Source organism: Empidonax traillii, unplaced genomic scaffold (genome assembly GCF_003031625.1).
Source record: "Empidonax traillii isolate 1590-97213 ecotype Southwest subspecies unplaced genomic scaffold, ASM303162v1 scaffold750:size552251, whole genome shotgun sequence".
NCBI classification, from domain to species: domain Eukaryota; kingdom Metazoa; phylum Chordata; class Aves; order Passeriformes; family Tyrannidae; genus Empidonax; species Empidonax traillii.
In genome coordinates this window covers 54,789-126,219 of record NW_020955943.1, presented here as the reverse complement: position 1 = coordinate 126,219, position 71,431 = coordinate 54,789, and the positions used below count along the sequence as shown (strand labels likewise).

The following is a 71,431-nucleotide window of genomic DNA, read 5'->3' as shown; positions in this document are numbered from 1 at the left end:
TAAAGAACAAACTGCCCAGCAGCAGTGACAAAAGAAAAAGGTAAGTCAGACTTTGGAGACTACCAGGCCACCAAGTGAAACATTTTACTTCCAATTCTAGCTATACACCCCAAATTTTGCTACAGCAAAGGTTAGTTTTAAAGACTTTGTATGTTTCCTAAGGTAAGAATTCCCCTTTATAATTCTGTTTCTCCAAGAACTTTCACCTACTCATTCTTGGACTGACTTAAAAAAGCTGCAAACTGAAGTGTTTCAGGATCCCGTTCCAAATGATAACTTGTAGTCATTTAGTGTGTCTTCTTCAAACCTCTCATCTGTGTTCATCTTTTCAACTGCTGTTGACAGTCTCTCGAACACTAATAAGGTCTTTCTATGGTTGAGATGGTAGAAACACGCATGGTAGGAGATCTGCATATTCAGTACACATTGAACTCAAAGGATTAAGAGATAGAATTTATATCTATTAAAAAAAAAATTCACATGCAGCTAGGTCATGCTAGTCAACCAGTAGCTAAAATGGTCAATCATGTAATAGAAAAATTCCTCAGAGCCCAAAACCCCTTTACTTGACAGAAGACATCTGCCATTTAATACACTAAAAAGATGCAATTCAAGGCTCACATGCAGATTTTTCAAAATACCAAATACATACTAAGAGTTCAGTGATAATATCAAAAAACAGTTAATCTAGTAAGAAAATTATACCCAGGCAGCCTGGGTAGTCTTCAGATTCCAGAGAAGTGATGTTTGTGTCCAGCAGATGACAAACAATTACTGTTATTTCATTAATCTCATTATTTTGATTACAGCTTGATTAGAAGAAAACAAAGGGAGGACCCTGACAATTAGAGTTCAACTTGTAATTACTCATAAAGAACTCTTATAAGTAAGAGCATTTATTCATAGAACTATGTTACAAATTAAGATTTTTATTATTAAAAGGCATTATTACAATACATTAACTACAGTCTCATTAAAGACAAATATTTTATTGCATTTATACACACAACTGAAAATAACCATTAGAAGTTTGAATGACAACTGAAAAAGTTTACATGACAAAGAGATGTAGAAAAGAGATACTATGAATAAGAGGAAAAATCTGACAAATCACATGAATAGTCACATTTTTCACCCCATATAATACAGAAGAAAAACAGGCAACACATAGTCAGCAACTGTTACAAACAAAGGTTGTCACTTTTTCAGCTAAAATTTTCCTGTTTTCAACAATCATTGAAGGAATATATTTGTAATCTAGAAAAGCTACTCTCTTGGAAACAAAAAGTATTTCCGTATTTCTTAATAACCTTATCTCCAAAACATTTTTCCTGTGTTTATTAACCACATTAGACAAAACACCTGACTTTTGGATCAAAACTTCTACTTTGGTAAGAACAGAAGATGAAAATAGAACTAACCTAGCCAAATCAAGAGCAAGCCCCGTCATTTTATAGCATTTACATACAAGACCTACTAAATAATGTAACCTCTTAGGCTATATCTGTCACTTCTGATTCCAATTTAGCTTGTTTGATGTAAAATACTGGAGAAAGGCTGCTTTCAAATCACAACTGCATGGGGAAAAATCCTTGTCTAACCACATGAACAGCTCAACCATTCAGACTATCAGCACGTATCTGGGATAAAGTCCAGAATTTATCCTGGGATAAAGACAGAATTTTTGAGAAATTTTCAGTAGCATTATTATTAACTGTAACAAAAGAATAACACTGGCTGGCCCATCCCAATTTCAGAGTTATGAGCAGGAACATGCATACTTATTCAGGGTAAGGGATCTATATGCAACACCTGGGGAAAGGAAGATGAGGAGACAAGGACTTCATCTAGTTACTCATTTCATCTAAAACAAATATAACTGGCCCAAACTACTCTATTTCTCTGTATTTTCCACTTGTCAAACCTGAATTGGGAAAACATGATGGTATTCTCCTCCCTTATGCAAGTGGCATGATACAATGAACAGATCATATTCTAAGACAAAAGATAACTTTCACCAAACACTGGCACACTTCAGCAAAGACCACTTCCATTTCAGCCACACATCTCTGACAAAAAATTAACTCCCTTCAAAAAGCAGCAAATTCAAAAGGATGCCTCTACCCATTATATAAACAGAGCTACAGTAAAAGCTAATTTGAATTATTGAAAACGTAAATTAGATTTCCATCGCCTTTCGCTTCAATTCTTCCATGCATTAAACCTACTGGCTCATATGCTGGCAAGACATTTTGCAACAGCCTAAATGAAGAATTTATAGTTCTAGTAGAAATGCCACATACTCAGCTAAGGGCTTTGACACTGTGCAAAGATAACATACACATGCAGCGCAGTTTGTTTCAAAGCAAAGGGACTGAACTGACAATGCAGATCTATTTGCAGCTCAAAATAAGTTAATGTTTCTTCAAAACCAGTTTTAAATCTGCATAATCAGAAAAACCCATACACTATCTCAAGAGCAATGTTGCAGTCTTCTATTCATCAGCTTTTCAGACTAAAAGCATCCTTGATCTGCACCTGAAAGGTCACCACGCAATACAACCATCAAACTCCTTACCTGCAAGTCTGTCTTCAACCATTTGGAGTCAAATCTTGCTTGAGCAGACAGACAAAAAGAATCAGAAGACATGTTTCCCTCTTCAGCCTTCTCTCCAGGCTGGCTGAGCAGCCCAACCTGTCACAGAATGGGGAGGGGGGGAAGGGGGGACCAATCTAGCACATGAAGTAAACCACACAAGGTTATTTTTGTCCAGGCTAGGATGGCTTCCACTTGATCTTTAAAAATGTATCATGAAGAAGGACCTCCCTCGCTTACATCCCCCGAATTTGCACGGGGAGAGGAACACGCATTAAGAACACTATCTGAATCCAGAAAAAAGCCTCTACTTCCCTTCCCTATCGCACCCGTGGGAAGGAAGCCTCCCTTCTGCTGCACTGAGCTACACCAGAGGCCTTAACGCTGCCCCTCAGCCCCGTAAGTGGTGCATGAAATAAATAATTGATCGCAGATTACGCAAGCCGCAGGCCAACATAAAGCGATTATCAGGGTCACCCGCACCCCTTCCTCCCCGCCGGCAGCCCAGGCCCGGGGGCTGCCCCTCTCCCGGGAGCATGCCATCCCATCCCATCCCATCCCACCCCCTGCGCTCACGTCCCACTGTCACCGCCCCTGACGGCGACAGCCGCGGCTTTCACCCACCTCGGCCAGCCCGGGGAGGGGGTGGCGGGGCGGGGGTCGCCGGGACCTCAGGCAGGAGGAGCGGGAAAAGCCCCGCCCGGGCAGGGGTCGCCGCACAGGGCGCGGGGGCCGCTCCTCCCCTTCCCTCCCCTACCGGGATGCGGAGCGGAGGCCGCTCTGCCCGCGCCGCCCGCCCACCACCGCTCCGCGGGGCGGGGGCACCGCCGCCCTCTCCTCCCCGCTCCCCGCCGAGCCCGACCGAGCTGTCGGCGCTGCCACACTCACCGGGCAGCTGCGGCGGCGGCAGCAGCAGCTCCTCGCCTCGCTGCACCGCCGCCCGCTCGGCCCCGGGTAATCCTCGCCCCTCCTTCCCTCGCCCACCCGCCCCCCACCCCTCCGCCGGCGGAGCCGCTCGCCGGTCCCTCCCTCTCTCTCTCCTTCGCTACTGAAGACGGGCTAAGCTCGGCTCCCGGTACGCCCGCGGAGGGCTCTGCCAATCGGGAGAGCGGCGGGAGGCGGGACATCCTGTCCCGCAGCGGGGAGGGGAGCGGAGCGGAGCGGGGAGAGGGCGGGCGGAGCCGGGCTGGTGATAACGGAGATCAAAACCTCCATATAGCTAGGATACTATTAGAGATTAAACAGACAAACAAACAAACAAAAAAAACACACACACAAAAAAGAAAAAAAGAGGTTCTGGGTTGCGTAAGTAATTGAGGGGCCATCTGCAAACTGTACTGTTGACTGTTGATTTCTGAAAGAAAGGAGATTTTAAGTGTTTCAGAGGAGTAAGGTCACTAACAAGGAGTAGCTCGGAGGAAAACAGAATGATAGAACCACAGAATAGGTGAGGTTGGAAGGGACCACAGTGTGGCATCTGGTCCAACCTCCCTGCTCAAGCAGGGTCATCCTAGAGCACGTGACGCAGGATAGTCTCTTTCTCTCTCTGAAGATGTTCAAAACCCACCTTGACGCATTCCTGTGTAACCTCCTCTAGGTGACCCTGCCTTGGCAGGGTGGTTGGACTAGATGATTCTGGGGAATAAAGCAGGAACTTGCTAATAGCAGGCAGTGACTGGAGTTCAGAGGCAAATGCTGACTGATCACCTGAGGGAGAAACTGCTCTGAGGCAAATAATCATCCTTAAGCATAAGTTTGTTGGGGATGTATATCAGTACCTTGAAATTCAAATTAACCATAAGTCAAGTTTCTCACAATACTTAGACTCTTGTTCCCTTGCAGCTAAGGAATTAGGAATGTAGGAGCAAAACTTGGCAGATGGGACCATTATTGGGTTTGGCCGACATGAAGCCACAGACTGAATGTCAGTGAAATGCTAACAGAACCGAGACCATTTGCTGGCATTTAGGCAAAGGTACACAACGTTTAGTTGTTATTATGTAAGAAGCATTGTAATAAAACAGTGGATTTGATTCTCCAGCGTTCATTTTCAAAGTAACAAATGTAACTATGATCTAACTGGTTAGCCTATTAATTACCACAGACCTCTCAGATCAAGATACAGTAGGTATTTGAAGTGAAACACCATAGAAAATTTCTGAAGTGCCTGAAAATTTATATAAAAATATAGAAATACACAATTTGCTCAAATTACTCCTAGAAACTTTAAAATACGAGCCTTCAAAACCAAAAGTAGTTCCCTTTGAAAAATCGTCCCAAATGCCTACATGTTAAAAGCTTTAAGTTGAAGGGACTGGAAGTATTGTCAAGCGAATCACGTTGTGTCTATTCTGACTAGTGCGTGGCTGAGCAAGAACTAGCACACCAGGATGGGAAATATTTTAGTCTTTGCTTACCTGGCAGACTGAAAATACAAGAAAGTAGTCATATTGACATATTCTATACAAGGATGAAGATTGTTTTGACATGTAAGGATTAAGGGACAAACAAATAAAGTGGATGTTGTCATGTGAGTCTACTATAGGCCACCCATCCAGGATGACTACAGAATTGACAAATTATTTTTTAAGGAACTAAGGGACACCTCTAAATCAACCAGCCTTGTCCTTAGGAGGAACTTCAACTTGCCAGATGTTAACTGGACTACCACATAGCTAAAACAAACAGGTCCAAAAAATTCCAAAAGCACTTGGACAATAACTTTTTGTTATAGTACATTTTGTTATCGTACAGGTACTAAGGGAGCTGACTAGGAAAGGTGCTCTCCTTGATTTTTTTGCTTGTTAACTAAGAGAGTATCATGAGTGGAGTTACGAATGGTGGCCATCTTGGCCACGGCAACCTCAAAACAATTGAGTTTAAAACCTCTGTTGACAGGAAGAAGAGTGCCAGAAAAACTTCAACTCTTGATATGAAGAGAGCAGACTTCAGGCTGCTCAGGGAACTAGTTAGCAAGGTCCCCTGGGAAAATGCTTTTGAAGGTGCAGGGGTCCATCAGTGTTTTCCCAATTTTCAAGAAAGGCAAGGGGGATGGCCCTGGTAATTACAGGCCTGTCAGTTTCTGCTGTGCCTGCACATCATTCAGCTGGATAAACACATGCAATGGGTGAGCAACTGGCTCGTGGGTCAGGCACGAAGGGTTATAGTAAATGGGGTTACATCAGGCTGGTGACTGGTTACTAATGGAGTTAGGGATGGCTTCATTTTAGGGCCGGTGCTCTTCCCAATCTTGGAGCTGTTGACTCCCTCAGAGAGGTCACACAGAGAGACCTAGACAAATCAGAGTGCTGGGCTATCACCAACGATATTAATTTTAACAAGGGAAAATGCTGGATTCTGCACCTGGGATGGGGTAGTCCTGGGTGTACAGTGCAAACTGAGGAATGAGACGCTGGACAGCAGCACCACAGAAAGGGACCTGGGGGTTGATGGCAAGTGGAATGAGTCAGCAGTGCCCTGGCAGCCAGGAGGGCCAACCGGGCAAAACACTGCCAGTCAGTCAAGGGAGGTGATTGTCCCACTCTACTCTGCCTCACCTCAAGTCCTGCGTGCAGTTGTGAGATCCTGGATCCAGATCTCACTGCAGTATTGATATGGGTCGGAGCCAACTCACTGTGAGTGTGTGTGTGCATGTGGGGAAGGGCTGGGCCTGGCCCTGCAGGAACGAGGTAAGGCCGGCACGTAAGGCCTGTCCTGAGGGCACAGGGCAGAGCTGAAGGAAAGGCCTGCTGCCCGTGCAGAGCACATGGCCAGGCTGAAGGCCCTGCAGCCGGGCTGTCAGCCAAGGCAGACCTGCCTGGTAGCCCACCCACACCACACCCCTGCAGCCTGTGAGTGACCACAGCTCATGCTGGCCGGGAAGGCCCTGACTGGATATGCTGCCTGGAAGGGAAAAATGAACTCTATAAATACATGAGACTCCACATGGTCTCCTCTCTCTTCTCCCTCTCCAGTCGGCACCATGTGAATTACTGAATCTTGTTGGTAACTATTCTCCTCTCCTTTACTCCTTCTCTCTTTCTTTATTCCTTTTAATCTGTTTTCTTTTACTCTTTTCCTTCTCTTGTGGGTAACAAAACTAATGAACTGCGTTTTACTAAACTGAACTGTGTTTTACTGATATATGGATTGTTTTAGTGGGTGTTTCCTGTGGAATGGGTCTTTGTGCTGAATGTTTTAGTGAAATGCTTTTTGCTTGGTTGTATTTTATTCCTGTGAAAACCTTTTGCCAAAATGTCTTATTTTTTTCACTAAATTAAAAAGAATTCTCTTAGAGAAGAGTGTGTGACTCTTTCTCTGGATGCTAATTAGAGGTTATAACAAACCAAAAGGCTTTTAAAAAGTCTTAAATTAAAATGGAACTGCTCTGGGCAGTTTATAGCTTAACCCGGAGTGCAACAGCAGTCCTATGTGCAGTTTTGGGCACCACCATACAAGATATAAAGCTGTTAGAAAGTGTCCAAAGGAGGGCAACAAAGATGGTGAAGAGCCTTGAGGGGAAGTCGTATGAGGAGCAGCTGAGGTCACTTGGTCTGTTCAGCCTGGAGGAGACTGAGGGGAGACCTCACTGGAGTCTACATCTTCCTCGTGAGTGAAAACAGAGGGGCAGGCACTGATCTCTTTTCTTGCAGACCAGTGACAGGACCCAAGGAAATGGCATGAAGCTGTGCGGGGGAGCTTATGTTGGATATTAGGAAAAGATTCTTCACCCAAAGAATGGTTATATTCCAAGCCTGATAGAGTTCAAGAAGCATTTGAAGGACACATGGGCTGTTCTGTGCAGAGCCAGGGATTGGACTTGATGATGTGGGTCCCTTCCAAGTCAGGATATTTTATGATTCCATATTCTGTGTATGAAGCCCAAACCAGAAGGAATTATGAAAACCTGGTTGAAACCACAGTGCCCACTGGTTGTGCCTACTGCTTGTTTAAATGATTTGCAAGTCATATCTGAGTGAAGTACTTTGCATGTGTAACATTCACCGCCATTTTTGGTTTGGCTCTCCAAGAAGATCATCTTTAGACAGTCTACATTTATGTCCAGAAATTTTTTTAAATTTTATTAAATAGCAAACGGCAATAGCCTTTCCTGGCACTCTTAATGTGAATAATTTGAATTACCTAGCTACCTATTTGTTAGACTTGAATCATTGGTCCAATTAGCAGGTCCACACTCGCTCCAACAATAATCATATTTGGGTGCTGTAACCATGGAAATTCAAAGTTAGAGATACTTGTGAAGAATTTATGGATTATTTTGTATTTCCAGATTTAGATTTCACTTCTGATGAATTTTTTTTTTTCCATTTGCAATGCACTCTAATAGCGTGGTGCAATCTCAAGTGGCATTCTCAATTATAAAAATATGTACCCAGCACATTTTCCAGAGAGAATGAATGTATGTCTGGTCCAACAACATGAATATGTACTTCGATAACATTATTAAAGATAATTTTATTTTTACAAATAATCAGAAAATCTGAAAGCTCAGGGACCTGATGTTTGTCTTTATATACAGCATTTTCAGTATTAAATCCACCAATAACTGTTGTTCTGATGTTATTCAAATAACACTGGCATGTCACTTTAGACTAACCAAGGTAATGAAGGTGAAGCATGGGTCTGACAGACTTCAGAAGGCAAGTTCAAGCCAAACAGTGCCAGCATCCACAACAAAACAGTTGAAGTGTTATCACTCCAAGCCTTATGCTCCACTCATCTGATGCTATTTCCATCTTGAAGCAGCGTTATATCATCCTGTGAATCAGTTCTCCAGCCTTCATCTTTTGTGCCTCAGCTTGCTGAAGTAACCTGCTTTACACCCAAGATAATCATTAAGTGGATCTGATGGATTTTCAAATGCACATCCTAATTAGATATTAGGAAGAAATTCTTTCCTGTGCGGATGGTGAGGCACTGGAACAGGTTGCCCAGAGAAGCTGTGGCTGCCCCATCCCTGGAAGTGGGGTTGGACAGGGCCTGGAGAAACCTGTTCTAGTAGAAGGTGTTCCTGCCCATGGCGGGGGGCTTGGAATAAGATGATCTTTAAGGTCCCTTCCAACCCAAATAATTATATGATGGCCCTGTCTTGGAGATACCAACATCCTCAGGAGCTGCAGGGCAGACTACTAGTGACGTGGAAAGAACTTCAGCTCTCTGCTTTCACTGCAAGTCTGCCAAAATCTGTGCATCTCTTTCTTACTTCCTCCAGAGAAATGGTTAGACATGAAAATTCTAGTTTCTGTGGTCAGACACAGTCATTCATTTACTTGTATACACCTCTAGGTATATTCTAGGTCTATTCACTGTTATAGATTAAATCAAAAAGTAAATACATCAGAATGAAAAGTACACTGAAACTAAGGGGTCACATTTTCGAGTCAACCTCTTAGAACACCTTCAAATAATAGAGAGTACTTTAAAATGCCTGCTTCTGGGCAGGAGACCACTCTTTTTTTGTAAATGTGGCAGAGGAGTCACACTGGCTTCTACAAGAGGCGAGGCACTGTAAAGGTGCAGGATGTAGAGGAAAAGAAGGATGTTGGTGTACATGGGAACTGCGTAAACCACAGAAGGCTGAAGAACATAGGGTTGGTGACGTGAATGGGAGCTCCACCTCCATGCAGTCAGTGCCAGTTTATAGCACTGTCAGGCAGGCCTAAGGAGATGGGGAGGCACAGATACTAATTCAATAAAGTAAATCCATCACAGCAATCTAAAGCAGAACAGGCAGAAGAAAGATAAGTATCTTTGGACAATCTGGGCAGTACCGTATTTCCCTTTATTTCACTTGTGACAATGGGTTCACAAGTATTGCTAAGATCAGTCTCAAAAAATGAGGCAATTGCATTCTCAAGTAACTAAATGCAAAACCTTACAAGCAAATGAACAAACGGTAAGAACAACTTTTTTTTTTCATCAAAAAGGGCCAAAAATAAGCAAGTATATGTTTACATAAAAATAGTATCTAGTCCTACGTAGCAAGTCTTCTCAGTGTCAGCATGAAATCTTTACTATTTAGTAATTATTTTAAATGTGTGAGCTCTAGGGAATCCTTTCTATTTATAACAGCAGCGGAATGTGGGGCACTTTTTTCTCTCATTAGTGAATATCAATAATTGTTATGCATGCAAATGGGAAACAAAACCATCTCTGTAAGAGCAGAGTGTAGCTGTTCCCTGCAAGACAATGCCTGTTTTGTTTCTACTTCTTTTTTCAAGAGCCATTTGTGTTGAGCTGTCCCACTGAGTTTGGAAGACTTTGTGTATTATTATCCACGAAATGCAAAATCCAATCCACTCTGGGCTTAAAACAAGTCTCAGAGAATTTCCTGGCTTAATTCTGAGGGATGAAGGCTTTTCCAATGAAAGTGAGAAATTTCTACAATTAGCCTTTATTATTTTAATACTCTCTGAACTGAACTGTTGGCCAAAATTTCAGTTCTATACAGTTAAAAGCTCATGATAAGGCCCATACTTCTCTATTGTATTATTTGCAAAGAATGCCATCAGTTCAAATTGGTTCAAATAATGGTTTATTATGCCACACCAGTGCTTTCTGCAGGGGAAGAACAGGACAGTAAGGACATGAAAGGATTCTCTTCCTTTACCATATGCACTAGTATTTCTAAAAAGTCACAATAGTACTTTCTACCAGCCATTTTCATTACTGAATAAACATTATTTACATTAGGAGAAGAATAACCAAAACAAAGGAAGCAGTTTCCATGTTGAGAAACCCAAGCCTCTTCCCATCAGTATCCTAACTGTCTGTCCTCACACCTCTTCAGGACAATGAAAGATCTTCTGTCTCTGTGCATGGCTTTCTGCTCCTTTCTCATTTTCAGTGGTAACAACCCTGCTGCTTCTCTTCTATTCTTCTGATAGATCTTCCTTCCAACCTATATCCTTCACATTCATCCACACTTCCAAGGTGATTTCACTCCTACATTTTACCAGATAGTAATGCAAGTTCTAGTGTGGAAACTGTATTGCTCCTCCATTAAACAGAACTAGGTTAACACCTCTCCCTTTTTTTTTTCCTCTGATTTTAAATGACAAATATTGCTTACACCCCAAATTTCAACAAGTTCCTCTCCTGTGACAATTTTTCTTTGCAAAAACAGTCTTGTGTGAATCACAGTACATTGTACAGTTGACACAGCTCAGTTGCAGAGGTGGTGTTGCAAAAGCAATTCAAAGTACAGAGGAGTGAAAAAAAAAAAACCTCATCACAATAAAGCCACAATTTCCACAGGTAGCTAATTGGAATTCATTGTTAATTACATTCTGCATAGTTAATTATTTTTAATGTTACAGTGAATCTTCACCGTCCTTGTTCAAGCAGTAACGTTTTCATCAACTTCATTAAGTTCAGAAATTCAGCCTCATATATCCTTTATTTTACTCACCCAACGCCAACCACGCTAGTTTTTAGTCTTTCAGAAAAACACAAGCATTCCAGGTTATGTCTTTCATTACAGAGAATAAAGGTTATTTTGCTTCCCTTAGGCCAGCCCCAGTGTTTGTATCTAGGGAGTCTCTTGCTTTACAGCCCAAACCAGTCTGATCTGATTTCATCTTACACCTCTGAACTCGGCAACAATAATGAATTTTCTGTGGCTCTTCCTGTTATTTCTTTAAATTATCAATTCAAAATAATCACTTCATAAAACATTCAAGATGCATGTTGTTCTCTGACTGGCAAAGTGGTTTTGGAAATTCCAGCTTGAGTATGCCCACTAGACAGATCTTCACGAGCCTTTGTAAGTAAACAGATGCCCATTACAGACCTCTTGAAATTAAAAGCATTTGGCATCCAGTAGTGGATATGCCAGCAAGTTAGATGGAAAATATATGTATATTTCATATATTTAAAAATAGGAACATCTATATACTAGAAAATAGCAACTTCCATAGGCTCTCTATCATTTTCTAATTGAATATAATTCTTAACTTAAAGCCAAGCAGAAAATACTTGCATTTAAAAGGCCTTTTCAATTACAGGAACATTCTGTATAAGATTAGCTCATAATACCATCTAAAGATATATTACAGTACTAAACTATATTAATAAAACTGTTCACCTACAAATATTGGATTTGCAAAATGATCAAGATGTAATTTAAAAATCCACCCCAACATCAAGGCAATTCTAAGGGTGGTAAAAATCAACATGTATTACACTGAAAATTGAAATATACCATCACTGTTACGCTAACCTATTTATTGGGGACACAGTGATTCTGTATTTTTCTATTACCATGCAAATAGATTATAAATATTTGAATAGCACTATTTAAATTTACAAATTAACTCTTCAATGGACAATGCAACCTGTTTCACAATCACTTAAAATAAGGGGAGCATGTTCAGCAGGCACTTTGAGCAGCAAGAACATTTCAAATGTTGAGTTTAAGGACATAAACAAGAATGTTGCATTTTTTTGATACGTTAGTATGCAAAGCATAGGTCATTGCAGAAGACTTAGAAACAAAATGGAAGTGATTCACCACAATAAGAAAAAGCATTAGATTCATTATATCCCAAAAATAAAAAAGTCTCATGCCCTTTAGTTAGGGTAGGTGGATGCAGTAGGAGGAAACTTTACTAGATGGAGATGAGAACAGTATCCTTTAGCCAAGAATCAGAGCATAAGAAAAATCTTGTAATATATAAGAAGGAAACATGATGCTATTTTTAATTCTTTCCATTTAAAACCTACCGAGTATTGAGTTTCTCCTAAAGCCTGAAAGGTGGCCAAAACCACTTTGGCTTTTATACATTGCTTAATATATAGGGAACCCTTTATATTGGTAGGAACTTTTATTCATTTAAGCAGGAAAGGAAGCAGTACTTCTATAAAGGATTTGTTAACCCAGAACTGTATGGGATCCTTTCATACAAAAATGCTTCATGGGGAAAAATACCAAACTTACTTTAAAACTAAAAAAAGTTACAACAACTTGAGCTTATGCCATGGTTTGTCCTGGCTGCAGGGTGCTGGGAGGGGCATTAGCAGTGGAATAGAAAGGTCAAGGGCAGGTTGATCAAAGCACAAGCCCAGGAAAAATGGCCAGGGTGGGGGGAGGAGGGAAGGGAATCAAGACAAATTGTTAGGTCTGTCCTTTAGTATTTTAAATGAATACTAGCCCAAACTATCAAGAGGCTACTTGTCTAAAAGAATCAGGCAACTGTTCACAGCTCCCTTTCCACAGAGGTGCAAAAACTGTTGTGGAGAATCCCTGCTGGGTTTCTCCAACATGCCCATTTATACAGGGATTTTTTTGCAGCTCTTCTGTCTTGCCAACTCTCACCCCATTTAATACAATTTCAGGAACTGTTTTATCCTCAAGGGAGAATCGCGTGGTATTTAAGACATGATCATGTATACTGCACCCTTAAAGTTTGGGGAGGGGCACCAACAATGTTAGTGATCTAAAATTAATGACTTCAAACAGGAAGGAAAACAATCTACTGGGACAATGTGTGCTTTGGCTTGCTGCAGCACTAGGTCTTGTGTTGATTTCATGTTGTGTTGGCTGCAAGCACAATAAACTGTTGCAACCAACAGCATGCACACCTGTTCTCTTTTCTGCTTTCAGTACAAGTGTATTAACACCACTAAGCACCGCAGAGGACTTGAACCCATCTTCTAATGCTTTCTTTAGAGCCATAGTTTTGTGTCACCTCTCAACCAGATCACAGATGTGTCTCCATCCACATCATCATAACATGCCAGTTATCGTCATTTTTGAAAAATTAGACCTTCAGTATCTGTTTCCCCTTATTCATATTCTTCTGAAGAAAATCAGTGCCTGGGAAATTGCTGCTATGAATCTTCCCTTTGAATTTCAAGTTACTGCTGTGTTTTCAGATAGTGTAAAAGATTTTAACATTTATGAAACCTTTGCTATAAGATTAGCTCAGTACTCCTCTGTGACAGAAAGCTGTGATGTCTGTGCTCCAGCTTTGTCACTAAGTTCAGGGTCCTTCTTCTACAGGTTCCCTGCCTCTCACACAATGACCCGTAGTAATTGTGTGCACTTTTGGCTCTGTATACACATGCCTTTCAAAGCACCAAATACACTTCTTCCTTCCACCACCTGGAGAGTGATTTCTGCTACTACATCTGTTCCAGATGGACTCTTAACTTTCAACATAATACATGAGACAATAATGATTTTTAGTCTTTTAGTCTTTGTCACTCATAGCATCAACCCTCTTAATTACTGATGGCACTTTAAGTTCTTTTCAGTTGCTTGTTTTTTCTCTTTTCTCTTTGATACTATTGTTTATTAAAATAACCTCAAGAGAACCTGAGAAAATCAAAACTGGCTTTGAAGGTAATTTACTACATTTGAAAGCAGAGCCAAAAGGTAAATCTAGTTTTACAGCCTGTCCCATTTAAAATTAAATAGTTCTGAGCCTGACATTAATGATGTTATTACTTTTATATTAATGAACAATATTTTATAGGTAAAAAGATCCCTTCACTTTTACAAGTTACTCAAATTGTAAAAAGGTTCCTTCCTGTTTTGAGGACAAACATCTGAAATCCCATTTGAAATGTGCAGTTGTATTTACTTCTTGTCTGAGAAATACAATTGCAGACACAAAGTTTGATGTAGAGTAAATCAGACATAACTGATTTACAGTGGTATAAATTAGATGTAATTGGAGGTGTGTCACCAGGATTATGTATATAAAATACAAAAATACCAGATATAATCCTCTAGACACAAACTATTTTTATTATAATCAGTGATCCTCAATTGTCCTCTCACACTGTAGTAAAATACGGGTAGGAATTATTTTAGCTAGTATTATCCATTCTAAATTAGTTATTTGGATTACTTCTAGAGTCAGTGACAAGGGATAGACACCTCAAATACAACTCATTCTACCCCAAAGCAGGATGGACTAATTGCACTCAGAAGTACATGGATCTCTCTACTCACTACACAAGAAAGACAGGGAAGTGAATTCTAAAGCAAGATAATAAGGCTGAAAGAATGGACACACACCGATGGTGCTGAGAGTAAAATCTTGTCTTGGCTCCTTCAGTGATCTTTAAAAAAAATATGCAACACTTTTTTTTTTTTTTTTTAATAAGAAGGAAGGTCACAGGACTCCAATATCATTTCTAAATTCAATTCTGATAATAAATTAACTGCAGTCACTCCAGTTATGTCAGTCCTGTAACATTACATTAGAGCTGGCTCACTCCCAGGAAACTGCAAACTAGATTTGATTAGCAATGTATGTGTTGATGGTAAAATTCTCTGTTCAGAAAATGCTAGTTCAAAATTGTCACTACAGCTTCCCTGAAGTATCATAATACTTTTACAGCAGAGAATTATGCTGCCTAAGTTTAAACAAATTTATTAACTTTAGTCATCTCAACAAAAATATCATTACAAATGCAATGCTTCTTGTCATATTAACTTGTCATTGTTTAATAGTAAAATAATGAGTAGGATAATGTATTTCACATGTACATTAAAAAATTAGGAAATTAGTTTAATTCCAGAATATAAGATGACAATATATTTAACAAAGCAGTTACTGAATCCACTTGGGAACTGCTAGGGAAAAAGCACATCCTTTAAGCCTATAGAACCATAGAACATCGAGATATTCTGTGTTATTCTAAAGTTGGAAGGGACACATAAAGATAATCAAATCCAACTGCCTTCTCATAGGACTACCTAAAACTAAGCCATATGACTAAGAGCACTGTCGAGACACTTCTTGAACTCTGACAGGCTTGGTGCCATGACCACTTCCCTGGGGAGCCAGGAGTTCCAGTACACCACCAGCCTCTCTGTTGTAAACCTCTCTGTGAAGAACATTTTCCTAATGTCTAAACTTCCCCTGACAGTGTTTCATTCCATTTCCTTCCGTGCTGTCAGGGGTCTCCAGAGAGATTATCACCTGCCCCTCTCCTGCCCCCTCATCATCTCTTTTCTCAGACCTTCAAGCCAACACGAGTTTCACTAAGATATACGTTTTACCTAGGACTGTTCTAGAGTGGGATTTTTCTCTAATGCCCCAGCCCTGAGAAACTCCAGAAGCTTCTGTTTTACAAATTATTTTAGAACACTCTGACCTTTAACCCTGGCATGAAACCATGCTGGATTAAGGCATTAGAGTAGACTGTTCTCTGGAGTCTTCCTACTTTCTTACTTCATTTAGTCTGAATACAAAGGAGGCTGTATTGTCTGCTTTCAATATTCATTATCTGATTAATAGTAATTTGCTTCTACCTCTCCTTTTCAGTACCAGATATGAGAGTTATCCAGACCACAGTCCAAAAAAGTTCAGGGACTTCCTCCACCATTTAATCCAGTGATGTCACAAGAATAAAGACAGATGAGAAAAACTTGACTATCATAAAGCGAAGGCAAACTAAATTGGAAACAAAAGAGAGGAGCTAAAAGGGACTGCCCATGCAAATGTTACTGCACATCAATCAACTCATGCCCTAATTTTTCACTTTTTACCAGTTGTCCAGAGTATTAGAGACAATGCTGAGGTAACATCCTCACCACTATGTCAATCCCCTGCCTATAAGTACAGTAAGGTAGACAATGGTGCATGTACATCATTTTATGTATTCCGGAAGATTTTTCACATAGTGAGAAATTAGTGTAAGTTTTAACAGTCTTCAGAATTTTGCATAAACATACGTTACATCTGATTTTAGCACTTTTTGCTGTTCTGTGGAAGAGTTGCACACTATCTTAGCTGCAAGTTGGCTTCCCTGACAGAGGCCAACGGAGGCAAAATTAGCCAATGCATTAACTCTTTATAAGATGAGCAACAAACAGCCTTCCAACTACTTTACATCACTGTCATAAGTGGCTTCACATATGATACTTTGAGTGGTCAAAACTACTTATGGACAGAATTTTTGCATTTATACAAACAGCTGTAATTTCAGTAGCTAACACAGCACTAATTCCTCTGCATGTAACAAAAGCTTGCTAACTGCTGACTCTGGTCAAGTGACATTTCAGTAGCAATGAGGGCATCAATATAACTTTAATATTTCACTATCTGATTCAAAAAGTAAATCATTTTAGTTCCATTTCTTTTACAGCTGCTTGGTAAATTGGATGCTATTAAATCTACATGGCAGTCTTGTTAGATTAGTTTAGCTGGAAAGGGCTGCTACTGGACTAAATGAAGTTAGAATTTGAACCTTAAAGCATTGATGATGATCAAACAGACAATAAAAATTAATGTGTCACTAATTCTAGTATGTCTAAAATATTACTATAAAAAAGTAAAGAATGATAATAATGGGAAAAGTACAAAACAAGTAACTCTACCAATGAAAATTACTTTGCATATATTAATTCAGCTTTGCTGTTTAGCTTTTCAGAGTTTTGTTCCAGAACTGGGCTGGTGATAGAGAGTAAATATGATTTTGCACTGTAAGACATTTATGCCTTTTATGCAAATATTACATTAAAATTTAGCTCTCAGCAGCATCCCATGTATTTCCTTGACACATCCACCCTGGACACGAGAAGAAATAATAAATGGTGTACAGTTAGTCTCCCCTAACAACCCAACTGGTAAATAAACTAACAAACAATCCATTTTTTCACTGATCAGTGCCTTTTGTAATGAAAGCATCCTGCAGAACCATCTTTAGTACTTAATAGAATTCATCATCTAAGTTAAGAGTACAACTCTTGAGTCCTGATTTTCCTCAAGACTATTAGAAAGCCATACAGACCACACAGGTTCTGCTATTTTCATCACTCTAATGTATTTGTTTCACTCTAATCCATTTGTTATGGACTTCAATAATAATATATCAACCAATTTTGCTTGATATTTTTATTTCCCCTCTCTGCAAGTTGCAATTTTGAATTAATATTATATTACCAGACTTCTCCAATGTGTTATGGACATTAATGTAAATATCTATTTTGAAATAGATTCAAAAGCCAATATATTGTCAGAGAGCACCAACAAGGCTAAGTAAAGTACAGAAAAGATTGTTCAGAAGAGAAAGTACTTAGATGAGATTTTATAGATTCTGCCTTCACAAGTCATATCATTCAAACTGCATTTTCTGTCCTACTGTGCTGCTCTCATGGATAAGTCTGGAAAAATTTTATTGTTGCATCTTTTGATTAGAACCTCTCATAAATTACTTACTTTGCTAAAAATATTCACCGGGATTTACCGTATACTGTGTAAGCAGATGAATGACCTCCAGAGTATTTTGTAAAAAAAACAATTAAAAATTTCTGAGTTGTAGCAGCCAAATGGCTGACATGGAGACCACTTCTGAACTCCTAAAAGTTTTAAGCAGACCCTGTAATCTCAGTGTGTAAAAATATTACAAGCAAAATCTCAGATTATCTCAATGAACTTGAAAATCCCCTCTCCAGTTTTAGAATAGGTTTATTGGAGTGCAGGAACAATGCCTGGGAGAAAAGCCAGAGATTTATGCAACCGTTGCATTTGAAACTGTACAACAATTAGGGTTAACAGTTTTGCATCTTTTGGAACTCATCCACTTTACAATGGTGACATTGTGGAGAACAAGGACAGGAGAGGGTAATTTTTATCCACCCTACCATTATTGGACAGAAGTAACATTTTAGGAGCTGCAGCACTGGCTGTGTGCCTTACAGATAATCAGATTTTTATTGTCCGTACTCTACCCTTATATTTAGAGGTGGAATTACACTGCATCAGTTTTTTTTTTTTTAAATGCACTAAATAAATATACATTGCAAAAGATCTGTTAATTTCTAGGATACTTAGAGATATCTCATCATGATGAAACCAGGATATTTCCTCTATAATTACCAAGACATTCCTTAGCCTCAAGAAGGTAAGAGGTATGGTGACTAGAACCCTGTTTAAGTGGTTAATTAAATGTCTTTTTTGTACAAGAGGTCTTCTGCCTCTCCATGCAAAAAGAGCAGCTGAAGTGCTCACCTTGTGTATTTTTATTAGAAAATAAGTTTCCTGGAATTCAAGTATGGCCACTTTTGCCATACATGTTTGTACAATTTAAGGGATGCTGGACTTGCCTAAGCCCTGGCTCAGAGACTGTATCATGCAATGCACCTGACTCTGTTAAGAGCAGAGACCCAATGACCTGGAGCACAGCCAGTGGGGTGAATGAATGTCACCTGAGAGCAGCCTGGAAGACACACACTCTGGGGGCCTGAGTGTTCATTCACACACTAGGAGAGGCTTGAGAGCCAGTGAGCTTCTCTGCAGCAGAGGCTGAAGGGAGACACCTGCCAGAATTTCAGGGAAGCCAGAATGCTGGGAGTTGGGATGGAGTGGCTCAGGTGCTCCAGTCTATGAGAACAAAGCCACTGAAAATAGTGGAGCAGGAAGGAATAACATAAACCAAGAAATGGCAATGAACTAGAGGGCTTAGAACCAGAAAAGTTCTAAGCAGAAAAGCCTAACATTGCTGGTTGTAAAAGGATATGAATAAAATACTTTAGTGCAATTACAGACCAAAAGGAAACTGTGGTTGTATTTACTGTACTACCCACTTGCACAGGTGAACAAGAAAAAGCTGGCCAGATACAAGGGTTCCTCTTCACTAAATGTTTTCTGATCAGCTTCCAGAGTGCTACATTATTACCTTCTACATCTTAAACAAATCTAACTTCTACCAGTTCATCATGTAGACCTTAGACCATAATTTCAGAATTATTACATCATCCAGTCTATTTTTTCAGTTTAGCATAAGCTGCAAAAATTTATGCTTAGGGGATAAAATATGGATGGCATAAAATATGTACCCAGCCTAGATGTGAAGTCATCGAGAGGCAAAGGTGTATCAGGACCAAGTGTATCCTTCCCCCAGTTGCTAGCAGGTTGATTGCTTGGACCCCACCCAGGCTAATCTGAGGTGCATCGCTCCAGTCTTGAATCAGAACCGTAAGCCTTGCTGATAAGACCCTTCTCTCTAGAGATGCTTTTAAGATGAGAGGCTTGCCCTTGGTCTCTGCCTAAGCTCCATTATGCCTAGTATATACCAGTGATCCAGACCTTGACTTGCTGTCCTGACTTCCAGGCTTGATCTCAGATCTGATTCACCATTTTGGACTTGTCCAGTAATCTGGACTGTTGAATGAACCTGGTTACACTCACCCTACTATGGGAATGCACCCTTTGTCAGTGAGGTCACTGCCTCTACCTGTCCTGCTGGCACAAATCTCTCCCTTTGCTGGGCAACGGTTGGAGCATATCTGTTGTTACTTCTCTTAGGAATATACTCCAGCAGGTCATCACCACTGCTAAACAAAATCAAAGAAATACATCCCTTTCTAACTAGTAACTACGTATTCTTGATGCTTTTCCCATTGAACTGAAGAACATCAATGCCCCTTGCCATGAGGAAGGGATTACATGTTTTGATCAAATCACCCTTTGATTGCCTGTTGAGATGTAAAGCAAGTTCTTGAAGTTGTTCACCTCTCAGACATATTCTTTTATCTCTCAAATAATTTACAAGCTCTTTTCTACATCACTAGCTTTTCAACATGCTTTTAAAACATTATAAGCAGAGCTGCACTTCCTGGTTCAGTATGCTGTATAGAGTACATCACACAGAAATCCTGTTCTTGTCACATTGCCTGTTTCTGTAAGTCCTCTTTGCTCTGCCATTCCAAGATTGCACATTCAGGTGCTTTTCCACTAAGATGCCTAATCCTACTCACATCAAACTGCTTTTGACAATATGCTTCCCCTGCCTTTTCTTTCTCAGCTCCCATCCCCTCTCTGCAATTGGTAATTCACCTTTTTCCTTCTTAGGGCAAATTTGACGAAACCCAGATTATGAGACAGTGTAGGTTTCTCTGCACGATGAGAGCAGGGCACTTCTCCTGTCCCTTTGTGCGGTAAATGGTTAGAATAGCAGTGTTGCCTTAAGACAGTGAAGAATTGATGAGGCTGGTTGAGAGAAACATGCTTTGCTATAAATCTGGTTTTATAAGGAGATAAGGATGCCCATAAAGACCCTCCGATGAAGGGAGCCCCTACTGTTGCCTCAGTACATGTAGGAGGGCCAAAGTGTTTATTCCACCGCTTTTGTTAACTATAAATTCTGACTGAAAGTAACTGAGACCTGCATTAATATATTAATTTATGCACCCCTTGGGATGCAGATGAGGGAGAACATGGGACATGTAAAGCATGTATGCGTGTAATGCACGACCAAAGTCACCAAACCCTACCCATGTGATTGTTCCATCCCACTGAGACAGACCAAAATTTGTAGTACAAAAAGGGGGCTTCAGGGTAGAAAGGGCTGGAGGGGAAAAACATCTCTGCCTGCTCAAGGTCAGTCTACAGACTGTGTCTCCTCTCCTGAAGAGAAGCCTTTTATGCAAGCTTTGCATCTCCAACTGCACTGGAGCACACCTGGGAATATTAATTTATACATATATAGTGCTATTAGACCTCTCTTCCTATTGCAACACACATTAAGGCTCTGTAGTTAGTGTGTTTATCACCAGCAATCCTGAACCTGCTTTCCGGGTGCTTCAATAAACCACATTACTCATGAATGTGGAATGTGCCAAGTCCTTATTGAATGTGATCAGACCTACAGTACTGCATCGGTAAACTGCACTGTTTGTACATCTGTGCTCATGCAAGTTCTCCTTTTGAACTCAACCAGACTTATAATGCTAAATTAGTTATTATCAGAAATCAAACCCATGCACACCTCTGATCTCTGAAGACCAGCTGAAATACAAGGGAATTTAAATTCTGTTAAATTCCCATACCCTTAACGCAACAGTGTGTCATCTACCAGGTTCATTATCCACATGTTGGGAGTAGCGCAGAGCCCCACTGGATCATGTCTATTCAGTGACACAATGACATCTATATGATTGTATGTTCATGATCTTGGTATCAGTTACAACACAACTATTTCGTCTGACATGTACTTGTCTAATGCTGTACGAAACTAATTTGTGGTCAAAACAAAGTCTAATGTCTTAAGAAAATTATGTCTGTTAAATACATACAGTTACTCTTATCAAATTTGTCATCTCAGCAAAGATGAAGAACCAATTCTGCTTAATAAGGAAGCTTTCCAAATCTCCTCCTATCAACCTCTTCTCTTTTAACTCTTTTGTAGCATAATGCTATACCAGTTTTTCCCCTAATATTTTGCCTAAGATCAGTGTCAAGCCAACAAACCTTGCTATCCAAAAAGGGTAGATGAGTTGTCCTAAGGCCAGACCAACATTAACGCCCCATCTTTCTTTACTTTCCAAAGTATTCCAGACGTATTTGTATAACCAGTGAAGAGATATCTCAGATAACTCTGTGAGAAGTTACTCAGACCTGATGAATCTGAAGTGTCCATGAAAAGATGATTGGGAAGACAGCCTAATTCCACATCCTTAGACTCCTGAAAGAGAAGAACAGGGATTTTAACAATAACACAAAGTCAGAGGAGCACTGGAGAGCGCAACCAGCACAGTGGGACACACACTGCTATTGGATGGAACTGCTCACACAGGCTCTACATAGTTGATGGACTGGAATTTAAGTCTTCAGCCCCAAAGTGTTGACCTTTAGGAAGTCTGAAAGACAATTACTTCACATAATCATTATGCACCTCTGTCTGCACCAGTAACAGGCTGACACCATGGGGCTTGCGTACAAATTCTTCAAAAGCTAGAAAATATGCTCCCTTTCCTACATACATTATGAACTTATTATACAAAGATAAATGGTTTGTGTAGTATGGGAAAGAGATCTCAGGGTAGATCTCAGGAAGTAAGTTTCTTCTTTGTGCCAGAGAAGGTGGAAATGGTGCTGCTGCACTAGCTCCTCATCCATGGCATAGCAGGAAAGTACTTTACCTACTGGATAGATAGCCCCTACAGGGCTAACAGAATTATCCACACCTGTTGCCCAATAGGAGTTTGATTTTCAGTCTCAATCACAATGAAAAATAGATTTAAATTTTTCTTCATAATATCAGAAGCTCAGACTATTTTTCCCACCCTCTGGATCCTTCCAGAATCCCTTTCACTTTATCAAAACACCCACACGTGTATGCTTCAGACTGGTTTATTCCTTAATATTTCTTTCAGCCTCTTTAAGCTACATTTCTGGATCAATGCCAGTACTAGCTGTCTCTAAGGAAGTTAATTTAAGTCATATCACATCCTGTCCTCCTGCTTTTATTTCTCTATCATGCTTTTGAGAAATATATATGTGTTTGTGATTGTTTTGGGAGCTCAGTGCTCTCCGATTTTAAATCTAGTTATTGTTCATCTTTCCCTGGTCATGCAACTGCAGCTGTTCCTGCAACAGCCTTAAAGAGTTAAAAAAGAACAGCCATTTCTAATTGCAAAATTCACGTTGAACATTATTCTAATGTTTGTTAGCCTCAGCCTAAAATCATGTTTTATGTAGTTGAAGTATTCTTAATCACTGCCAAAATTATCTTGAGTCCCTGAACAGGTAAAGGGCTGGATCCACTTTTGGCATGAAAGGCAAAAACTCAAGATCTTGCCTGATGGTGCTCTGGTTGTCTGGCTGTGTAAGATGACTCTAATAGTGGCAAACATTTGACCCAAAACCATTCTGGAGCTCACTGGCCAACTTTTGTTCCCAGAAGAGGCCTCAGAGAAAGAAGGTACCTAGTTCTCTTACCTGAGGAAGCTATTTGCTTTATCCTCACCTTTAATGAAGGGGCAGAGCAGAGAGCAGCACATGGCCTGTGGTAATCCCAGCCGAGCCACCGCTCTGGGCACCTCTCCTGCACAGTTCATGCTCCTTCACTCAATAGTTGTTACTGTTCTGCAGCATATTTTCAGCTGCATCAGATATTACTCCTGCTTCATCACTGTAGAGATTGAGCCAAGAAATGTAATTATTGATTTATATGTAGGATACCACTGTGAGCAAGAAAACAAATGATTCAATGCCTCTGTCAGCAACAATCTTAATAAAATTGTTGGATGAGTTCGTTTTTTACCTGCAGACCTCTCAGAGATAACCAGCTCCTTTTCTAGTACAAAAAAAAAAAAAAAAAAAAAAAAGAAGAAGATAATTATTCTAGTTGAAAAAAAATCAACTTCTGTTTGTACTTGAAATTTGAGGTGGAAGAAGGGGGAGGAGGGGGAATTATACAAATGGAAAGCATTTTGCCCTGTTTACCTAATGTCTCAGAGCCAAGTAGATCTCATTTCCCAGGAACTGTATTTTGGGGTGGGAAGACTATTTGTGAGGAACAGGGAAAGGACTTTTGCCTGTGTTAATAGTAATTATCCTAAAGCTCTATTTTTCCAAGGGAGGAAGAGGCTATTAGAGACATATGCTAACTCCACCTACCAGTAAGAAGCTGCAAGGGTCATAACTGGCTGCCCTTCTTGACACCATAGTTCTCCCACATTGTGCTCTCAGGGACTCACCTTGCCTGTGCTGTTTTTAGCTTCTGCTATAGATAGAACTATCCACTCAAAGGCACAACTGTTCTTGCCCAGCAGCATTCACTCATTTACTAAAAGCAAACCTCCTGCAAATCCTGCTCCTCAATAGGCAAGCAAATGCTCAAGAAGAAAATTCATCTTCAACATCTATGGACAGCAGAGTCCTTGAGCAGCAACGGGATGGTTAACTGCCATCTAACCCTGCCTGCCTTAAGCTTCTAGTCTCCTTCCTGCTGCCTGTGCTCTGGGTTTCAGGGAAGGGCCTGAAGAGAACATGGACAAATAGAAATTCCCATTTGACACTTCCTTTCCTTAAAACTTTTCCCCTTAGGCACATAGGTTAATACTATAAGAAATCATATATATTTGATTCTGTCTCGGTGTTTGATGGATTGCTTTTTAAGCCTGTAACCATACAGGTCTTCTGTAAAGTTTTCTTTAAGGCAGAAACTGTTTTAAATGAATTATTGCATACAGTTAAATTCTCAGTACAGGAATCTGTATCAAAAAAATAAGCCCCTCTAACTTCAACTTAGTGTCCCTTGGGTTGAGACTTCATTCAAAGTTACAAGAAAGTGAAAACAACTGTAGGTAAGATTGCATAGCTGATTAATTTTTTTTTAGCACAGACTAGACCAGAAACATCTTGCACATTAGTGAGCACTTACATGCAGTACCAAAAGGTACCATTTAAGAGCGACAGCCTACCCATCCTCTTCTTGAAACAGCAAAAGCCCCAGAGGCAGCAGCCACTGTAAAGCCCTGAAGCTCTTTCAGTAGAGGAACAAGTAAGTCCTTTGTTCTCCTCCAGATCTTTTTCCTCTCACAGATATAGCTAAGGGTTTATCCCACCTGAACTTCAGTGATGTTTGCAATACTATAATTTCATCAGTGACAACTTAGAGTGGAGCAATCCTGGAGTAAACGTACCAAATGGCTCCTGTGTGAGTCTTCTGTGCTCACCCAGCCTCAGATCTGCCAGGTGAACCACACTAAAAAGACTTGAAAACAGGTCCTTTGAATTGTGGGATCACCCCCCCCATCTCTGAAATCTATAAGCACCTCACAGTCAAGTTTTTTTCTAACCAAATGCTGGGGGACCAGAGAAGAATAAATGGGAACTCATTTTTCCATGACCTCTGAAGCATGGTTATGGGACTACCTTTTGTGGAGACAGGCTTCCTGTTTCCACCAGAGTTTCTTGCCCCTCTCCATACTTCCTCCCTTCTTGATGACTCCCTTTCTCCCCAGTTTGCCCATAAGTTCATTCTGATGGTCCTTCCATAAGAACCATGGTCACTCTTGCCTCCCTGCCACAAGGACCAGCATGACCAAAACTCAGCAGCTGGGGAGGAGGTAAACAGGCAGCTTTTCTCCCTGCTGCCTACTGACGTGACTTTCTCATAGGTATACAACATTCAATATCCCCACATTGAAGTACAGGCAGGTTAAAAATAATTCTGTCATGGGGATACTACTTCATACTCATAGTGGTCTCCATTTTTGTAGTCACGTAGCACAAGGTTAAAATAGATCAAGATTTGTACAACAGTCAAATATGTTTCAGACACCTTTCCCCTCCTTCACAATAAAGGAGGGGAAGAAACACAGTGGTGTAATCAGTCTATAGAGGTACAGCAAATCATGCAGTGCAGATACAGCTGCTGGTCTAAGAAAGCTATTCTGAAATAGCTTTAAATTCAGTTTGTCAGGGTTTGGGGTCAGCTGTTGCCTTTGAATGAGTTTTCTGTGAATTATCTCTCTGAAAGGAGCATGAAGTGTTCCTTCGAGATGTGCATTCGAGAACCTATTTTTTACATATTTCACAAGAGCTATCTGTGTATTTGAATTGTCAAATATCTTGACCTTGAGTGAGCCACAATTTATGAAAATTCAGATCTATGCTAGGCAAGAAAGGGAAGGGAACCCTGGGAACCAAGGGCTGCAACCCTGAGTGCTGGAAGTATTTCAGTGACTATTTTAAACAATAGATTCCCTTCACTAAGTATATAGAAAATAATTTAAGGCATAGGACAAGTTGTTAAATATAGCACTGATGCTCTCTTCTTTAATAACTCTCTTTCCCTCTGAAATGATGGCCTACTACCCAAGAATTTAGCAAGGTGTTTATCTTCAGTGGAAGTTTACGATTTATCAACCCATTCTCCCATTTCCCTTGTGGGAGAGCTCCACGTTGTGGGAGGAACATGCACAGTGAGCAACAAAAATAAAGGATACTGAAAAGAGAAAGCATTACACAAAATTTACTCTGCTATTTCACTGATCAGTTTTTCATGGTAGGAGTGTCAGACAAAAACTCTCTCTTTTTTTTCAAAGCGTATGGACTTATTATAACAACATTGCTGTACCATAGTCTTCCCAAGCATTTTAACTACAGCAGAGAAATGGAGAGAGTAATCTCAGTTCAACCAGCTGTTTAAATACATACCCAGCTAAGATGATGGTAAGTTTAGAAGTCTCAGAATCATAGGCATAGAGCAGCATACAGAAACAACTAAATTTGAAGCTAGTAAACGTTTTCATCTTGCTGAAGCAATGATTTACTTAGAAAGTGCATGCACTAGAATTTTCTATGCTGTCATTTCCTACCTATGTAGTTTCCCAATCCGTTTTAGACTTTAAAATCTAAACTGCATGCTTACCTCTATTATTTTAAGAAAAGGTAATAAAGCAAGCACTGCCTATTAGTTACCTAAAATGAAGCTTATGAAAATCAGAATGCTATGACCTTTAAAAATGAAGTTGCTCACTACCATAAAATTTTATTTGTATGCCATGATTGGGTGACATTTTGTTGTGCAAATTTTGTACCTGCCAAAAACTTAAATTAAAAAAATAAATTCTTCCACCCTGTTAGTGAGAGTGATCAGCCTATTCCCTGTAATATTTTTTTTCTCTAGAGGCAAATTCTGCAACCCCTGGTTGGTACGCAATTTTTAATATCAGAATACCCCCTCCCACTGCTGACCTACACATTTTCCTTCTGGTTTTGAGTCTTGCTTCTTTGCAGTTGCCAATCTAATCATCTTTTTCCTGCTTAGAATATTTTCCTTCCTTTACCATTGACAAGCCAGCCATCATCTTTTTCACTGCCCTTTAGTCTTTTATGTTTATTCTCCATTGAAAGTGATAACCCTCTCCCTCCTTCCACTCCGACATTGCAGCTTGGGCCCATCTCCTTGTCCCTTCACAGCATTCTTTTGATATGCATCATGTCAGTGGGATGAGGAGTGAAGCTGGGTAACACCTGCCTTCATAGACTCCCTCTGTTGGGGTTTAGTAACGTAGGACATGGCAGAGGTCCTTCAGGAGTCCAAGTATGTTCCTTTCTGGTGCAGCAGCTGCCACTGAGAGCAGCTGGTATCTGTTGAATGGGGCTCTAGGCAGGCAGTAAAAATTAGCTGCATCTGACTAGTAAATTTCTGTATGCCTATGTTTTGCACCAGGAGAATGCCAGTCCATGATGATACCAGTAAGAAAGTCACTCAGACTCTGTAAAGCATCATATAAAATCTAACACTATAATAAAGAGAGAATAGTATAGATGATTTTATGTCCCTTTAGATGCTGGAAACCCCAAGTCATGCAGCATCAAATGGGACAGTGATCCACATACAGCATACTATGCAGCCCCTGTGGAAGAGGTTCCACCATTTTGATCATTCAAGTTATTATGGGATTTCTTTACAAGAAAATAACTCTATTCATCATTTCTGCTGTCAAACAGAAAGGATGCTCACATGAGAACTTGCTGCCCTGCTAGATAAGGACAAGGACAAACAGATGCTATAGTCACCAGAACCGAGTGGGAGCTGTTGCTGTGAGCTGGCTGAGGTCCAGCAGCCAAGGGCCAACCTGTACAAGCAGCAAAGCACAGACCTGGTCCTGTTCAGGTTCACTGTTACATGGATCACTAACTCCTTGCTCTACAGTGGTCTACTGCTTAGTACCAGTACACCTTGGCCACCTCCACCTGAAGGGTTCAAGGAAATGGGGGACCAAAGGTAGCTCTGGGTGTAGGATATGTGAAGGAAAAAGAAACCAATCAGGCTGCTGCTGTCTGCCTTTGCATGCTTCCTGCAGGCTTCAGAAGTCAGCTAGAAGCAGCAGGGGGAAACACAAGCAGCCTGGGAGCCAGTGGGCAAGCTGTTGGGGACAGAGAACCTGGGGAACAGGCTCCATGGTACTCAGATCCAGGCTCTGGAAGACCTGTGCTATCTGCCAGGGAGCAGCAGCAGTAGCAGCAGCAGAGCTATTCTGTAAGGGAAGGCAAGCTGAGGATGACTGACCACAGTGCAGGCAGTGCCTTCACCAACAGGGCACAGTCCCTGAGCTGGGCACGCAGAGCAGGGTGGTGACAAGCAAATGCAAGGTGACAAGTTGGGTCTGAGGCGAGTCTTGGAGATACAAACAACAGTTGGAGCTGCCTGGAAACACATGCTGCTACGACACAAATTATACCCAGGCTGAGCTGCAGGGGAGCTCCTGCATCAATGGGCAGAGAGTGTGGGTGGGGGTCTCAGTCAGTAGAGGCCAGTCAGGGCAAGTCATACCTACAGAGACCCTCATGGCCCTGACACAACACAGTCCAGCCGCCCCACACCATATTCTGTTGTTGAAGAAACACTTACAGTTCCACCCATCTGGACCCCTAAGTCACCTGACATCTTTCAGCTTCTCCAAGAAGCAGAGGACTTCTGCCTCATAGTCTCCTTCCTGACTCCCCATACTTCTTGTTCAGGTTCAGTAATTCATACCTTTATGATACAATATTGCTGTATCAGCATATACTTTCACTAGAGGGTCATATTAAAATTGCATGGGAAGGCTGCATTTGGGCATTTCTTATCTGAACCACCATTTTAAACATAATTTATGTTTAACTCACATGGGCCATCTGAACCGTCCAGACTGCCAAACTAACTAACTATAAAAATACACATGCTACAGTTAAGTTGCTGATTCAGTTTGCAAATATTTCTTATACTGAAAAAAAATTAGTTTCACAGCAAGGAGTTTGTTCATTTAATTCTAGCATATAGGTAGGTGCTCAAAGATAATGATTACCGCTAAATAAAAGTTCAATAAACTATCTTCATCTCCCATTTTTCCTACATTTCAGTGTAGGAGACCTACTGCAATAATATTTAACTGTCTGAATAGAAAGGAAATAGAAAGCAAAAAGTTTCACCCCTTCAAAAATGTTGGTCATTGGAACACTAGTAAGCAACCAGTAAATACTTAAAAGAGTAGAACAGGAGAAGAGTTTGAAGTCTGAAAAAGAATCCAAGAACAAAAATCCATTAAAAAACAGCGGAGAGGGAGCTTTGGAAAAGGAGAGGGACTCTGTCAACACTTGAATAACAAGCGAAGACCAGCAGCCAAAATGACAGCTTTCCCAGCTGTTAGGTTTTGTATGAATGATGCCGAATGTACTCCCTGCCATGTGATGACAGGAGATAAACCTAAGGCTCCCTCTGATGGAGGAAGCACCTCTCAGCATCACACCAAAGGACAGTGGGAGCTTATCAATAACAGTGCACTGCAATATCTACACCTAAGCCATTGCTAGGCAAGTCTGACAGGCTGGACAACCACCTAGAAGAGACAGAGAAGGTGGGTGGATAATACCTGTAATTTCTTCAGAATGAACATCCGTTCCCACAGATTCCCTAGCTTTTTCCCTGGGAGCCATACAGGTACTAGCATGACTTGGCCCTACTGAGATATTTCCTGTGACAGAGGAGAAACCCCTGTCATATATGCGCACAGCGACATTTGGGCATTCAAATGTTGTCATGCTATTTTGGAACAGAGAGAAGTGCCACTTCCTCCTCGGCAGTGTGGGAGAAGATGCACCGAGCCAACAGTCCTCAGATTGCTTTTCTACATCCCCCTCACCATAAGTATGTTCTAGATTTTGGGTGCTCTTCCCACATAGGAGTTGCTTTTGGTCTGGACGGGTGCAGGATGAGTGCTGCCTGCAGCGTAGCAGGGGAGATGGCAAGCAGGGGGAAAAGGGGACAAAGTAGCTCCTGACAGCCAGGCTGAGAAAGGACTCAGGAGAAGGCTATAACTGCTGCAAGCCACAGAGCCAAAACAGTATCCCTGAGCAGGGACACCAGGACCAGAGATAATAGAAGATTTTTCCCTGCAGCTCTCAAAATCTACGGATTGCCTCAGCCATGCTTTTTTGTGCTGCCTGTCTCCTCACACAGAGGGAATCTTTTAAGCACTCTGCTTCCAGGCCATTTTCTTGTTTTATTCCCTCCTCTGATCATCTGTCAGCAGCTCTCAAGGGCCAGGCCACCTTCCCTCACCAGGAGACGTATTCCCTAGACCCCTAATGGAGCAACCATTATCAGTTTGACAATAGCTGTGCTAAAATGCCATGTCCTCTCCAAAGAGCATAAAGAGTAGCTCACAGCCCAGTGTCCAATTAATTAATTAAGATGTGTGGCTTTACTGAAGAAAATTGTTGTCAGGCAGTGAGAGACCCAGGCAAGATAAGAAAAGCACACATAAAACAAAACAAAACACTAAAAGAGAAAAGTGAAAGTGTTGACTCATATCTGTCATTAACTCAAGGCCTCGAGAAAAGAGCTAGAAAACTGAGGAAAAAACTCAGAAAGTAGGTAGAAGACAGAGGCTCAGCAAGACAGAGGATTATCCTGTTCCAAGGAGCAACAAAGACTGATGCTTTCTCACTTGACTGACAACTGTGTAGCCAAGAGGAACATGTTGCCCTGGGAGCCTGAGGTTTGCATACCAGGCATGTTAGACCTATTTATCCCCATGGGCTAGATCTAGCTATCTTCTTTCACTAATGAATAGCCACTGTGTACTCAAAAACCTGTATGCTCCTGCTTGCAATCCTCTGTGCATGGAACAAGATGGCCAAACAGTGAAACAGCAGAAAAGAAGGCTCACAGTGGCAAGAGAAGACTCACTCAGGTGGCATTTACGTGTGCCAATTTCTTCTAACCATGCTGCTGTTAGCAGATCCAGTTGCCCAATCTTAAATACTGAGAAGAGCTCAGTACTGAATCTTAGAGCCTAAAACTGTAATGCATTCATTTCACAGTTCAGATCAGCAAGTGTTTGCATGTATTTGCTTTAAACACAACCGCAAATAGCAGGTTGTTTTCTTACTTGACAGAAAAAAAATTTTCCATCCACTTTATCTCAGCACCTCAGCATGGGGATCATTTCCTCAAGCTACTGTGTGGCTGTAGCCTACCTTCTAGCAGCAAAGCAAGCCATGGCTTTGATTCTGCTACTATTGTTTTTCTCATTTAGATCATTCGGTAAGAGTTTGTGTTTTAAGATATAGGTGCGCAGGCTCCAAAGCAAAGAGAACCTTTACATCCCTCTATATTGTCAGCAACAACTTGGCCACATTCATCGCAAAGTTAGAAGCCAGAAGGGGCTAATACTTGGTGCCCGCCACCCCCACCATGACTTGTGCAGGACAGCTTATATGCTCCTCAGCCATTCCCACAGCAGAAGGATTGGTATGAGTATAGGAACCTGCACAAAGAAGCTGCCCAAAATGTGTCTTCCTCCTAAGCCAGGTAGAAGTCCTGGGTGCAGTGCAGAATTAGTGAAGCATGCTTCTGGTTCCTGAACTAAGATCTCCATTTGCCTACTTGATACTGCTGCTGGCATGTTTCCTTCTCCCTACACATCTGACAAATGACCATCTCAAAACCCAGCTGGCTTTTTGCTTTTTTGAGGAGAGGAAACTCTAACAACCGTGGTTGAAAGCCTTCCATGCTATAACCTGGCAGGTGTTTTTGCACCTGTTATTGTCCCTGAGTTCAGAGCAGGGCAGAAGACATTAAAAGGAAGAAAAAAAAAAAAAACAAAAACAAAACAACAAAACAAATAGACAAAACCATGATTTATTTAAGGTCCCAAAGAGGGAAGTCTCCCAAATATTAATTTTGGGGGTAGGCAAAATTGAAGTCAGGCAAACAGAGTCCAAAAGAAACATTAAGGTAGAGAATTATTCTGTTTCAGCTACTGTCTAAATCACAGACAGGAAGGAGCTTCAGGCACTCCTGCTGTTCTATTGCTGAAGTAGCAATTATCTTATCTCCCTTTCACAGTGCTATTATGTGGCAGCCTCATTTGAAGGAAAGATGTCCTGAAACAAAAGATTTAAAAATACTCTTTTGTTCACAGGTTCCTTTTAAAAAGTGTTGTTTTGTTCTGTTTCCTTTTTTAAGTGACATTTATTTGACAAAGGAACCTCATAATTTCATTGAAGATTAGATTATTAGACCTGAAACACTATTATTTGTTACAGTCGTCCATGACTCTCTACCACAAGGTCTCATTTCAGCAGTTGCTATCATCAAAATACTCTTAATCAGTAAAACTAGAGATATTATGATGGACATCAAAGACCACTTTATCTCTCTGAAGTCTATACATAGGAAGATTTGCCCTGAGGACTGATACTACCTACAATATTTGCTGGACATCTCACATAGCCAGTAAAATATTTTTAGGCATTACAGATTTAATGACAGTTAAGCACAGGGATTCCAGTTCTCAGATCTCATTCCGACAGTTTAGCACCTAACACCTTTTGTGCACAAGTCAGTTGCTGCCAAGGTGCCAGTAATCACGATCTTCATATATCCAGTTTAAACATAACACTGTGACAACTAGCAGTAGAACTGTGAGAGGGACTGAACACTTTGGAGGAAGTATTTGAGGACAAAACAGTATCAAAGGAATCTTTAAGACAGATGTATGACAAATACATGACTAGAATAGCTTATGAAATAAGAAGAAACTCAGTGATTTAGTCTAGTAATTGTCCCACATCCCTAGTACCTCATCTGCTAAGGACCAGAAACATGACTTCCAATTTCACCTAAGTTAGTTAGCATTCCTGTCAGCTGCTTTGCGTGAACTCAGACCAAATTCAACTCAAGCATTTTAGTCATCACTAAACCCCACTTCATGTTAGGATCCATGATATACAACAGGGCATTAATACTGACGTAGCACCTAACAGCTCCTTTAACTACTCTGAAAAATGACTTTTCAGTGTAGACATTGCCAGCATCCAGAGAAGACAAATAAATTTCCTTAGAAGGTGACAATACCATTCTGACATTGCCTAGGATCTTAATGTCATATTTAATGCAAATATGGCCTCGTTTTATTAAAAGGTGCAGATCGGCATGTGCGATGATTGTGGCATAACACTGAACATGTGCTGAACAAAGTGAGACTAACATCATGTCAACAGGTTTCCTTCCAGCAAAGATAAATAACTGCCACTGCTGCCTTTCTTCGCAACTCTCAAAACAGCTGTTTTAAATATTACACTCAGTTTTAAATATTAAATACTGTCCAGGTTTCTGCTGGGATAGAGTTAATTTTCTTCCTAGTAGCTGGTATAGTGTAGTGTTTTGGATTTAGTATAAGAATAATGTTGATAAGACACAGTTTTAGTTCTTGATAAATAATTTTTGACACTCAGTTTTGACACTAAGTCAAGGAATTTTCAGCTTCGCACTGCCAGTGAGAAGGATGCCACCTTCAGCACTGCCAGTGAGAAGGATGGAGGGGCACAAGAAGTTGGGTGGGGGGACAGCAGGGACAGCTGATCTAAATTGGCCAAAGGGATATCCCATACCATATGGCATCATGCTCAGCATATAAACTGTGGGGAATGCTGTCGAGGGGTCACTGCTCAGGAACGTAGCTGGCTTTGCAGCTGCCCTGATCTAAAGCAGATGAACTTTACAGAAAGCCTCCTATCATGCAGTGCCTGGTAGACTCTCCCTAGAAACAGTTTGCATCAGCCCATACAAAAGCACCCATATCAAAATAAACTTTATCATGAAATTCCAGTTTTGGAGTACAGGAAGCACTCAAGTGTACAAAGATTGATCTCTGAGCAGGCAGCTGACTGCTATATTCCTCTGAGGTGTCTGCTAGAAAAGATGTTTTGCTGAGGAGCAATGCAATAGGAAAACGATATATATATCGTTGGACCTACCCAGCGAGTCTTACAAGTGAGTTTACTGGATGAATAGGAGTGCCTCCAAGGTTCTTCACTTGAGAGAATTTTATTTGTCTAAGGCTCCAAGGTGTACCCTAAAACTCGGTCTTCGCTCATGGAATTCAGCAGCTGATCAACAGGAAGAGACTTTCATCATAGGTGATACAAAGATTACTACACACTATTTTGATATGTAGCTTATGAAGTGATGTAGATCACCACGTCAAAGCTTATAGACAAAGCATACAGACAACATCTGTAAGTCTGAAACAAGGGCCAGAACTCCCTTTAGCTCAAACAGAAGAATAATGTCACTAAGACAAGGCATGGGAAAGACAAGCAAACTCTTCTTGTGCAAGATTGTGATAGAGCCTGGGGATTTTTTAAGATGACAGTGATGACCATACCTTGGAAGCCTAGTTCTAAAGGTTTGTGCTAAAACACTTGCATGGACTAGGTTTTTACCACATTCCTAATATAGGAGGACAAGGAGCTGGATATACATGTACTATATTTGTCACATTAAGATTGTGTATTCAACTTCCAGAAATCAACATAGAAAAATATGTCCTGGTCAGAGTTTGCAACTAATGTAGGTGGACTCTAGCATCTGCTACAAGATTAACTGGGAAATTTGTGCTTTTTCCTATGTTCCCTAGTAACAGAGGATTCTAGAAGTGATTTCTGCAGAGCAAATGTGAGTAGGTATGATATTAATTAACAAGGATTCTCCACAGTGTGATCATGAACATCCATCAGAACTAGCTGTCTAGTCTGCTGCATGAGGGGCACGTTCTCTCTGAAGAGATCTGTTTTCCTCGCAGAAGAGCTGAAATGGTGTGGTCTGTCTGCAATACACCTGCTATGCTTTCTGTGTCAGTAACCTCACATCAGTCTTGCACCATGTCTTCAGGAAGGATGCTGATAGTCTCCCAAAACACTAGAAATACTGACAGTGGACACTGTCATTTAAGAGAGAATTTTTTTTTTCCTGTGCAAAAGTGGCAGCATACTTCTATTACTCATTTAGACCAGACTTTGAAAATTGCACATCGATAAGAAGCTCCAAAGACTCTACACTGTCTTCGCTGGCCCAGTCCAACAAAGTCCTTATTAATGGAATAGAGAGCCAAAAAGCTTACAGAACCCATCAATGCAGACCAGTACCTTTAAGCAGGTTTCCATATATCCTCCCATCAACAGATATGGATGCCCATAGCAAATCAAGAGCTGGACTACAACCAAGATTCAAGTGACTTCCTTGCCAAAGTAGGACCCACTCATACCAGTGATGGCCCGCTTACACCAGTCACTTTTTATACTCCAGGCAACTGATCAAGGCACCTTAGAAAGGATTTTTAGGTCACCTTCAGGCCTAGGTTCAGTGGAACATTACAGAAGTCCTAATATAACTGCCCTTATTGTGGTCTTTGATTCTCAAGAGCTGGAAAAAGTAGAAGGATTGTCACTGTCTTCTTGCTGTTTAGTTTACAGTCTCAGTTCATACTGCTTCAGTTGCTGGCACGGTGGATCTCTATAGTTCTTCTGCCAAGGAGATTTACTGCTGTTGCCTCAGGGTCTGATACAGCTGTTGGTAAACTTTCACCTTGTTCTCCCAGCTATTTTGTAAGGAATTTCACATTATCTTCTTGTCCATTGCCCCTACAAAAAAATGGTGTAACCTCTACCAACTTTGCTCACTTGCTTCCAACAGATGTACCTCAATTGTCATCCCTTCCTCTGGGTAGGAGCCCTACAAATGTCTTTTAAATACGCTTCTACCTCTCAACTGATCCTAAACACCCATACTCTACCAGGGCAGTGTTAGCTACTTGGCTAAAGCAACCTGTACACTCTTTATACCAGCTCTTTCATATTGCTTGAATTAGCAATAAGTGGCCAACAAGTGTGGAACAAAAAGTACTATGAGTGCTTAGACTGGAGTTGGATAAGACTGATGGAAGGGAGCAGAGTTTGTTGGAGGAAATGCCACATAAATCAGAGGTTCCTCCTATGCACTTTGTGGAATCACAAGATATCAGACTGCTGTGACATCAGCAGTACTGCAAGATTGCAATGTACAAGCCAAACTAACTCAAGGCATTTTGTTCCGCTTTATTACAAATGTATTGACACAACTTCGGCAGGAGGAATGCTATCACAATGAAACTCAGTCTCAGAAGACCAGACAGACCTCAGGAGTCTATACATATATACAGGATTATGCATGTAATAGTTTAAGAAAGGCTATCTAATTTCCATTCAACTAATGACAACAACTGTTTTCTTCAAGGTACCTTTATGGTTTAGTCCAAATTATTTGTAAGCTACGTAATGCCGATATTATTAATGAATTCAGGACCTATTTTTCAAGCTATTTTCAAATTTAGTATTTACAGCATTGTGTTTATTACTTTAGCCTATGGCTAATCCTTAGGAACACTACACCTATTATATGGCAAGTGTAAGAGTAAACAATCGCATAAGGCAGAATAAGCATATTTAGAATAACCTATCCAAATACATACTTTAGAAAGGCATATATAAATTTTACAAGTAGAATATTAAAATCACATAGCTAGAGAGAAATAAACTGTTTTCTTGGGATCTCTGGTACTGTTTTTTTCTTGGTTCAACCATACCAGAGAGAGATTTTTAAATATAAACTGGTCAGGTTTAAGCTTTGTTTAGAAACTTGCCTGATAATTAGATGCAAAGGCTGTTAAATATATATCATTTTTCCACTGTGCAAGCATAAATTATTTCCTGTAATAAATTTTCCTGTGCGTGTTACTAGGCTGTATATAGATCAGAAACGAATATTTATAATTAGCCTGTATTTGTCTTCACCTCTATCTTTGTTTCCAAGGGTTGCTACGGATAACCATTCTTCCACCTCCTGTGTTCTCATTTTGCAGGTCTTGTGAGCCTCACAAGGATGAATCCTTTGTTCTATAGCATTAAGTAGAGATACAACGACCTGGTGAAGCAACCTAGGTGAAAATATGGGCACTACTGCAGTCAGTATTATCTTGTCACTAAACCTTAACAAAAGCATGTCACGGCCCTCCTGTGCCTTCCTAGGACAACTGCCTTGAGCAGTGTAGGCAAACTGAGAAATATGCTGACAAGAGCAAAATTTTCAGGAATTTGCCTCTTCTCTAAACTCCTGTTTCCTGGGAATGCTAAAATGTACGCTAAGAACCGTGCCCAATAGTTAAAAAAGACAAAAATGTCCACTTTCACTTTTGTTTAGCCAAGATATGATAACCCATTTCCCTAAATGGATGTTGCCGCAGAAATCCATTATGGATTGATTTATTTCAACATATATTTGGAAATGATAAGAACTGCAATGAGATACCTGCTACAAAATATTTCTGCTGAGCAAGGAAGATTGCTTTCAACTCAGCACTTCATCTTTGAGAGACCAAGTACTCTCAAAGAGAGATCCGTGGCCCCATGATGGCCCAGCTGTATTGCTACTGGAAAGATCTCTGGCCCTTTTCCATTACAGTAGGATGGCTTATGTTCTGCCCTCCCAGAACATGGAAGATAACTGAACGATAGTTGAGAGGCGAGGGGAGGTTCTTGATTTTGAGCATCTCAGCTTGCCTGTGCCAGAGAGTGAACTTTTTCCTGGAAATAAATGTAGATTCTGGGATTTACTGCTGGACAAAATTGGAGTGAGCATGGATCCTACAGCTTTCAGGCAATGCCTATGACTCCTGCCGGTGGCCGAGCCTTCTCAGTCCGTAGCCACACAGTCGCTCGCTGATTCCCCAGCTCTGCCCAGCACACTGACCTGGACGGTGGCAGAGCGGGCCGAGCCGCAGCTCCGGGCCTTGAGCTCCCGCCTGGCCCTCGGCTCGCTCTCGCTGTGCCGCCGCAACATCCCGTGCTTTGGCTGGAGCGGGGACCCGACATGAATTTTAAAAACCCCGAAGGAAAGCGAGAGCACTGGAAGGCAGCGCTGCTCCCATACCAGAAACCGTGGCCCGGCGGGACTCGTCCGTCCCGCAGACCACATCCCTCTGCTCATCTCCCATCCCTTCGTCTCCCCACATCCTTTCGCCCTGCTGCCATCCCCCTCTCCTCCCACATCCCTCTGCACACCTTCCCACATCTCCCTCGTCTCCCGCCTCCCCCGGCATGTCCTCCCGCAGCCCCCTGTCCGTGGACGCTCGCACCTCCGAGCTCCTGCTCGGCACGTCCCCAGGCCGGCCCGGCCCGAGCCGTGATGTCAGACCTGCCGTCGGGGCGGCACTGCCGCGGCCATGACGCCACCCGGTGCCGTCCCCGCGCGGGACGGGCGCCAGGATCCGCCGCTCCCTGCCGGAGCCGCCCCCGGCGCGGCGCAGCGCGGTGCTGGGCGGGTCCCGGCGCAGGGCGGCGCAGGGCGGGTGCCGCGCAGAGCCGCTGCCGGCAGCGCTGGGCCCGGGCAGGCGCCGCGCCTGCAGCTCTCGGCGGGGCCATGCGGATGGCGGTCGGTGCGGCAGCGGGTGAGGGGGCAGCGCAGAGCCCCGGCCCCGCCGCCGTGTCGCTGGGCTTGAGCGTGGCCGTGGTCTCCAGCTTGGTGAACGGTTCCACCTTCGTCCTGCAGAAGAAGGGGATCGTGCGGGCCCGCGGGAGAGGTAGGGGCCCGGCGATGCGGCGGCAGAGGGCGGGAGCGCCCCTCCCGGGGCTTCCTAGGCTCCCCTCGGCACGCCCGGTATCCCCCCCGGGTGAGCGGGTCATCGCCCCCGGCGCCGTGCGGAACGGGTCCCCCCTCCCCGGGGCAGCCCGGCCACCCGCGGGGCCGCTCCCTCGCCTCTCCCCCGCGCAGCCCTTCCCGCGCTGCGGCGGGGCCGGACCAGAGGGCAGGGGGCAGGATGCGGGAGGGCTGCCGCGGGACACGGGCACCCCCGGGCCCTGACACAGCCTCTGCCGACGGGGTGGCGGTGTCGCCTGGAGCGGGGGACACCTTTCCGGGGAAGCCGGCCTCGGTTTGTCAGCTTAAGCCTGTTTGACATCAGAGGTCCATGGCTGGATAGCGGCGCCGGGGAGGTGATAAATGACCGGAGAGACGGCAGGTGGAGATCAGTCAGGATGTATCAGCACCGAGAGTGGGTGAAGGTGGGCACCAGCAACAGTTTCCTGATGTATGGTCAGCTCGCCGGTCTTATGTCTCCTTGTAACACAACACTGGGGACTTGGGTGTTGTATGTACGCTCGTGCATACATAGGTTCCTCTTTTTCATGTACTTTTGGGACTTTCCAACCAGTTTCTTTGGCTTTGCTAGTTTCTTGCCATGAACACCACCCACACATCTTGTCACTTATTTATTCTAGCCCTTCCAAGTTACATCGTTCATCAGTCACACGGTGGTTTCCTCTTGTTGAGAAGAAATATGCATCAGTAACATGATATGCTTTTTTTTTTCATTGAAATCCTATGTCTCATTATTGTTTTCTGAGGTGAACGTATTCAGAAACTGACTGTGCTGTCTAGACAGTTTGGCCAAAGCAAAACTATATATTCAGAGTGTGAAGATTTTCTGTGTTTTATTTTGCAATTGGAGCTCCCAAAAGCACGCAGTTGAACAGCACTTGCTAGTTGCATCATCATGCTTTGAATATAGGAAAGTTCAGTGTATTTGTTCTTAGTATCATGCTTTTAAGGGGAAAATTGTAAACACAGGTTGCATGAGCCCTTTGGATTCTGTTACTGTAGTCAGTAGCCATTTGTTTTTGTAGATGATGGTGTCTGTGTATGAGTATGTGTCCATAGGTTCTGGGAACTCTTTCTTTTGAAAAATCCTTTTCAGTGACCAGGACAGGCAAGGTATTTCCTTTGTATACATCTATGTACATAAATATACTTGAGATGGTTCATGTTAGAGCAGCAGTTTATTTCCCATGCCTGCTGCATTTAGCATTTTAATAGTGGATGCAGTGGAGCAAAGCAGACTTTGGAACTATGTCACTACCAGCTGCCAGCCTGATCTAAAAAGTTTGTTTTCCCTTTTCTGCAGTGACCTTAAAATTAAGGGCCTCAGACTTGGTTTTGCAAGTATAGTTTCCCTTTCTCTCCAAGATGGCTGTAATCCATTTTTGTTGTCCACAGAGAGATCACGTTTGCATCATAAATACAATTTTTTTTTTTTTAAGGAAACAGTGAGAAAACACAAGAGAAAGGAACAACTTTCCATCTCAAGGCAGCTGTGGGAAGTTTCCATTTTGCAGTATAGTTGAGTCTAATTACTCCTGAAGAGCTTTCAGTGGAGCACTGAGTTGAGTGTGTGATGGGCGTGTGCCTACTTTCTCAGTGCTAGCAGCTGTAAAACATCCTGTTTTGAAGATAGTAGTGATGTTTATTTGTGTATCTTGCTGAGCAGTTCGTAGTACTTTCTATTGCTGTGCTCAGTGTGGAGGCATCCAGGAAAATACCCCAGGTTTCTCTCTATTTAATGTTACGAAGCAGCGGGGTTCTGCCTCCAACCTAGCAGTTGTAGCTGTGAGTCCGAGATCGTCTGTGTCAGATGATGTCTTTTTTCCATTGGCTTCAGCAGGTGTTGTATAATTAACAAGGAGGCACCTCAAGTCTTTTCTGCCCTCTCTATTCAATCAATAATATAGTATCAATTCAATTAGTAATACTTGCCTGGTTAGAAACAGCAGCAAGTGACAAATATTTTTCAAAGTTACCTTACTTGAGTCAATATTTTCTATAATTTCTGCCTCCAACAGTGTTTTTATTTTATGTGCAGTAACAAAAGCCTAAAAACTTATTACACCCACTCAAAAGCTGGCCATTTTCACTAGTCATTTTTCATCTCCTTTCAATTATATAGTTTGATTTCCAAGTGCTTTATATATTTCCAGAGTTATAGATGGCTGTGTTTTTCTTTCATTTGGGATTTCAGGGTAGGTACAATATTGTCTACTGCTCCAGTGGCTTTTGAGAGAGCATCTTCCCAAATAAATGCAGAGCTGTATTGCTAGAAAGAGGAGCAAAACAGAAGCATAATGTGAGGTGAAGATTGTACTTGGAGAAGGCCATGCTTCAGTTTAGAAAGCCTTGATGTTCTACAGAAGCAGAACTTATAAAACGTGGTATAGGGGCTCCACATGGGCACATCCCAAGGCAAGAGCTTATAAACTGACAGTGAAAATAATCATCCTCAAACTTGGGAGGCACTATGGGTCAATCCAGAGGTTTTACTTCTCTCTCTGAAACAGGGCAGGGTATCAGGAATTCAGAGGCTTCAGTCATAGCACTTCTCAGTGCTTAAATGCAGGAGGATTGGTCCATACTACGGTCCTGCCAACCTGTGCCAAAATAATTTCTCTGGTACAATTTTTCTGAAACAATTTCACTGAAGTTATATTAGAAAACTAATTGATCCAAATCATATTCTGTTTCCATAGGTTTCCCATAGGTTTTAATCTGTATGTTTAAATGTCACCCTCAGAAGCATTTGGTGACATTTTGGATGCTCTTCTACACAATACTACATTAGCATCAGATAGGTACTTCAAAGTGGAAATCAGAACTTCTGACTAATACACTGTCTTAAGAAAGTCTCACTTGGACACATAAGCCAAATCCGAGAACTTTCTCTCTTTTTTTCCTCTTCACACTCAGTTGCCTTGAAGAATCAGGTTAAGATGAAGGTCCTTAATAACTATATTTTCCTATACTTCCTCTTTCAGGTACTTCATACTTAACAGATATAGTATGGTGGTCTGGCACTATCGCAAGTAAGTATCTTAGAAGGTTTGAATTTTTTTTAAAGAGGAGTTGGGCTTCAATGGTGATACGAGACATCAGGAAATCTGGGTTTTCATATTGAGTCTCATACTCACTTGTCATGAAATTCCCATCCCCAGAAATATCCCACCATTAGTAATCCACCACTCTGGCTACCGTGCCTGCTGGTGTTTGAGAAAGCAAAGAGCTGGGACTAACATGAGTCAGACATCTTTCCACACTTCCAAACCACTGGGTACTTGCAGCCCTTGGCAGCCACACACTGCTCTGACTCTGGGTTCCTGCATGGTTTGTGTCTCTGGATTGTGCTGGCCTGCTCAGTTTTTAATAAAAGTCAAAGATGAATTAAAAATTGTCACTCTGCACAAAAGGGCTCATTGAGCACATGTTATTTTTTAGATCAGAAAGCACTTAACCAGCCTCAATTAAAAAAAAAAAAGATCCTTTTTGAGTTCTAGTTCAACAGATATAGTTTCAGTTTTGCTTTTAATCTGCAAGATTAACATGAAGCCTTGTGTGGTACTGATATCAGTGTAATTTTACCCTTAATTTCTTTGTAAACCCTACTTGCACCAAGTTAATTCTCTGATGTGAATGTGGAGCATGGGGAGCAACTAGCTTTCTCCTCTTGCAGGTCAGCTCTAGTTCTACCCACAAGCTTAAAATTATACCCACTTTTAGACTCTAATCCAGCCTTTTGTGAATTATTTGGAAATGTTCTGATGCTGTTTCTGAGAAGTATATGAGTCCAGTTGTGCCTCTGGTTTTGTGGCAGCAAGTTAAGTCTCTGGTTTTTGTTTTTGTTGTCTTAAAGCTATGCAAAAGGAACAAAAACTGATAGATCCCTTTGAAGGACAAAGTTCACAAGTGTAAAAGCCAGCAGAGCTTCAGAAGAAAGTCTTCACCTAATTTAACCTGAGTTTTAAGCAGTTCTTTGTCAGCTTCCTCCTCTGCCAGGATCACTGCTGCCTAAGTAGAAATAAATCTATGCATCAGTCTCTGTTGTTTATCACTCATGAGGCTCCCGTCTGTAATCTCTGAGCAGAAGGAGTTAAAATAAGAGAGGTTTTATTACAGGACTTATCCTGGTGAATCAGAGAAAACAATTTCATGCTTAAAAGAGCTGACTGAATTGAATGAAGGCAAAACAGCTGAAGGGAGTGGTATCAGTTGGCTTTTTTTCCAGTTGCAAGATGCAGGTATTTCAAAACAAAGCCTCAGTAGCTTTACAGAGGAACCAAGAAGAATTGTTATCAATATGATAGACTCAGTAAGGCAAAAAAGTCACAAACAGCAATAGCAAGGGCCAGGTAGGCACCTATGGGATGCAGAGAATGGTGCTATTTGGGGAATTAGCAATATCCCCAGTTATCTTGATGAAATTATAGCATCTGATATAATTTTATCAAGCAGGGAATTTGGAGTTTGAATGACGTACAAAACCTGTGTAGACTCTGTGAACTTCTTTTCATGGTATTTGTTCAGATGGTGAACAAGCATTTCTGTGTTGGCATGCTGACTCAGCATAACACTGCCTAACTCTTTTGGGGCCCTGGGATCCACTGGATTACTGAGGACTTGAAAGGAAGGGCTGCAGGTTCTGCTGAGAGACTTTTCTTTCACTGTAGTCAAAAGAGTGATTGCAGCATGTGTACAGGTATTTCAATGAGCATTAAAGTAATTAACTGGCTAATTAATTAGTTTCAGTGCAGGTTTTGATGGCAGCATAGAGGCAGCTGTTTTTTATAGTGGATCTGTCTGTGTTATTATTTTATTGCAGATGGGGAATAAACTTGTGAAGCGAATCTCCTGTTTTTCACCATGGATTGGCCTTTATTTCACATTTCATAGCAGAGTTGGAGCTCCTGAACTGGACTTTAACATGAAATTATGCTGGAAGATGCAGTCTAGGAACACACTTAATGCATACAAGATGCAAGTAGATTTCCAGCTCATGGGAGCAGGCAGAAGTTAGCCTGAAATAAAGCCCCTGACATGCCTAGAGCAGATACCTTTTTCTGTACTCCTGGTCTCCTTGCTAATGTAGACAGACCAGTGTGCATCAAGTTTTGTGTTGCAATAACTTTGGGGCTACTGGTACTTCTTTACCAAGGTTAAACCTTGGTATGCTTTCAAGAATTGAAGTCATGTTTCGACTTACAGCACTGATGTATCTGGAGAGGAATTTTTGTCCAAAGAGGACTGGATAGGTTGACAGCAAAGGTCCTCATCATCAGGTAGATGGTAACAATTAATGAGATCCTTTTTTTTATTTGGTCTTAATTAGTCCTGGTCGTTCATAGCGGTTAGGGACTGTTAATATACCCATGGTGATATGGAAATCCTCCAGTAAGTTCAGTTGCCTTGTGATACGTTTGGTTTGACTGAAGCTTCCGAGACCTCATTTATGGATTGTTGTTGGTGCCATCTGTTAGGAGTTCTTCCAACAGAAAGTTAAGACACCTTGGCCTCCAAAAAAAGCAACCTTTTGTCAGAGTTGTTTGGAAATGTCTGTAATCTTCCGAAGCGCAGCATGCCAGCTGTGCTCCATCCTGCATCCAAGATCTGCCCCAGGGCCTTCAGATGCCTTGAAGATAATGCCAGAGGTTGCCACATATATCTGAAAACTAAGCCTGAGTCTGATAGCAGTTACTCTGTTCCCGGGGGCAGGGAGACCACCACTGTCTCTTCTGCTTTAGAAATGCTGCTCATCAAGTTCTCTGGCTCACTCCTGCATGTAGAGAAAACCTCAGTGAATTTAATTAGTGTAATTTTGCCACACTGCAGTTTTGCAAGTTTGTTTGTCTCCTTCGTGTTTTCTGTAGGTTACACAGTTCTTCAGCTCTACTGATAATGTGAGCTAAATTGGTAAATTAATTAATGTTTGCACAGTGCTTTGCAGGTGTAAAAAACAGGATGATGGTAATGATATTTGATAGTTGAGGGCAATGCCAGCTTGAGCATAAAGACATCTTGGATTCTTGAAATGTTTTTAAATGCTGATAATGGCTTTTAAGGGCAGCTGGAAATTTGAGCTGTATGTAATTTGTGCTCAATCTCAAGCTTCTTGCCATTTACCACAGACCCTGTAACTATGCAAGTACGTTGATCTATTATAAACTTGCCAGCACTTGCAAAACCACCCAGCTTTTATTTTTTAACTGAAAGCTTGAACTCATGAACTGTTACCACAGCTGTGATGTGCAATAGTGTGGTGTATCTTGGAACTTATTTGAATTGGAGGAAAGAAAAAGAAGGTTTGAGGCTGTTTCTATGACTTTTCAGGGACCTGATCTTTTTACAGTGGTCAGGAATGACTCTTGATGTTATATAGTGTTATTTGATGTAGTGTATTGAGGAGTCCTTATGCATGTGCTTAGGATTTCATTAGAAGATTCCTCGGTACTGTCCTTTTTTTCTCCCAAAAAAGTAGCATTACTGTTAGGAACTATAGTCAAGTGCATTTTTTTATGTGCATGCACATTCTAAAGATGAAAACATGGGTCATATGTACTTTTAGCCCTCCTCATATAAATATTTAAGTGTAATACTGAGATATTTGAGTGTAACCCATGAGTGCTTCTAATTTAAAGGCTTATGTTCAACTAAGAGAAGTTACAGAAGCGATTATTTACTGTGCCCACTTGGATACTCTTGTGTGGCAAATATAAATGCTATATTAAGAAATAATAAAGAAATATAAAAAAAAAAAAACCAGCCATTTTGTTTAAGTGCAAAATTAGCAGAACTAAGCAAATCTGTAACATCTCATTTCTAGTTAGGTCAGTCTTTCCCGAACAATATTGGGTAAGTTTTGATTACTTCTTCTTACAAAGGGGTTTAAAGGCTTATTTCTGTTTTTTTTTTCTCAGTGGCTCTGGGTCAAATAGGGAATTTCTTGGCCTACACTGCAGTCCCAACTGTGCTAGTGACGCCCTTGGGAGCTCTTGGCGTTCCATTTGGGTAAGAGTTTGCTTTTCTTGTTCTTATCTGGATATTCTTACTACTTAATAAAATGTCAGATGGACTCAGTGCTCACTGAAGGACCACTGAGATGATGTTGGGCTTATGTTGTTAATAATGTGTTATAATGTCACCTATTCCTGTTTTCCCTGGAAAAGCTGGGGCTAGGGGGAGACAGTGGTGAAGAAGGGTTTTCCTGAGTACCTTTTGCTTTAGCTATTACTATGATTCAGAACAGATACACATTTTTTTTTCTCCCTTCACTGTGGTTATTCTGGACTCTTCTACCTATGCTCTTATTTACAGTTCCCTTACTAAGTAGTCCTTTCCTTTTGTCTCACAGTCTTTCTGTGCCCTGCTATGCACAGTGCACATGTATTTATGGATGCTGATTTTCATTTTGTTGGATTTGGTCCCTTTCCTGAAGCAAGGGAGTTCTTTGCATAGGCATGCCCCCAGCTTCTTAAATGTTGTGTTTGTGGGGGGCACAGAAAAGGCAGTGGGTTTAAGGACTTTAATATGCAACTAAATGTTTTGTGAATAGGTAAACTACAGCCGTGGAACTAATGCAGTGAAAAAGCACAGCTCTTTAAAAACAAAGCTGTACATTGCCTCAAGATTTTTCTGTTGACTGCACTGGTCATCTGCTTCAGAGTGTAGATGGCTTTGCATCAGCTTCATGGCTGACTTTAGTTTTATACAGTATGAAGCACACTGATGGTGCTCTACTTACCACCTCTTATTTTATGCTAGGCCACATAATTTTGTGTACTTTGGTCAGCTGCGTGTCTGAGCTGAGCCCTGTGATCTTTGTAACTAAAGGTCACTTTTATCTCCTGACTGCTTAGCACCTATAAAATGGGGCTTTGTCACAGCTCAACAATTCAGGAATGGGTAGGTAACTGCCTCGGGGGCCAGATGTCTGCTTTAGGGGGTTTGGGTTTTGGGGCTTTTTTTGCTGGGGTGATGTGGTGCTGTTTTTTAAGGTGTTGTGGTTAGCGGTTTTGTTGGAGTTTGGGGTTTGTTTTGTTGTGTTGGTTTTTTTCCTGAGGTGAGATGTCAAGGACTGAATAAAACTGCAGATGGATGAATCTTTCCCAAGATAAGTCAGAAATACATTCCGAGGATTCACCAACATTGGTTGAAGATCCACTGACATTTGATAATATTCCTTTAAGAAGGAAGTTCATGTGGCACAACACTGTTAGAACATTATTAGCAGGATGTAGTCAAACTTTTATTTTTCTTCCTCTTTGTGAAAGGTCCATCTTAGCTTCTTACTTACTGAAAGAGAAACTGAACATTCTTGGCAAGCTGGGATGTTTGCTGAGCTGCGCTGGGTCTGTTGTTCTCATCATCCATTCCCCAAAATCCGAGAGTGTAACGACTCAGGCTGAGCTTGAAGAGAAGCTTACAAATCCAGGTACTGTGGTTTTTTATTAACTCATAGCAGTTTTGTGATGTTGAGCAAGAGCATGCAGGAGAAAGAGGCTTAACACTTCTATTAGGTAGGAAAATTGACTTTTGAAGAAAACATTGAAGAGAAACCAGTACAGGGTTTGTATAGGAAAACTGTGCCTTACTCTACTTAGAACTTGTTATATTTATTGAGATCTGTGTGCAGAAAGGAAAACGTGGATACTTTTGAAAACATTGTCCTGCACAGCAAGCTCAGAACAATGGCACAATAAAGCAAAAAATAGGCTGTTGTAGAGAAATAGGCTGTTGAGACATGTGCTGAAATGCCTTTTTCTTTCTCACTAGCTGCTGGAAGACACATACTGGTGCTAATATGTTCCAGGCCCAGTTTTATTTGTCTTGCTTAAGAACTAAACTGACAACTATTGTTTTTTTTTTATTTGCCTTAAGTGAAAGTCAAACTTAATAACATCAGCTATTCAAAAAATCTGCAAGCAAAGAAAACAAATACCCTGGTGTAAATTTACATTTAAATTTAAATCTGAACAAAATGAATTGGCAATGTATTTCTTTAAAACTGTAAAGCATGAGATGTTTTTCACTGATCTAATCTGTGTACTGATGCTAGAAGTGATACAGCCTCACGTTTCTTCCAACTGTCCCTACTCCACTTGCTCACCTTAATGGGATGTAACTTTGTGTTTAAGCTCTTTGCTGGATCCACACACCATGCCTTATTGAACTGGTTATGAAGGAGGTGTTGTCCCTGCTGTCTGTCATAGGAGGAGACTTTAAGAAGTATAGTCTTATGAAAGAGAGAATAAAATAAAAATAGCCATCCAAAATCCAGTTCAAATGTGCAACAGTGTGTCACTGACTACATGATAATTTGTTTTACTCAAAGAACATGACAACATCATCAGTTGCAGATGCCCACAACATCTCTAGAAGCTCAGTGATTTGGATCTGTATTCAATAGCAAATCTTCAGTGTGATGTGTACTGAAGTTCACTGGTATGACATGATTTGCCTGCTAAAATTTTTAGAAGACCAGGAGTTCTCACCTTACTGTTGTTTCCTTTTTGTTTTCCAGTTTTCGTGGGTTATCTCTGCATAGTGCTGCTTATGCTTCTCCTGCTTATCTTCTGGATAGCTCCAGCTCATGGACCTACTAATATCATGGTTTACATCAGTATTTGCTCTCTGTTGGGCAGTTTCACTGTTCCCAGTACAAAAGGCATTGGGCTGGCCGCTCAAGATATCTTTCACAATAACCCATCTAGTCAAAGGGCTCTGTACCTCTGTCTGGTACTTCTGGCAGTATTAGGATGTAGCATTATCATTCAGTTCAGATACATCAATAAGGCACTGGAATGTTTTGACTCCTCTGTGTTTGGTGCCATCTACTACGTTGTGTTTACCACCCTAGTCTTGCTGGCTTCAGCCATCCTTTTCAGGGAATGGAGTAATGTAGGAGTGGTAGATTTTTTGGGAATGGCTTGTGGATTCACCACAGTATCTATTGGAATCGTTCTTATACAAGTCTTCAAGGAATTCAACTTCAATATTGGAGATTTAAATAAACCTAACATGAAAACAGATTAAAATATTTTTTGAGAGGAAACTGGATGGCTCAGGGAAGGATGCAGAGTCTTTAATTTCTAGGTCACTGATTCAAATAGGATTCAGGCAGGTAACTACCCTCTTATGCTTTGGTGGCCTATATGAAATGAATTGGAGGCCTCCATCCAGTTTCAAAGGAACAGTTGTCCATGTACCCCAGTCGACACAATAAATGACCTTAATTGCAACCACTGATTGAGTCAGCATAGAGACTGATGTATTTCTTTACTGTAAAAGATAATCCCTCCGAAAAGGTCTGTGGATACTCTGACAGACCTGCATGTCAAAGCTTGTATTGTGACTTCTGAGGTACCGTTTCTGTGGCAGAGAACATCAGTTTCTAACTCACTCAATCTGACACCTTCCATCATGAGTGATGTGTACCTTTAAAATAAGGGGAAATAAAAGTGGGACAATTTGTTAATTTCAGTATAGCAACGTGTTCACCATGAAGGCTGTGAATTCTGAGATAAATGTTGGTTGAACCATGAACTGCAGATTTGTCGTTTTTAATGACTGTCTTGGCAACTTTGTCTGCCATGCGGTGAAGACTGGGGAGTTTTAAATTTAATTCTTTATACAGAGCAGTGGACCCTTAAATTTGTTTCACTAATTACTTATCAGCTGATGGTAGTGTCCAGGTATGCATTTTACTTTGTAACACTTGCATTAAGACATACTGCATTAATCTGACAGTTTTTAATTGGGAGCAGACAGAAAGCCTGTGAAGGATATGGAAATGATGCACAGACTCATTGCCTACATGGTGGCTTATTTGTAAGCAGCTCAGAACTGTTTCAGTGCCTTTGCAATCCAAAAATACTGCATAATTGTGAATGTATTTGTTTCAGATGGCCTATACTGGTTTAATAATTCAGTTTCACTGTCTACAATATTGGACTGTATTCAGATTCTAAACACATAAAGTATCTAGAAGGACCCATATATTTTTGGAAGAATTGACAAACCTGAACTGAAACCCCCAAATGCCTTGACAGCTTCTGAAAAACTCATAGCCCTAATGAGAAGAGGTAATCTACAGGAGGCATGTTGAAAACAGCCCAGCATACCTTTATTTTAGTTCAGTGACTAAATGCAGGAGACCATTTTGTGAAGCAGCTAATAAATAGAGACCACCAAAAAAATTGAGAGAGGAGAGCATGAGATTTCTCATAGCACAAAGAAGATGGTCTGATTTCTCTTGTAACATGGCAAAATGAGGTTAAAGACCAAAAAAGCTTAGGCATTCAAAGAGCTGAGTTTTAGATAACTGACAGGGACACGCATTCAGCTCCACTAATTTATAGACCTGTGTGAATAGTTCAGCCATAATATTTTGACAAGTAGTACAGATATCTTAAGCTATGATGGGAATGACTCTGAACAGTTCAGTTTAAACCATTTAGAGGATACTGATATGTCAAAGAAAGAAACAGTTAATGTTCATATTCTACTTATATTTGGTAGCTGAAGCATCATGAGTCAAAAACTTGAATGCTTGCAAAGCAGTGAATGTTTGTTTCCATGTAAGTACAAACCTGGAAGAGTACCATGGAACTCAGCACCTCTAGATCAAGACGTCTCTTGAGAAAAACAAAAACCCCCAAAGTGGTTACAAGACAGTATTTGAGAAAGTTCATGACACTTTATCCAGAAATCGTGAATGTAGATTTGTGGCTGCCTGACAAGAACATGGACTTCAATTAGCAGGGTGTAATACTGTCTGCTCTCGTGATCTTTCTTGTTAACCTGAATTAATGTTTCCTTAAAACTCATTTTAATTTAAAATGAATGCTATAAGCCCTACTAATGGCAGCAATAATCACGAAAGTGAATCCTAAAAATTTAGTATTCTGGAGGGATTGTTCTGAGGGCGCAAGAGTCCTACTACATTATTTGCAAGCTTGTTTTATAACTCCAAATTGCAAGGGAGTGACTTGAGTTGGCAAAAGTGTACTTTGTTATAGGCCAGCACAGTAACTGGGTATCTTATTGAAACAGAGTAGCACTAGCAGAGAAAGGACCATCTACATGGATTTTCAAATCTTGTGCATAGGTTTTAGAAAGTTTGAAAGATGAGGGGATTTGAGCTACAGAAGCTGGTTAAAACTAACTTCTCTCCATTATTGATTGGAAGATGGTTTCTTGATTCTCAGCAAACAGTTATATTTTGTCATGTTAGTTACCTTCTGATTGAAACTGGAATTCTGCATAGATTGAGACCTGTATTAATCTACTTTTTAAAATAATGTTAGCTGTTTTCTGAAGCAGTCAAATTGTCTTTTCAAAATTCAAATTCAGAGTTCCTGAGTTGCATGTTGGTTTCATATTAGTCTTTAATCTCTGAAGACTTTAGTGAAAATCTTTAGGTCAGAATGAAAATGATTGTGATCTCATCTTATTCCTCCTTTGGCCATATTTGTTTGTCTCGGTTTGTTTTAAAATTAATTATTTATAAAGTGCCTGTCCTATTATGTTGGGTGCATATGCAAATTATTAGTTAATACTAGATTTAAAATAAACTTGACTGCCCTGTCTAAACCTTGCTACTTTCTGCTCCACACAAAGTTTACTTGATAAGTGCTCACTATGCAGAGGAAGAACAAAGTAGCAGCCAGGTTCTGTGGTCCTCTGACTATCCTTACAACTGATAAATGTCTGCATAGTTCTCTCCAGCTGCTCCTCATCTGTGATCTTTCTAGAAATGTCTAGTTACCCTTGATGTTTAAAATAGAGATGTCAAAAGCCAGCACATAAGGTGAAAGAAATTCTTGTGGCCTTGCACATCACTTGTATCTGCAGCCTTTTACATCTTGAATGCTAAGTAATGGAAACCTTTATTTTTGCTATTTTGTTCAGTGTGTAGCAGTGTTCTTTTGAGTTCTGCTGTACCTGGATCTGATTCAGTTCTAACTTTAGAAATGTATTAGCATTTCCTGTTGTCACTGTTGATAAGGTTCTTCCCCCACTCCATCCCACACCCTCCTCTTTCTAGGTGTCCTACCTTTTTTAGTCTCATTGCTTTTCTGATTTAAAAGAAGGCAATGTTGAAGTTGAATTTTAGCTGTTCGCTCTATTTGTTTTTCTTTTTTATTTCACCCCTTTAATAAGTAAGCACTTTGAATAAGACAGATATCTGAGTTTCATCATCTCAGGGAGCAAATGTGCATAGTTGTCTCCTGAGCTTTGGTGTCCCTTGTGGGTCTGCCCTTTTCCCGTTCTCTTTGTGTTATGTTTGTTGATAGCTGGGAGGCAGATGACTTCAGTTCTGATTCCAAAGTAGAAGTGGGAGAGGCTACGCATACAAAAAAGTGTACTCGTTGCAGTGGTGGAACGCATTTGAATTCAATTCAAATCCATATGAAAGGCGCTTCACTCTGTATGTCTGACTTCTGTTATACTTGTCAAACATATTTACTTGGTACTCACTTGAGGATAGCTCTTTGATCATTATCCCTTCAGTGTATGGAGGATTTGCATATGTCAGTCACGATCTTTATTAGGTGTCAAACACAAAAGTCCCTCAAATGTCCAATAGGAGAATAGAAACCTTTTTGATACAACCAAAAAAAAAAAAAATTTGTTACATCTTAAGTACTTCTGTAAAAAAGAAAAATGTCTAAACAAGTTATCTGCTGTACTGACTTTCCAGGACTCTGTATGTGTAAATAGAGCCTATTTATTAGTGAGCTGCAGCTAACATAGGAACCTGTCATATCACAGTTTGACAAGTGAAGCTTCTTATTAATAATACTGATTTATATTGGAACATATGTATTTTTCTGAAGTAACTAGCACTGAAAAATGGAAACACTGGATTAATTTTTCAGAACACTAGAAAGTGAGGTTTACCTTTCCTCTTTATTTAAAAAATAGAGGGTTTGTGTTTAAAGAAGTTTAGGGTTATAAATAGGGGGTGCTTTAAATGGGCAATTGTTTGCATGTTATGCCCCTCTCACATTCTTGTTTCACAAATACAAAACGTCAAGGATTCTACAGATCTTACTTCATTGTCTTGAGATGGTGTAACTGCTGAAGTTTTACTGTTAAATCAAGCATTATCAAATGTTTATCTATTACCTGTTATCTTTGTAATAATTTTTGGTGCTACGTATGGGCTTAAAGAATGCAGAATTTTAGTCTGTACTGTGTTAGGCACCAATGTGGTCAACAGTTACTATTACTAGTGCCCAAGTGTTTCAGACAGCAGTGTTGAAATGTTACGGATTAAGAAATCTTTTTTTGAAAACTGAAAATAAGTTTGGGGTTTTTAATTATTTGTTCTTGTGTTGGATCCTCCTGTGTCCTCCCCCCTTTTGAGACAGTTGCTCTACAGAGTGGAAAATATTACGCAAAAGTGGTATTTTTAAGTTAAATCCTTTTTCAACTGTGGAACTTTCTCTTCTTTCCCCCCCCCCCCCTTTTTTTTTTTTCCTGGAATGTAAAAAATAGTTCTAATGGGATATGGGGAAAAGGTGGATGGCAACAAACATATACTGTCAGGTTTGGTTGCTTCAATGCTCTTGCAATATAGTTACTACAGATTACATAAAAATGGTTTATTTTATTAGCTTACGAATAATGTATATATAGATTTGTTAACGGCTTACAAGTCAAGCTTACTCTCTTTGCTTTTTAAAAAATAGTTATAGGCATGTTGTATTTGCCTTGTGTAAATTATTAAAGGCTATTTATTAAGTTTTCTGATAACTAATCTATTTATTAACCTGTATTGTTTTAAAATAAATGATTTATTTCTAGCTCAATGCTTGTTTTGTGATTCCTCTTTATCCCATGGGGGGTAAAAGTCAAGTTTCCCCCACACCTAGCTGCTTTACAGCCTAATCCCAATTCATAAGCCTAAACTATTTCCATTTCCCTTTCATAAAACAGCAGTTTTGCATTTACTCAGATCAGCAGGTTCTGTGGGCACAATGGGTACCGATCAGTTGCCACACTAAGGGTTCAGTTTTCCTATACTGGAGTCTACCAGCAGGCTATATAGTCTTAATGCCTTCATTGGACTGAAGTTTGCTCACAGGTAGAATGAACACTTCTCTAGAGAAATGTTAGCTGAGGCCTCAGTCACTTTAAACTGTGTCTTTAGGGTTAACACATGCTCTGTTCCTGCGTTGCTATACACTGGCTACTTGCTAGTGCTTTTATTTCAAAATCTACTGCTTCACAGTTGGGTATGCATTGAGTGGCAACAGCTGTAAGGAAGTCACTGGTCTAATTTATTGTCTGTCACAAGAGCTTCCTGTAGAATCACTTGGAAAATTACAGTGACTGCCCGTCTAATCCTTCATCTGAAATTCCTAGCTCCTTGCATCAGGTACTGGCAAATACATGGCTTACAATCTATGTGTGTGTGTTAAGTTTTGGTTGGTTGGGGGTTTTTTTAATGGTGGGATTTATGATTAAGAACTGTTTCAGTCTGTGATTCAGGCATTTGTGGTTTAGGGGATGCATCAATGTTACTGCTGGTCAAAATTTAATGATATTTTTAAACAAAAAATTTCTCTCCAATATTAAACATATGCAGTGGAAAAGACTGGCATAGATTCTTTACTGTAATTTTATTTTTAGAGGTGCTGATGATATTAATGCAATATACAAAGATAGTCCAAAAAACTAGAGAGGCTTTTTCTTCTGCATGCAGCATCTCTGATTTTTAAGTAGGTAGTATAGAGGAGTGTTTCTTTTGAGAACATGTTTTATCGGGAGAATTCAGCTTTTTGTTTTCCTCTTGTTTATCGATGGAGTTAGGCCTCTAAGGCAGCAGCATTGTGGTAAAGGCAAATATGCCATTTACACCACTGGTATTGAAAGTCTGGGACATAATCAATCCTGAGCATATTTATCTCACCAACACAGTTCATATGGGAAGAGTGTTAAGAGACCAAAATCTGATAGTGTCAAAAGAAAAAAAACTTCCATTGATTTTTTGTGAGGTTTGTTCTAAGAGTTTAAGTCTTAAGCCCAGTCCCTGAAGTTATTTGTATGTGACAATGCACCTGTTGTATGTGTAGACTCGCAGACATGACTTCATTGTTCTGCTCAGCCGTCTTCGTGAATGCAACATGATGTGGACGTCAGAACCTTGTTAGAGCTTCCTGATTCCCTAATCAGTTTTCTGACTGGATTCACCATCCTGGTGGGATGCTTTAAAACTCTGCCGGCTGGCACCATTCTGCCCAGGGAACATGTACCAGAAAGCAGCTGGGGGTGGATGGCACACGGTGCCATTCTTGCAACCCCTTTGCTGTGCCTATACCATCTGAAATCACTGCACAAGAGTCAGTACACAACACAGACTATCTCCTAACTCAGTCGAGCTCCCCGACATTGTATGGGTGGTATTTTTGCTCCTTGTCCTTTTAATACAAGTTGTTTATACACATAATAGATATTAATCCCTGAAAAACCCTGTTGATAGCCTTGCAGAAGTGCCTACACTAGCTCACCTCCCTTATGAAATCCATGGGTCACAAAGATGGCTTGTGTGGCCGAGCTTCCCTACAAGAATGGGTTAAGTTAGGCAGGTTACCACCCTTCTCATGTTTGGAGTTCTTTCCAGATACTCAGCAAACATGCCTGAAATACCATGCTGTTGTAAATTACTCAGAGATGGTCTGACTATTTTCTGTTACTGAGCAGAACCCCTGGCTTTAAAGTAAATATTTAAAGATTTGTGCCAAATTGAGAGCACTTGAATTCATATTTTGTGTGAACAGATGACAGTATGCTAAGCAGAACTAGCGGTTGAAGAAACATGAGGAAGAGGATTAACAGAGAATGACTGAATGACAGAAATGTCTATAATGCTTAGAGGAGTCTATTTAATATTTTCAGGAGTTTACTCATTGCTTTAGGTTGGTTGAGAGGTGTTTTTGAAGGGTGGAGAGCAGGAGAGGAAGGGGAAGATTAAATTGACTAGCTTCAGACATGAGTGTTGTTTAACTCAGGAATATGAATGCGTATGCATTACCAGCATTTGGCATGATCACAGGCACTTTTAAACTTTGAACATAGCTATCAGTACTTAGATGCTTCTGTTTATCTGGTTTAGGTGGTACAGGTGTTAATTTTATTTTTTTCTAAGCAATTTCAGAAACCGTTCTCACCAGCTGTTGAACTTTTTTTCAAAGACTTCACAGTTTTGGTATCTTGTAAAACATAGAAAAGCTAGCCTCCTACTGTGTCATTATGTAGGTAATGACAGCAAATTCCATAGTAGTTTTATACATTAAAATATATTTTTATATTTACACACATATATGTAAAACTATAATTGCAAAGTTCATGTCAAGAATGCTAGATTAGTTTTACACTGGGGAATGGAATGTTGCCTTAGAGAATAATATGCTTTGATTGCTGTAGAAATTTAATTTTTTGTGACAGACTGAAGGACCATTTTTAATGAGAAAAAAGAGAGCAGGTAACATGACAAGGAATGGCTTTGTTATGGGTATCCTGTGAGGGAAAGCCAAGATTGGTTCTCTCTGTTTTGTTTCCAGTTTTCTCCAGGTTTAGCAAAAATGAAGCAGCTGTTTGTGCAGACTAGGATAATGTCAACACAAATCCCGAGAAGCCTAAAAAAGTAGGAACTGCTGTCACTAAGATATGTGACAAAACTGTCTCGTGTTTGAAGAAACAGAGCTGCATCTTTTTTGGAGCTACCAAAGGTATTTTGGCATTGTTGTTTGTCCAAACTTTATGTTATAAGGCAGCTGTGTAAAGCCTACTCAGATAGTCCTGACGAATCCAAATAGCCCTCTGAGCCTGAAGCCTGACTGTTTGAAAGACTCTTTGCTCTGAGCCAAGGACAAATATTTGTCTAACTATATTTATCAATTTACTTAGTATGAGATTAAAGCGGTTGGGGGTGTAAAGTGTGCAGCGAGAGTGTGGGACCTGAATTAAATTGATTACTTAAGCATACCCTTTACCCAGCTCTGTATAATGCCGCACTTCCTGCATGTGGCTTCTAAGTGTTTATTTCAGCCTGGAAAATAGAAGGCTTCGGGGTGACCAAACCTTCCAGTACCCAAACGGAATTTACAAGAAAGATAGGGCAAGACTATTTACAAGAGCATGTAGTGACAGGACAAGGGGGAATGGGTTCAAAGTGAGAGAGAGTAAGTTTAGACTGGATATTAGGAAGAAATTCTTTATTGTCAGGGTGATGAGGCACTGGAACAGGTTGCCCAGAGAAGTTGTGGATGCCCCATCCCTAGAGGTGTTTAAGACCAGCTTGGACGGGGCTCTGAGCAACCTGGTCTAGTGGAAGGTGCCCCTGCCCATGGCAGGAGGGCTGGAACTGGACTGGATCTTCAAGGTCCCCTGCCAACCCAACCCGTTCAGTGATTTTGTGACTTTCCGTGACAGTGTAAGAGCTGGGTAGCGCGGGTGCTGGCCGGGGCGCCCGGGGCGGGAGTGGCCTGTCACGGCTGCAGGTGCTCCGCGGCGCTGTGGGTCCGTCGCAGGGGTGTTCGCAGGCCGGTCCCGATGCTTGGTCGCCGTGCCGGGAGCGGGCGACGCTGCCAGAGGCCGGCCGTGACCCGCGGCAGGCGGGGCCGGGGCCGGGGCCGCGCCCCTTCCGGCGGGCGCTGCCGGAACCCGCGGAGCGGAGCGGACTCCTGGGCCCGGACGCCGTTTCGCCCTCGCCGCCGTTGCCGCCCGCGGTCCCGCTGCCGGTCCCTCCTCCCTCCCGTCCCGTCCCGTCCCCTCATGGCGGCGGAGCGCGCGGGCACCGGCCCCTCCCGCCGCCCGCTCCGGCCTCCCCCGCCCCCGTCTCCTCCTGCTCTTTCGCCGCTCCCGGCGGGGATGTGAAGGGGCCGTGGCCGCAGGTACTGGCGGGGAGAGGCGGGCAGGGGGCCCGGCCGGCCCCAGGGGGGCGGGGGGAGTCGGGGTTGCCTCCCCGCGGAGCGCTCGGCGCAAGGCCCCGGGCGCGGGCGCTGCGGGTGAGCAGCGGGCGGGCCGGGGGCGGCAGTTGCGGGCTCCGGGCCTCGGACCTGCCCCGGAGGAGCCCAGGGTGGGTTTCTCCGTAGCGGGAAGCTTGCTGTGGTTTGGGCAGAGAAGGCCGGGATTAAAACCCCTAAATCTGGGTGTTTGTGACGCCCTCCAGCCGGGCAGAAGTGGCCGGGTACCGTGTGCTGGGTCTGGCAGAGCTCTGGAGCCGCTGTGCCTCGTACTGGAGTGTTGATAACCAGGGAGCTAAACCGGTTCGTCTCCAGGGTTGAGTTAACCGAGGTTGAGGGTTGAGCAGAGCAGCTTCGGCAGAACTTCAGAGCCCTGTCAGGGCTTTAGTTTGACATGGAAAATAGTAATCTTAACTTTGCGTTGTAGTTCGTTGTAGGCTTAAGCAGCGCCAGGGGAGGTTTAGGTTGGACATGAGAAAAAATTTCTTCACAGAAAGGGTGACTGGACATTGGAATGGGCTGCTCAGGGAGGCGGTGGAGTCAGCATCCCTGGAGGTGTTCAAGGAAACAGTGGAGATGGCACCTTAGTGCTCTGATCCAGTTGATATGATGGTCTTGGGTCATAGGTTGGATGCAATGATCTCGGAGGTCTTTTCCAACCTAACTGATTCTGTGGTTCAGTATGATGTGATTCAGATTTCTGTTCATTCATACACTGTGAAGATGTTGCCTGGATCTGACCCTTTTGTCCCCTGGTCTTTTCTGTTTTAAGCAGTCAACTTTCTCCATTTCACCACAATGTCTTTAATGTTGTTTTTAATTAAAGCATAATAAATGTAAGTCATTGTGGCTTTCTTAATGCTTTTGATGTGTCTTGTATAGAGTTAGGGTTTTCCCCTGGAAAATAACAACTTCATCAATAGGAAATTATTGCATAAGTATTGTCAGTATCGATGCATTTAGAATTCAGTGTCACACTAGTTCTGCTTTTGTTACAGTGGTTGATTCTCAGGATAAAGTCCTGGCGAAAAGAAAGCAGGTTGTTACAGGTTGTATCAGTTGTGTCAAAGGTGTTGCAATGACTAATGTCTAGATTCGACTTTAACATCCTGAGTTATCTTAAACTTGAAACTGCCTATTTGAAATACTAAAGGTGGAACTTCAGTGGCCCTGTGCTGATGACTCTTCCCACTGAGAGTAAAGGTATTGTGTCAGGTACAGCAGGAGTGAAGCAACTCTTATCTTGAGTCTATTTTGATAGATTTCCCGGAAAACAGTTAATACAACATCAGCTCTCTGTAGCACTGTCTGTAATTTGCATTCAGTTAATAAGTAACACTCTTTTAGTGGAGATATTTTTAGCTTTATGTGAAAATGCTTTAATTAAAGGTCATTCTTTTCATAGAAGTGAATAACTACAAATAGAACATGCAAAGAAGTTTTTAGTGTGGCATTTTTTTTGTTTCCTCCTGGTTTCATAAAGTGGAATGCTTGTTGCTTTTGTTTTATTATTAGAAATCTGCTGTAAAGAATAAATTTCACCATAGTTTAACTGAACCTTTTAAAATAGGCAACTTTAGAATAGTTAAAAGTATGTTTTCCTTTCTGAGCACGTGCTAGTATATATCCATTGATATAACAATATAAACAAATTTCTTTTAGCTTGCCCACAAAATATGTAAATAATTATATGTATAAGTTTGGGCAGTCATTTAACTTCGTTAGAGCTGGAAAACTGTATCTGTATTGGGGCAGATCTACAAAATTGCAAAATTGAGTATATTGTTTCCTAAACAGTGTATACGGAATCTTTGGGTGCTGTGTGCATGCATCTTGGCCTTCTAAAGATGCACATGACTCAGTTTTGAACTGGCATCTCTTCTGTCCTAATGCTGTGTTACATCTGTCCCTTCAATGTTCTCTCTATACCTGTGCTTAACAGATATGTTCATGAGTGGACAGAACATAACTGAGGAAGACTTCTATTAAAAAGCCAGATATATTTGGGGGATTTTAGTAACCTTACTGAGGCTGTTTCTGTGTTCACAATCCCCACTGCCCCAGAGTTGTGGATATCCAAAGGAGGGCTACAAAGATGATGAAGGCCCTAGAGGGGAAGCTGTAGGAGAAGTGGCTGAGATCACTGAGAGGAGACATCATTGCAATCTACAACTTGCTCACGAGGGAAGCAGAGGGACAGACACTGATCTCTTCTCTCTGGTGACCAGTGACAGGACGCGAGGCATGAAGCTGTGTCAGGGGAGGTTTAGGCTGAATGTTAGGAAAATGTTGTTCACCGAGAGAGTGGCTGGGCACTGGAACAGGCTCCTCAGGCAAGTGGTCACAGCACCAAGCCTGACAAACATGTGTGTGATTCTTTGGGCTGTCCTGTGCAGGACCATGAGATAGACTTGACCCTTAGGGGTCCCTTCCAACTCAGGATATTCTGTGATTCTTATTCTGAGTTACATAAACATCCTCTGAAAGCTCACCGTACTGAAGTCAGTAATTAAAACCATATTAGTTATTTTGTAAGCACTTAAGTTACAGAAAAAATGGAAAAGACTAGGATAGTATTTCAGTTCAACTTTAACATGGTACCTTCTAAAGAATAGCTTAGATCACAAGTTAGTTTCTTTGATTTGTGAAGTGAAAAGCAAAGGGATGAAATAATGCTTCAGACGAGATATACCTAAGGAAGATCAAATTTAAAATCACATTGCTTTGTGTTTTTAAACAAAAGTCCTGTCCTTTTTTAAAGCATAGATGACACATTGTAAAGCCTTGTGTGTCATGCATGAAAATTGAAATCAGCTTGAAATTGTGGACAGTTTTTTTTGCTGAATTCTTAAAATGCCAGTTAATACTATTTCAAACTTCTGCTTTAGAAACCTAATTTTGAAATGTTTAAGAAATGAATGCCTCTGGATTTTGGAACAAAATTGGTATATATAATGAGCCTTCTAAAGGCTCATCACTGAGCATTTGGATTTTTATTTTTTTAGGGAGTGTTTCTTTCTGTTTCCTGTAGTTTTATGCCTATGGAAAGGAAGAAGTGAACATATAATAGCCAGTGTGACACATAATAGTCAATGTTTATTTATTAAAGCAACTTGTTGATTCAACCACTTTTTCTTCCACAGAAAGCTTTATGGCTAAAGGACCTTAAGTAGGTGCTTTATTCCAATGTTAGAAACATAAAACTTTTCATGGAGCTCTTGTAAAAGAGCAGAATTTACAATAAAATACCACAGAAGAACTCAAAAGATGGGGAACGGCTGTACCTGGAGTAACTTGTTTTGCCTAAACAGGCCTTTGTTTTAAAATCTTCCATGTGAGTCATGTCTGAATGAATTGCATCCAGGCAGGAATAATTTGCTGTACAAGTGCAGGAGGTTATACTAATAGAAGAAGCTGAATGAGTCAACAGTAGACTACTGAGAAAGGGCTAGGAAAACCACCTGCTTTGGGTGTATAAGAAGAAATACAGTTTTCCACTGATTTGTGGAAGTAATAACTCAAGCTAAAGTACTGTATGCAGCTTTGGGAGTTGCATTTAAAGAAAGGTATTGGGAAGGAACCCAGAGGGTGACACAGCAGGAGGTGCCAAGCACCTAATTTACAGAGTAATCTTAACATGCGAGTGCAAGGATAAAGAGACTTGTATCTTTTTCCAAGTCTAGAATGGACAAACACAGTGGCTTTGGTAGCAAAAGTGAAGATCTAGGTGAAGATCATTAGCTAATGAGAATTCCTAACAGGCATCAAAGCGTGTTTGTGAAGGTTCCCTTGCAAGTTCCTTCCTTTTCCTGGGAGAAGCTTGGCTAACTTATTTGTGATGAGAAGCAGCAGTGAATGATGCAGTTCGTGACAAAAGGTTGAAGTAAGTGGCCTGTTCAGGTAATTTGTTGCTTAGTGACATCATCCTGTTCACAGTTTAAAAGATCGGGTTTTAGATAAGAGAATTGTGAATTCTGTCATTTAAATAATTTGGCATATATTTAGATTACTTCTTGTAAGTCTTGTAAGACTGTCTACTGAACTCTAGAGGGACTGTGGCCAAGTAGGTAAAGTTGGAACGACCTACCATGTCTGCCTTTCCCAGCTCCTAATTCTTGCTTCCATACAATGTACAACTTGTGGAATTGATACTAATTTTCTTTGGCTGATATCTCCAACATACTTACTTAAGCTGACCTGCTTTTGAATGTAAACTATTTCTTCATCTCATGACACCTCTTTTAGTGTTTTTCGTATATTTAGAGAACTTACTTGCTACAATATATGTAACATCTTTCAGTGCTGTGTTTTTGCTGCTTTTTGGAGAAAAGGACTTTTGAGCAAAGAGGCAAAGAAACATTACCTTGTGTTTTAGATGAGAGGATCTGTATCTTGCCAGCATTTGTCATACTTTTTGGTTACACCTTGAAAATAAGCAAACAAACTTTGTGGCTAATCTGGACTTGCTTATGTTCCACAGGGTTTTTTTTTTTACATTCCAAGTTTCTCCATCTCTCCCTGTCTTTAACATTCCAACCCAGTATATGTTCCCTGTGTAGTCTGCCATCGCCCTGTTGCGTGCTGAGCGTTATGACTCAAGATACCAGCAGATCCACAGGCAGTTCATTAATGAGTGGGTTTTGGAGGCATTGTAAATGTCGTAGCTTCTGTGGATAGGAGAGTCTCATCCCCTCATTACTCCTCTGAGATCAGAGCAGCAAACTAGTCCATGGCAGTGGTGGTCTTGAGTGGATGAAATGTTCTTTGTGTTAAAATCAGCTGTGAACTTGATTACAGAACCTTTACAGAACTCCACTACTGCAGGTTTTATTTAACACCTACATCTTCTGGTTTCTCTCCTGTGTATAACCTTGTAGTGGCCCTGGCTGCTGAGATGCAGTGGCTTTGCATGTCCCAAAGCAGAAACACAAGAGGCATATTTATTCCAAAAACTGCTTATTTCATGGCATTTTCTTTTCTTATTTCCAAAGATAATTTTTCTTGATGATATTTTTGAGGCTGCATTAGTTCTTTACTGAGTCTTTGGGTAAGAATTGAACTACTGATTTCCTTCAGTGGAAAGCTTCTGGTGCCTGGTATTGCTTTGACCTTGCAGCTGTATATATCAGTTCTACCTGTGCAAATTATATCTGTGCTGTGTGCAAAGGGAACCAAATCTCTTCAGAGAGAAGTTGGGTTTACCATGACTGTGTGACATTTGTCTGCAATTGTAGACATCTGTATAAACCTTAGGGGAAAGTACGGCAGTCCAGCCCAAGCAGAAATGGTACTGGCCATGTCTGTGAGGACAAATAAACTTGATGAGAAGAGCTAGCAGTAATTTACCTGAATTTGTGTAATTTAAGTGATTAAGATTAGAGTAGTTTACAAGTTTAACGAAGGGGCTGACAGGGCATCAAAAACTCTTTAGTGTATTTTGGACATGGGGGAAAGTAGAACTACAAGTTTTGAAATGTAGCATCCTTTAAAGTATAAATTCATAAAATTACCTGTTAGCTCACAAGTTTCCTCATTCTTCTGCAATCAGATTCTTCTACTGCTGCAAAGAAAAGCTGCCTGTGCTTCTCCCTTGCCTCTGAAATGCAGTGGGTGGAAGATGTCGGGATGGGACTAACTGATGCTCTTTACCTCTGTCAGTGTAGGTGAAGATACGCAAGCCAGAGAAAGAAGAAAAGGGGGAAATAAAGTATGGAGAGTACTCTTTTATACTAGTAAAAATACTCCCTTTAGTAATATAACTAAAGTAGCAGCTGTTGAAAAAAGTGGTAGAGTATAAAGCTTAGCAAAGCAGCCCCTCCTCCCCCAGGTGATGCTATGCCAGTGTCACATTTTGCACCAGATGGAGCTGGAAGAACATTCATAGCTTGATTACCTGAACAGTGTGCCTTACACCTGCTAGAAAAGATGGCAGAGAGAACAGTTGCAAAACCCTGTTGATGTCTTTTCCTTGCATTAAAAAGTCCCTTTATTCTTCAGAGGACTGAAAGTCTTGTTGGAATTCAAAACCAGGGGAATATTTTATGCGGTAGGTGAGGAGGCTGGGTCTGGTTTATCTCATGCACTATGATTTGTTTTTCTTGGTTTTGTTCCATAGGTGACTTTGTATCATGCAAGAATCTAGTTTATTTTTAAAAGTTGCTAGAAAATGAAAGCTCTCTCATTTCTCCTACAAAATAAGATACTAAAAATTACTATGCAAGGATTAAGGGAAGAGGATTTGAGAATTTTCAACCGTGGCTCTTGCAGCGTTTTGACTAGTGCCACGTTGAGTGCTTGTACGAGACTGTTTTGCTATACTTTTTCACAGCCTCACTGGAGGCAAGTAGGAGGATCTGTGTTCAGTTTTAATGTTAACCTACCTGTAGCTCTCTGCTAGGTTTTCCCTAGGGGTATAGAAAATTAATCAAAATAGGAAGCACGAAAATACAGGGAACAGTAGTATTGAAAGAAAGCATGTTTTGAAGAAACAGGTGCTTCATACAGGTATGGGAAACTCTGTAATATAAATCAACAAACAAATGCCTTATTTCTTGCCAGATTTTCCTGGCTGTTAAAGAATAATTGCATATGCATGCATGTCAGGCTTGTTTGTGTTATGGAGATGACTGTATGATTAAACACCCTTCTGATATTCTGTTTTATTTTTCTAGGGAGTTTATGTGGAAGAAATGCTGCGACTGTTCTCAAACTCTCTTACAGACTGATTTCAACGTAAGTAATTGTTTGATCAGTGTCATCAGTTACAGGGTGTACCAGCCACAGATCTGTGTACTCAATGAAAAGAAAAATAAATCACATATTTGTAAGCTTTGCTTAACATGTCTCAAAGAACTTCTATGTGTTTGGGTTCCAGTTTTTATATGCCAGGTCAGAAACCATTCCTTCTCTGTGTTCAGACTTGTTAGTTAGTCACCCATAGTGCAAGTTTACACATGCTTCAAAGACTGCCTTTTTTAAAAAAAAACACTGTTAGCAGAGACCATTTATAGGAGAACTGGTCACATGAGCTGTTGAGAATTTTCCTATGCAGCATGTATTTCTACCAGTTTAGTTCTAATGTGTTTATTTTGCTCAGGTTTCGGTGTTGCATCATTTCATGTTGAGTAACAGAAGTTCTGCTCCTCACTGATCAATGTGACAGTGTTTAGTAGTTTACGAAATGAGCCAAACTCGTGGGAGATATGACTTCTGTATTGGTCTGGTGTTGGCTATGAGTTCCAGCATTTTCATTGGGGGAAGTTTCATCCTGAAAAAGAAAGGTCTCCTCCGGTTAGCAAGGAAAGGCTCCATGAGAGCAGGTAAATAAATACATCTTGTAATAAATTGCTAATGTTTAGATTTTGCCTTTTAACAGATTACTAAACTAATGATCTTGTTTTGACTTTGTTTGTGGTTTTTTTTTTGTTAAATGTATATGAAAACTAAACTGTAGGGCTGATGTGTTTTTCCTCTGGTGTCAGATACCCGTAACTCTGTGTGTGATACGTGCTATTTAATTTGTATGTAATACCCTCTGGGGACACTTGTCAAAGGATTCCTTTACATGTCAGTTAAGTCTAAATTGTACTTGCAAATGGAACTTGGAAACAGCACTCTTAACTACATCTGGGCTCCTTAATGAGTGAAATTAGGAGAGTTAACGATGTTTGAGTGTCAGGAGATTGTTTTAGAAAACTAAAAATCACGTGTAGTAATTGAGTGTAACCAGCAGTGTCCCTTGAGAGTTCACACCAGAAGGAATACTGTTAAATATCTTCATCAGTGATAGAGACAGTGGGATTGAGTGCTCTGCCACCGAACTCGTGAATGACACCAAGCTGAGTGGGACAGCTGATGCACTAGAGGGAAAGGATGGCATCCAGAGGGACCTGCATGGGCTTGAGGAGTGAGTCTGTGCAAACCTCATGAGGTTCAACAAGAACAAGCACAAGGTGCTGCACCTGGATTGGGGCAACCCGCAGTATCAATTAGCAGCTGGGGATGAATAGATCTTGATATACCATAGTTCATGCTCCCTGGTTTGGATTGAGAAAGTGTGATGTTTGAACATATAATCAACCACATAAACGATGTACGATTTCCAGAGTAACACTTTTAGTAAGAGGCACATAGCTTGGCTTTTCATGCCATTACAGTGAGTTGAAAGAACTGTTTCTCACAGTAATGCATATATGGTCATCAGCCATTTCTAATATAAAAGAAATAAAATGGTTTTCAAAGTAGGCTGTAGGAGGCAGATGCACGTCAGAAATTGAAGCTGCTTTGATTTCAACCTCTCTACCTAGAAAGCTTAAGTATCAAAAGGTTGCCCCTGTTTTTAAAGGCACGGGCTACAAAAATTATTTTATGTCATGGCAGTGTTACTAGTGCTGGAGTGTTGATGTATGTTTTTAGTGGAGCAGCAAACATTCTTTCAATTTTTAGGTCAAGGCGGTCATGCATACCTTAAGGAGTGGCTGTGGTGGGCTGGACTTCTTTCAAGTAAGTATCAAAAATACATTCATCTAAGTGTCAAAAATACAATCTGCACAATATAATTTTAATAAATAACTGTGCCACAGATGGCAGCAGTGATTACAAAAAAAGGAATGAGACTGAGATTCTATGATGTATGGTAATGCTATCTGGAGATTGATGGGTGCAGCTCTAATGATTTTAATGTAACTTCTTTCACTCCAGAAATTCTTCCTTTAATTTAACTGCCCTCTTTGTGCAGTGGAGCTAGACAGACATTGGTCTTCTTATATGTCTTTGCTACCGTATGCATTCTGGGTTTTGTCGTAGCAGAGAAGTGCTTAGATAGATAGGATTCCTTAGAGGGAAGCATATTTGGGGATTATGTCTATTTTCTGAACTTTTTTCATTGCTTAAGCTCTCGACTTACTGGCTGCATTCAGGTAACTGGCTTATTGTATGTGCTGTGATGTGCTGTATCCTGCTATTGAAGATTTCTCCATGGAGAAGTTCACGAGTCCAGTTGGCGGGCTGGGGAGCTAGAACACAGACACTAAAAGGAAACACCTTGTGATTTGGTAGAATTAATTCTAATACCTGTTGCAGTTCCACAGCCTGTTTTTAAAATTTAATAATGAGGCAGAGGGGCAGGGGTGTGCTCTGCTAGTACTGCTGGCTGAACGCTGTAATTAGAATTTCCATTGTTCCTTCCTGCATGTCTGTGTCTACACAAACACTTGCACTGAACCTAAGGTTTGCTGTGTGAGAGTTTAACTCCTGTTTTTTAATTACTGTTCCTCTGCAGTGGGAGCTGGCGAAGTAGCTAACTTTGCTGCCTATGCTTTTGCACCAGCTACGTTAGTGACTCCTTTAGGAGCTCTCAGTGTTCTTGTAAGGTAAGAAACTAACAGAAAGCAGAGAGGATTAAAACATTTCTTTAGAAATTTGTCACTGAACTATGCTGTAATAAAAGGGATTTGTTCTTAACAATAAATAAAGAGTGCTTATAAGCATCAGGAGTAACTTTTAAGTTTCTCCAAATACCTAGTGACTGTGATATGAAAGGGTTCTAGCAATGCATCTACACTTCCATCTCTGAAGACTATTGTCTTCTGCATTTCAAGAACCTGGTATATACAACAGAGCAGTATTTTCATCCCCAAGTAAAGATTTTTGTCTTTCTGAAGTTACTTTTGCAAGTTCTTAGAGCATTTTTTTCACTGACAGCATAAAAAGAAGGTTCTGGAGAGAGATGCCACATATTAACAGGTAGTTGTGTCTGTAGCAAGTATCTTGAGATAGAAAATATGTAGCTATTTTTAAGCTGCACTCTATGTATGCAAGTGACCTTTATAGTCAAAGCAAGCTCTAAATTGATGAGAAAATTACTAATTCCATGTTTGTTGGTGCATTTTTTTTTTCTTAGTGCCATTCTGTCATCCTTCTTTTTAAACGAAAAACTTAATTTACATGGAAAAATAGGGTGTTTGCTAAGTATACTGGGATCAACTGTGATGGTAATTCATGCTCCACAAGAGGAGGAAGTAGAAACTTTGGATGAAATGTCCCACAAACTAGGTGATCCAGGTAAGAAAAATGCTGGCTTGATACATACACAGCCCATAATTATTATGGATTCATTACTACTGCTCTCAAGTTTTGGGATGATAGCCTGTGTCTGCTTCATGTTGTCTGAATGAATTAGAGATTTGAATTCTGTAACATAATTCCATAGGGAACTTTGCATGATGCCAGTGAACTTGCCTGGCCTTGAACAGAGTCTTGATGTGAAGCACTGAGATGACTGTTTATATAAATGCAGCAGCACAGGTGGATAAACAAAACTTCTATAAATTTTGATTGAAGTGTGTCAGTCTCCAAGCCCAACTTTGAGCTGTGCTTCAAAATGAAAAAGTAGTTGTCGTGGTAAGTGTCTGCTGAGAAGTGAAATTCTGAAGACAAACTGTTGTGCTTACGTGGAAGATGAGGCACTCAAAAATGCACATCTGCAAAGTACTAATTATACAAAGGCAATCCCCATCTTAAACATGAGGAAACAGCCAGCACAGATTAAAAAGCTGTTCTTAAAGAATTACTTGATTGTTGGAAACGTGCGATGAATGCAGCCGCCTGCCGAGACATAACTCCCTAAAAAGAGTCAGTTCAGGCTCAAGCCTGTATCCAGTGGCATCTACACCTCAGTGAGTCTGTGTGTGAGGCAGTTTAGCAATCTAATCCTGTAGACGTCTTGCCAATAGACTGGTAAAGGTCATACAACATGCCTGGGGTTCACTGTTTTGGCTAGCTCACTCTAAAATCATTTTAACTGTGATGTTGGAGGGGTAATGAGAAACATCCTGAACTCTTCTGTTTAAGCTGAGTCAGTCAAATTGCTAAGGAGTGTTTTCTCGATACCCCTAAGACGCTTTTGGTAGTGTCCACAACTAACAAGGTGTTGTTTTTTTTTTCCTCCCAACCACAGGTTTTGTGGTCTTTGCAACGCTTGTTGTCATTGTGTCTTTAATTTTGATATGTGTGGTGGGACCTCGCCATGGACAGACCAACATTCTCGTGTACATAACAATTTGCTCTGTAATTGGAGCCTTATCAGTCTCCTGTGTAAAAGGTTTGGGCATCGCTATAAAGGAACTTTTTGCGGGAAAACCAGTGCTGAAACATCCCTTGTCTTGGATTCTGCTGCTAAGCCTTACTGTCTGTGTGAGCACGCAGATCAACTATTTAAACAGGGCTCTGGATATATTCAACACTTCAATAGTGACTCCAATATATTATGTAATCTTTACAACATCTGTTTTAACTTGTTCTGCCATCCTTTTCAAGGAGTGGCAACACATGGCGGCTGATGACATTATTGGCACCTTCAGTGGCTTCCTGACTATTATTGTGGGGATCTTTTTATTGCATGCCTTCAAAGATGTTAATTTCACCCTAGCAAATCTGCCCCTCTCTTTGCGGAAGGATGACAGAGCAGCAAACGGCACTTTGCTGAGCACATACGACAGCTTTCATGATGATGAAGAAAATTCTGCCTGTCTAGGTGAAGTGCAGTCCACTGAGAGTCTCTCAGCCAGGAGAAATGGAAGTCTGTCAGCCTTCTGAAAATAGCTACATGTTACTTAAGAAAAGAACAATTCTGTAACTCTGGAATTTTTTTTTTTTTTTCTGCTGTGAAATGTCTGATCTTGTCTGGAAATTCCTGTACTTTTTAACAGTATGTGTAGACAATCGTTGATTTTTGAGTTTGATTAGTTTGGATAAAGAACACTGAAACTGTTTTTATTTGCCTTATTTTTACTTTAAAAAATACTAAAATGACCTCAGACCACAACTGGTTTTGCTGTTTAAGTTATGTGTAAATACTTTCATTTCATTCGTTTTAAAGATGTATTGCACTAATGACAATTTTATCAAAAATAAAATGGCTTTATTTCTGCATTGGTGGTAAAAAGGTTGCAGCGAACCTGGATCCTTTGTCCTTGTGCCTTGACTGACCACGGAGTGATTGTAACCATAATGAAAGAGGAGCTGCAGCAACTCATTCCATCCTAGTTTGTGAAAGAGGAAAGGGAAAGCTACAATCGAGCACAAATGATCCTTTAAACATACTGCTTAAGTAAAGCTGTATGCTAAACTTGCTGCATTTGCATCAAAACACCTCCAATTTACCAGAATCAGATTAACTGGCTGGAAACAAGAAGAAGACAGGAGCTTCTACTCTGCTTGGATAGGTGAGGCGATGGTTCCTGCCATGCCATTTTATGCAGGTGGAAGGATTTGAGTCATTAATAGTAACCAGAAAAAGCTATTCCTTCTTCTGTAAAAGCCAGGTTCTGTCTGTGTTGCGCCATGCTGCCCTGGCTCTGCAGAGCTGCTCTGTGTTCTTGGTGTTGCTGCTTGAACTCAGAATTGCTGGAGTAGAATTACTGTTTTGTTTGCAGTAACACAGTTACTGGCTGTAACACTTTTTTTCAAAAAGGGCCAGAAAAATTGGAACATAATGTCACTGCTTAAAAAAGGGTTAAGGCAAGTAGGTGGTAATTTAAGTTTGCAAAGGCAGAAAACAAAAATTAGTGATAGAGGTTTCATAAAAACATTTCTACCATACAGATGAAGGTTGGAAATACTTCAAACAGAGGCTACTAGGTATTGCTGGTTGTTGTCAGTTTTAGTGCTTACTGTTTAAGAGTATTTAAGATTTTTCCTAGAATAGAAAAAAAACTACTCAACCATCCTCACCTGTGAAACAAATTCTGCTGCTTTCCTCTGGTGCATGTCTCAACATACAGGAACAGCAAAGGTGTCAAACAAGAAGAATGTTCTTTCAGTTCTGGCTGAAGAACAGGATTTGAACTTGCACCTCATTGTAAGGAACATGTCAGCAGCACTCAGGCAGGGGGGAAAAGTCCCTCCAGTGCTGACGCAAGGAAGAGCACAGAAACAAGGAGGGACATGGAGGGCATCAAACAGCCGAGGCAGTTGCTGAACTTGGTTGCCACTTCGAGTATGAAAGCACCAGCCTACCTCAAGAGCAGGTTATAATTTCACACAGTAGAGTCTGTTACTTTCTGTGGTGATGGGCACTTTTGCCTCTAGACCCACTGGTTTTGATAACTAATTAAAAATTAAAAAGTTACACCTTTTGTGCACCTTCCTGCATTTTCCCTTTTAGGTAGGTGAAGTCATACCAGGTGAAGAGGATTTAGCTGCTATCAAAGTTTAATCCTGTTGAAAATTCCTAGGACTAATGTCTGAATTCTCTTAACTTTTTAGTGATCAGAAAGTATGTAAAAAGTAGTTTAAAGATGTTAGAGACCAATTCTCTTACTGCTGAAAGTTAACTGGTGAGAATTAGAATTTAGTTTACTAATATCATTACTAGTTATTTTTATTTTAAATAGTTCTTAAATAAAAACTCAGGCTTTATTAGTTAACCATTTCTGCACCATAGTGCCAAGCCAAAGCCTCAAGTGTGTGAAACATCCCTAAACCAATGATTATCTCAACAAAATTAGGAAAGTTGTTCATGTACTTAATTAAAGCCTGAAGCACACAGAGGAATCTGGTTGACCAGAAGTCTTCTGAGAACTAAAAAATGTTTCTTAAAGAAAATCGTCTGTTTAACACCTTGTAA

General features: G+C 40.9%; 3 protein-coding genes across 11 annotated transcripts in view; 2 read left to right on the top strand and 1 right to left on the bottom strand.

The window, feature by feature from the left end:
* Positions 1–3,581, bottom strand: part of LOC114066264 (E3 ubiquitin-protein ligase HERC2) — a 105,774-nt gene extending 102,193 nt beyond the window's left edge. For 2 of the 3 annotated variants that reach the window (XM_027900811.1, XM_027900813.1), the window contains exons 1-2: positions 3,485–3,581; positions 2,579–2,681 (exon numbers count right to left, since the gene is read on the bottom strand). In XM_027900811.1, the coding sequence (XP_027756612.1) occupies positions 2,579–2,650 (72 nt within the window). In that variant the 5' untranslated portion in view covers positions 2,651–2,681; positions 3,485–3,581. The remainder of the gene's footprint in view (positions 1–2,578; positions 2,682–3,484) is intronic. The other variant, XM_027900812.1, reaches the window with a different exon arrangement.
* A 34,957-nt stretch (positions 3,582–38,538) lies between these two features.
* Positions 38,539–49,464, top strand: NIPA1 (NIPA magnesium transporter 1). Of its 2 annotated transcripts, none has more exons than XM_027900802.1 (5): positions 38,539–38,756; positions 41,818–41,865; positions 45,748–45,838; positions 47,101–47,261; positions 48,351–49,464. In XM_027900802.1, exons 1-5 carry the CDS (start codon positions 38,597–38,599, stop codon positions 48,860–48,862), a joined length of 972 nt encoding a protein of 323 aa, XP_027756603.1. In that variant the 5' UTR covers positions 38,539–38,596; the 3' UTR covers positions 48,863–49,464. The 2 variants fall into 2 exon arrangements, with proteins under 2 accessions (XP_027756603.1, XP_027756604.1); XM_027900803.1 differs by lacking the exon at positions 48,351–49,464 and adding an exon at positions 47,965–48,333.
* An 8,036-nt stretch (positions 49,465–57,500) lies between these two features.
* Positions 57,501–69,719, top strand: NIPA2 (NIPA magnesium transporter 2). 6 transcript variants are annotated; one of them, XM_027900804.1, is made up of 8 exons: positions 57,501–57,732; positions 60,693–60,749; positions 64,476–64,536; positions 64,901–65,123; positions 66,250–66,306; positions 67,085–67,175; positions 67,706–67,866; positions 68,762–69,719. In XM_027900804.1, exons 4-8 carry the CDS (start codon positions 64,985–64,987, stop codon positions 69,397–69,399), a joined length of 1,086 nt encoding a protein of 361 aa, XP_027756605.1. In that variant the 5' UTR covers positions 57,501–57,732; positions 60,693–60,749; positions 64,476–64,536; positions 64,901–64,984; the 3' UTR covers positions 69,400–69,719. The 6 variants fall into 6 exon arrangements, with proteins under 6 accessions (XP_027756605.1, XP_027756608.1, XP_027756606.1 ...); XM_027900805.1 differs by lacking the exon at positions 57,501–57,732 and adding an exon at positions 57,876–57,917; XM_027900806.1 differs by lacking the exon at positions 57,501–57,732 and adding an exon at positions 58,089–58,107.
* Positions 69,720–71,431: the final 1,712 nt, after the last annotated feature.

Excerpts from the sequence above, each read along its gene's own strand:
- NIPA2 (XM_027900807.1), top strand. The coding sequence starts at position 64,985 with ATGAGCCAAACTCGTGGGAGATATGACTTCTGTATTGGTCTGGTGTTG. Across the intron at positions 66,307-67,084 it reads GTGGGCTGGACTTCTTTCAA|TGGGAGCTGGCGAAGTAGCT; the intron begins GTAAGTATCAAA and ends GTTCCTCTGCAG. Across the intron at positions 67,867-68,761 it reads CCACAAACTAGGTGATCCAG|GTTTTGTGGTCTTTGCAACG; the intron begins GTAAGAAAAATG and ends TCCCAACCACAG.
- NIPA1 (XM_027900802.1), top strand. The coding sequence starts at position 38,597 with ATGCGGATGGCGGTCGGTGCGGCAGCGGGTGAGGGGGCAGCGCAGAGC. Across the intron at positions 41,866-45,747 it reads GTGGTCTGGCACTATCGCAA|TGGCTCTGGGTCAAATAGGG; the intron begins GTAAGTATCTTA and ends TTTTTTTCTCAG. Across the intron at positions 47,262-48,350 it reads AGAGAAGCTTACAAATCCAG|TTTTCGTGGGTTATCTCTGC; the intron begins GTACTGTGGTTT and ends TTTGTTTTCCAG.